The sequence below is a fragment of the Schistocerca gregaria genome, chromosome 3 (genome assembly GCF_023897955.1).
Source record: "Schistocerca gregaria isolate iqSchGreg1 chromosome 3, iqSchGreg1.2, whole genome shotgun sequence".
Taxonomy (NCBI): domain Eukaryota; kingdom Metazoa; phylum Arthropoda; class Insecta; order Orthoptera; family Acrididae; genus Schistocerca; species Schistocerca gregaria.
The window spans coordinates 170,761,753-170,833,841 of NC_064922.1; the positions used below are offsets into that span (position 1 = coordinate 170,761,753).

At 42.3% G+C, this 72,089-nt stretch overlaps 1 protein-coding gene across 1 annotated transcript; it reads left to right on the plus strand.

The window, feature by feature from the left end:
* The first annotated feature begins 432 nt into the window (after window positions 1-432).
* Window positions 433-50,725, plus strand: LOC126355296 (15-hydroxyprostaglandin dehydrogenase [NAD(+)]-like). Its single transcript, XM_050005586.1, has 9 exons — window positions 433-460; window positions 899-1,106; window positions 13,313-13,549; window positions 18,517-18,610; window positions 26,978-27,101; window positions 29,522-29,628; window positions 35,102-35,275; window positions 40,497-40,654; window positions 50,522-50,725. Exons 1-9 carry the CDS (start codon window positions 433-435, stop codon window positions 50,637-50,639), a joined length of 1,248 nt encoding a protein of 415 aa, XP_049861543.1. The 3' UTR covers window positions 50,640-50,725.
* The last annotated feature ends 21,364 nt before the right edge of the window (window positions 50,726-72,089 follow it).

A 72,089-nucleotide genomic window follows, 5' to 3' on the forward strand; every position in this document is an offset into this window, starting at 1 on the left:
TGACATGAGGGAAGTTTCCAACCGATTTCTCATACACAAACAGCAGTTGACCGGTGCTGCCTGATGAAACGTTGTTATGCCTCGTGTAAGGAGGAGAAATGCGTACCATCACGTTTCCGACTTTGATACAGGTCGGATTGTAGCCTATCGCGATTGCGGTTTACCGTATCACCACATTGCTGCTCGCGTTGGTCGAGATCCAATGACTGTTAGCAGAATATGAAATTGGTGGGTTCAGGAGGGTAATACGGAACGCCGTGCTGGATCCCAACGGACTCGTATCCTCTTCAGTCCCGGCGTACACATGTGAGCACATCAGATCTTTGTACTACCATCCTGCCAAATGACGTTTTCCTGAACTGAGACCTGATGTGCACGACTGTTGTCAGTTTTGGCGGGTTTTCTTACATCCTGAAACTTTCGATCTGAAGGATGGCGTCATCTGCGACACGCGAGAAAGGTAAATTCAGTTTCAATAATCCTTTTTGAATTGTATTACTGTTTTTATCGTGTCTTACTCCAACCAAGACATCAAGAAAGTGATATGTGTATGCAATGACAACGATAGTTTCGTAGTTTTACAAACATCGACTGTTGAATTTGAAGTACACATTTGTGTACATCAGGTCTTAGCTCACAGAATGTAGTGGTACTAACGGTAAGACTGATCGCATTGTGAAATCGTAATTTAAAACGTAATCTAAATTAAAGTCGAAATACTAATACTCTAGGAGCGCACCTAAGTTATTGTGGTTGTTCTGGTGTAATGGGTAGTGTGTTGAATTCGGAATCCTGACGAAAACTCAAAAATTTTTAATTTTGTTATTAGGTTCAGTTTCATTTCTTTATTCCATTACATCAACGGTTACTTTCACTTTATCTCATTTTCGCTTCACAGCTCTAACAGACGATGAAATTATAAAACTGCTCGAGACGAGTGACTTGAGTTCCTTGTCAGACGAAGATGAGCCTGTTGATGAACCTCCAACTCCACCTGAACGAATTGGCGTGCTTGAAGTTGAAGGATGCAATGTGGATGTTACTCCTGAGGCACCTGCACCAGCTTCATCTTCTCACTGTCGTCCACTAACATGGAGGCAATCTAAGTAAGCAATACATTGGTGTAGTTCTGTGTGTCATGTGACACGATTTAGATCAGTATATTTTTCAGTGGTACTACACTCCTGGAAATGGAAAAAAGAACACATTGACACCGGTGTGTCAGACCCACCATACTTGCTCCGGACACTGCGAGAGGGCTGTACAAGCAATGATCACACGCACGGCACAGCGGACACACCAGGAACCGCGGTGTTGGCCGTCGAATGGCGCTAGCTGCGCAGCATTTGTGCACCGCCGCCGTCAGTGTCAGCCAGTTTGCCGTGGCATACGGAGCTCCATCGCAGTGTTTAAAACTGGTAGCATGCCGCGACAGCGTGGACGTGAACCGTATCTGCAGTTGACGGACTTTGAGCGAGGGCGTATAGTGGGCATGCTAGAGGCCGGGTGGACGTACCGCCGAATTGCTCAACACGTGGGGCGTGAGGTCTCCACAGTACATCGATGTTGTCGCCAGTGGTCGGCGGAAGGTGCACGTGCCCGTCGACCTGGGACCGGACCGCAACGACGCACGGATGCACGCCAAGACCGTAGGATCCTACGCAGTGCCGTAGGGGACCGCACCGTCACTTCCCAGCAAATTAGGTACACTGTTGCTCCTGGGGTATCGGCGAGGACCATTCGAAACCGTCTCCATGAAGCTGGGCTACGGTCCCGCACACCGTTAGGCCGTCTTCCGCTCTGGCCCCAACATCGTGCAGCCCGCCTCCAGTGGTGTCGCGACAGGCGTGAATGGAGGGACGAATGGAGACGTGTCGTCTTCAGCGATGAGAGACGCTTCTGCCTTGGTGCCAATGATGGTCGTATGCGCGTTTGGCGCCGTGCAGGTGAGCGCCACAATCAGGACTGCATACGACCGAGGCACACAGGGCCAACACCCGGCATCATGGTGTGGGGAGCGATCTCCTACACTGGCCGTACACCTCTGGTGATCGTCGAGGGGACACTGAATAGTGCACGGTACATCCAAACCGTCATCGAACCCATCGTTCTACCATTCCTAGACCGGCAAGGGAACTTGCTGTTCCAAAAGGACAATGCGCGTCCGCATGTATCCCGTGCCACCCAACGTACTCTAGAAGGTGTAAGTCAACTACCCTGGCCAGCAAGATCTCCGGATCTGTCCCCCATTGAGCATGTTTGAGACTGGTTGAAGCGTCGTCTCACGCGGTGTTCACGTCCAGCACGAAAGCTGGTCCAACTGAGGCGCCAGGTGGAAATGGCATAGCAAGCCGTTCCACAGGACTACATCCAGCATCTCTACGATCGTCTCGATGGGAGAATAGCAGCCTGCATTGCTGCGAAAGGTGGATATACACTGTACTAGTGGCGACATTGTGCATGCTCTGTTGCCTGTGTCTATGTGCCTGTGGTTCTGTCAGTGTGATCATGTGATGTATCTGACCCCAGGAATGTGACAATAAAGTTTCCCCTTCCTGGGACAATGAATTCACGGTGTTCTTATTTCAATTTCCAGGAGTGTAATTGTTTGCAGGATGTGTAATCGACAGCCTTCTGACGACTACTTTGAAGAACAGACTGATGGTCAACTGCGAAATCCTTCACAGTTATTTTTCGAGTACTTCGATAAAAATTTCTGGAGAAATGTTGCAGGACAAACTAATTTATATCATTACCAAAAGAACTCAAAAAGTCTGGATACAAATACTAATGAAATTTTGTCCCTTGTCGGAATTGAGATATTGATGGGTACAGTGAAATTGCCCCAGGCAAGACTTTACTGGAATATGCAACTGGATATTCCAATTGTATCATCAACCATGACAAGAGATAGATACTACAAATTACGTAATAATCTGCATCTTGTAAATAATTTGGAAGATCATGACGCAAATGACAAACTTTGGAAGGTTAGATCTTTAATTGATGCTTTTAGAAATAAATGTATTAGTTTACCCAGGTCGCAACACCTTTCTGTGGATGAACAGATGATTTCATTCACGGGGAGGTGTAAGATGCGAACATATGTACCTTCCAAACCTAATCCACTTGGCCTCAAAAATTCTGTTTTAGCGTCATCAGATGGACTTGTCCTTGATTTTGCTATATACACTGGCAAAGGAACAATTCCTGACAGCGATAAAAAAGAACATGGCCTGGGAGCGGGTATACTCAAACTACTGACTAGAACTATACCCAATGATTACAATCATGTAATTTACAATGACAGATTTTTCACCAGTTCAAAATCTGTTCAGCTTCTACTAGACAGGAATATGTTTCAGACAGGAACTGCGATGATCAATAGAGTAAAAGAAGTAGCTTCTAAGTTCAAGAGAGATCAGGAGCTGCAGCGGGGGAATGGGATGAGTACGTAAGGGAGGACCAGGAAATTTGTGCCCTCAAATGGAAGGACAATAAATCCGTCACTTTGTTATCCTCGTGAATAGGGAGCGAACCAGAGGGGACCTGCAAACGATGGCGTAATACAGAAAAAGCAAAGGTTAGTGTCAAACAACCAGCCATCATCAAAATCTATAATCGCAACGTGGATGGCATTGATCTTTGTGATAGATACATGGCATACTATAGGTCAAACTACAGAACAAAAAAGTGGACTGTCAGAGTATTCAACCACTTCACTGATTTAGCCATAATTAATTCATGGATTATGTACAAAAGGTGTTGTCAAAAAGAAGGGATAACAAAACAAAAGTGGATGTCTCTCATAAACTTCAGAATTCACTTGTCCCACGACTTGGTAAAAAATTGTAGACTCACTGGAACTGTCGAAAGAAATTTCTCCGAGTGTGACACAGGAGATTGTCAGCAGTTCTGATGAAGATGAGCAGCATCAGCCCACAAAACGAAGACGAATTGTACCAAAGCCAACTAGAGAAAGCAAATGTGACAGGGTTGACCGCCTTCCTGAATATATTGAGAGTAATCAAAATATCCACGGGTGTACTGCCGGTCTTATAGTGTCCAACGGGCACAATATTTCGGCGATCAAACATGTCGCCATCATCAGGTGAACTGACGGACTGAGCTCCTGTGAACGTGATGATGGCGACATGTTTGATCGCCGAAGTATTGTGCCCGTTGGACACTATAAGACCGGCAGTACACCCGTGGATATTTTGATTATCAAATACGCCGGGAGAAACTCAAGAAGCACATATTGAGAGTAGTTTTGCCTCAAGGTGTCGGTTACCAGGGTGCAAGTCACGTTCCCGCATAATGTGTAAAAAGTGCAAAGTTTATTTGTGCGTATTAAAAAACAATTGTTTTGCTAAATTCCATAAACATGAGAAGTAATGTGTTCATAAAATGTAATGTGTACATAAAAATGAGAAGTAATGTGTACATTTTTCATTGGTAATAAAAATATGAAAATACTATGAGATCGGCATTTTTTTCTCTGTTGAGACCCAATGTACACACATGTGTACATTCAATTACTCAAACATTACATAAAATAAAATTTCAAAATTAGTTTTTTGTGTTACTTTGATATCAGATGCACCAAAAAAAGCAACTGAAACATTTTCCATTCTTTGTTTATCTTCGGGACTGAAGAGGGTATAACTAACAGTCGAGATGACAGGCATCTTATCCGCATGGCTGTAACAGATCTTGCAGCCACGTCTCGATTCCTGAGTCAACAGATGGGGACGTTTGTAAGACAATAGCCATCTGCACGAACAGTTCGGCTACGTTTGCAGCAGCATGGACTATCAGCTCAGAGACCATGGCTGCGGTTACCCTTGACGCTGCATCACAGACAGGAGCGCCTGCGATGGTGTACTCAACGACGAACCTGGGTGCACGAATAGCAAATCGTCATTTTTTTCTGATGAATCCTGGTTCTGTTTACAGCATCATGATGGTCGCATCCGTGTTTGGCGACATCGCGGTGAACACACATTAGAAGTGTGTATTCGTCGTCGCCATACTGGCGTATCAACCGGCGTGATGGTATGGGGTGCCATTGGTTACACGTCTCGGTCACCTCTTGTTCGCATTGACGGCACTAATTTGAACAGTGGACGTTACATCTCAGATGTGGCTCTACCCTTCATTCGATCCCTGTGAAACCCTTCATTTCAGCAGGATAATGCACGACCGCATGTTGCAGGTCCTGTACGGGCCTTTCTGGATACAGAAAATGTTCGACTGCTGCCCTGGCCAGCACATTCTCCAGATCTCTCACCAATTGACAACGTCAGGTCAATGGTGGCCGAGCAACTGGCTCGTCACAATACGCCAGTCACTACTCCTGATGAACTGCGGTATCGTGTTGAAGCTGAATGGGCCATCCAAGCTCTGTTTGACTCAATGCCCAGGAGTATCACGGCCATTATTACGGTCAGAGGTGGTTGTTCTGGGTACTGATTTCTCAGGTTCTATGCACCCAAACTGCGTGAAAATGTACTCACGTGTCAGTTCTAGTATAATACATTTGTGTAATGAATACCCGTTTATCATCGGCATTTCTTCTTGGTATAGAAATTTTAATGGCCAGTAGTCTACATTGAACTATTGATGACTGGAAATATTTTGTCCGAGTTTCGTTTCAAATTTTATCGAGCGAATTAGCGTGTATGGGTATGGAGACAACCTCATGGACCCTGCATGTCAGCAGGAGACTGTTCAAGCTGGTGGAGGCTCTGTAATGGTGTGGAGCGTGTGCAGGTGGAGTGATGTGGGACCTCTGATATGTCTAGATACAACTCTGACGGGGGACACGCACGTAAGCATCCTGTCTGATCATCTGCATCTATTCATGTCCATTGTGCATTCCGACGGACTTGTGCAATTTCAGCACAACAATGCGACGCCCCACACGTCCATAATTTCTACAGAGTTACTCCAGGGACACTCTTCTGAGTTTAAACACTTCCGATGGCCACCAGAGTCTACAGACATGAACGTTATTGAGCATATTTGGGACACCTTGCAACGTGCTGTTCAGAAGAAATCTCGACCCCCTCGTACTCTTACGGATTTGTGGACAGCCCTGCAGGATTCATGGTGTCAGTTCCCTCCAGCACTACTTCAGACATTAGTCGAGTACATGTCACTTTGTATTGCGGAACTTTTGCGTATTACACGATATTAGGCAGGCGTACCAGTTTCTTTGGCTCTTCAGTATACGACTTGCATGTGTACATTGATTCCCTCGTGTTCCTCCTTGTAAATGTCGTTTAAAATGTTTAGTCATTCTAAATATCTCTCACAATTTGTTCAGTCAGTTTAGTGACACCAACTATTCTTACCACGTGCTGTACTGTATGTGAGTGACGTCATCTGCACGTCGGGCTTTTTGTTTTTAGGTCTCTCTTCCGCACTCGCGGTCATGTTAGTAACACTGAATGTATAGCACCATTTGTGACTGCAATAAAAGTCTTATTTAGACCATGAGCGTTTTCCGTTATTTTAAAGGATTTTCAGTGGCCAGCTTCTTTCCGTAATTGATTTCTAACATTCTACTAAACACAGGATTTGAATTTTTTGTAAACTGCAGTTCTCTGTCATGGAATACATTTTCGTTTCCATGTCGTGTAGATTCCCTTACATGTAGTGTACTTTATTTTATACGTTGTGTAATAAGTGTTCAGTACACCAATGGCACATCATGCCTCCGAGACATTAACTCCCCGGCCACGTACTGATCACGTTAGACAAAGTTCCTGGAAGCGTGACGTGTTCCCATTTCCCGTCATCTGAGACTACGTCCAGAATCCCTCCCCAGACTCATCTGAGAAGATCAACCGATGCCACTGCCCGTTGGTGCAGTCCCTATGCTCCTGGCACCATCGCAAACGATGTCGCCGATGTGCGGGTGTCGACGGCACACAACGTCCTGGTCTTCGGACAAAGAGACTACCCCAATCCAGTCGATGTGCCACTGCGGAACTTGAAAATACGTGCCTTCCAATCCAGTTAAATATGGGTGCCGTTGCACCAGTTGTTTGACGTGAATGCCTTCTTATCTGTGCCACAATGCAGTTGCCATCTGCTGCTGTAGATGACAGCGCGATGATTCTTCCCCGTGTGAAGTCATCCAAATGTTGTCCCCAGGCCATGGTGTAATGAAGAACAGCACCGCAGCGCAGCGCACGTTTGTGGTCGCTGATTGAAACACGGTGTCTCCTCGCTTTCCTTCAACCATCGCTTACTGCTTGGTCAACTATTTTTGTCGTTATAGTAACGCTGGCCTCCTATGTGTCTGTGCACGACTTCGACACCTCTGGTAACATGCTCCCGCACTTTCATTCACATCCGCCGAATAGCTCATACGCTATTGCACTTTCTCTATCATGTTCTTAAGTACAAAATTGTTAAGGCTTTCGTGGCCACTTGTTGACAAACTGCCTATTGGCTTCTGTCTCGGGTTCTTCGGCCGACGTTAATCTACTGATTTTTCTGACGTTTCGCCAGCACTAGTAGCTGGCATTGTCAAAGCTTCACCCCCCGTTGCCGGTGGTGAACTGTAGCCGAGCTCGCGGCCGCAGACTATATGTACCTGGCGCGCCAACGTCCGAGGGCTTCTCCGCGGTCATTTCCGGTGCGGTTCTCCTCTTGCTACCTGCAACTGTCGTCCGCTGCAGTACGGGAAGCCAGGATCCTTTCACCTTAAGGCTTTCCTCTTTCTTGTCCAAACTGTTCGCGTGTTTTTGTATTTCTACAGCTTCTCTCAACAAGCGCGTGTGATAGTGCTTCTCTACAGCCAGAACTTCCGTGTCGGCGAATTTTATTACGTGGTCGGTCTCATTCAGTGCGTGCTCGGCCACGGCCGATTTCTCCACCTGCCCCAACCTCGGCTCCAGTTCACCACCGGCAATGGAGGGTGAAGCTTTGACAATGCCAGACACTCGTGCTGGCGAAACGTCAGAAAAATCATTAGATGAACGTCGGCCGAAGAACCCGAGACAGAAGCCAATAGGCAGTTTGTCACGGTTCAAATGGCTCTGAGCACTATGGGACTTAACAGCTGTGGTCATCAGTCCCCTAGAACTTAGAACTACTTAAACCTAACAAACCTAAGGACATCACACACATCCATGCCCGAGGCAGGATTCGAACCTGCGACTGTAGCAGTCGCGCGGTTCCGGACTGCGTGCCTAGAACCGCTAGACCACCGCCGCCGGCGCAGTTTGTCATGTTCTTAAGTCTTGCACACCAGTGTATCTCATTCTACAGTACAGGGGTACCAGAAACACTGGTCGGTAGTTCTGCTGATCATTTATGCCAGCCTTTTTTTTTATATAAGAGTGTGACGCATGTTTCCAACGGTGTACTCTTATTAAAAGGGTGGCTACCTCAGCCAGCTATTGTACGTGTTATACGCTGTCCAGTGACATTAATGAGATCATCTGTCAAACGCCTGAATAACCACCTTTCACAGCTTGAGACGTGCAGAAAGAAAGTCAGTGAGATTTTGGAAGGTACTGACAGGTATGTAGAACCATGCCGACTCCAGTGCACCACCATATGTGATAGGTTTGTCGAATCTGTAGCATAACTTGGACAGACGCACGTGATTGTATGTATATGTAGCGTCGAAATAACGACGGGAAGCACAAAAATGGGCACTAATCAGTATTCTTTACTGTAAATAACTTTATATCTAAATAAGTTATATAATTAATTTTGTGAAATATAGTTATGATTTCATAAATAATATTTCGAAGATATATCGGCAGTCAGCCTGTGGCTGAATGTGTTCGATTGTAAGACTTTTTTGTTTTAGAAAATAGGTGAACACCAGTGTATCCGAGCTCAGAATATACAGGGTGATTCAAAAAGAATGCCTCAACTTTAGGAATTTAAAACTCTGCAACGACAAAAGGCAGAGCAAAACACTATCTGTCGGCGAATTAAGAGAGCTATAAAGTTTCATTTAGTTGTACATTTGTTCGCTTGAGGCGCTGTTGACCAATAAAGGTTTTTGTCCCTTTTTCTTCGAACGTGCTACTGTAACTGGACTACAGTATCTGGAGATGTTAGAGAATTGGCTGTTCCCTCAGCTCGAATAAGAAGCACAACAATTCATATTTCAGCAGGATGGAGCGCCACCACATTGGCACTTATCTGTCCGTAACTGCCTGAAATTCAACTACCCGAGGCGATGGATCGGCCGCCAGGCAGCCCGTGACAGAGCACTTCATCACTGGCCTCCAAGAAGCCCTGATCTTACCCCCTGCGATTTTTTCTTATGGGGGTATGTTGAGGATATGGTGTTTCGGCCACCTCTCCCAGCCACCATTGATGATTTGAAACGAGAAATAACAGCAGCTATCCAAACTGTTACGCCTGATATGCTACAGAGAGTGTGGAACGAGTTGTAGTATCGGGTTGATATTGCTCGAGTGTCTGGAGGGGGCCATATTGAAATTCTCTGAACTTGTTTTTGAGTGAAAAAAAAACCTTTTTAAATACTTTTTGTAATGATGTATAACAGAAGGTTATATTATGTTTCTTTCATTAAAAACACATTTTTCAAGTTGTGGTATTCTTTTTGAATCACCCTGTATTCTAACATTCTACAGCACATAGTTGTGCTGATCATTTATGCTAGCCTTTGTTTATATGAGTGTAACGCATGTTTTCAAATAGCAATGATTTCAGATAACCGATACAGGCCCCGCAGAATTGATGGTTGTATAAAGAAGGTTGTATACATGGAAGAATCCTGGAGATACTAAAAGGTATCAGATAGATTATATAATGGTAAGACAGAGATTTAGGAATCAGGTTTTAAGAACCAGAGGTTGTCCAGAGCTTCAAGGAGAGCATAAGGGAACAATTGACAGCAATGGGGGAAAGAAATACAGTAGAAGAAGAATGGGTAGCTCTGAGGGATGAAGTAGTGAAGGCAGCAGAGGATAAATTAGGTACAAAGACGAGGGCTGCTAGAAATCCTTGGGTAACAGAAGAAATATTGAATTTAATTGATGAAAGGAGAAAATATAAAAATGCAGTAAATGAAGCAGGCAAAAACGAATACAAACGTCTCAAAAATGAGATCGATAGGAAGTGCAAAATGGCTAAGCAGGGATGGCTAGAGGACAAATGTAACGATGTAGAAGCTTATCTCACTAGGGGTAAGATAGATACTGCCTACAGGAAAATTAAAGAGACCTTTAGAGAGAAGAGAACCACGTGTATGAATATCAAGAGCTCAGATGGCAACCCAGTTCTAAGCAAAGAAGGGAAGGCAGAAAGGTGGAAGGAGTATATAGAAGGTTTATACAAGGGCGATGTACTTGAGGACAATATTATAGAAATGGAAGAGGATGTAGATGAAGACGATATGGGAGGTAAGATACTGCGTGAAGAGTTTGACAGAGCACTGAAAGACCTGAGTCGAAACAAGGCCCCCGGAGTAGACAACATTCCATTAGAACTACTGACGGCCTTGGGATAGCCAGTCATGACAAAACTCTACCAGCTGGTGAGCAAGATGTATGAGACAGGTGAAACAACCTCAGACTTCAAGAAGAATATAATAATTCCAATCCCAAAGAAAGCAGGCGCTGACAGATGTAAAAATTACCGAACTATCAGTTTAATAAGTACAGCTGCAAAATACTAACGCGAATTCTTTACAGACGAATGGAAAAACTGGTAGATGCGGACCTCGGGGAGGAGCAGTTTGGATTCCGTAGAAATGTTGGAACACGTGAGGCAATACTGACCTTACGACTTATCTTAGAAGAAAGATTAAGAAAAGGCAAACCTACATTTCTAGCATTTGTAGACTTAGAGAAAGCTTTTGACAATGTTCACTGGAATACTCTCTCTCAAATTCTAAAGTTGGCAGGGGTAAAATACAGGGAGCGAAAGGCTATTTACAATTTGTACAGAAACCAGATGGCAGTTATTAGAGTCGAGGGGCATGAAACGGAAGCAGTGGTTGGGAAAGGAGTGAGACAGGGTTGTAGCCTCTCCCCGATGTTATTCAATCTGTATATTGAGCAAGCAGTAAAGGAAACAAAAGAAAGATTTGGAGTAGGTATTAAAATTCATGGAGAAGAAGTAAAAACTTTGAGGTTCGCTGATGACATTGTAATTCTGTCAGAGACAGCAAAGGACTTGGAAGAGCAGTTGAACGGAATGGAAAGTGTCTTGAAAAGAGGATATAAGATGAACATCAACAAAAGCAAAACGAGGATAATGGAATGTAGTCAAATTAAATCGGGTGATGCTGAGGGAATTAGATTAGGAAGTGAGACACTTAAAGTAGTAAAGGAGTTTTGCTATCTAGGAAGTAAAATAACTGATGATGGTCGAAGTAGAGAGGATATAAAAAGTAGACTGGCAATGGCAAGAAAAGCGTTCCTGAAGAAGAGAAATTTGTTAACATCCAGTATAGATTTAAGTGTCAGGAAGTCGTATCTGAAAGTATTTGTTTGGAGTGTAGCCATGTATGGAAGTGAAACATGGACGATAACTAGTTTGGACAAGAAGAGAATAGAAGCTTTCGAAATGTGGTGCTACAGAAGAATGCTGAAGATTAGATGGGTAGATCACGTAACTAATGAGGAGGTATTGAATAGGATTGGGGAGAAGAGAAGTTTGTGGCACAACTTGACTAGAAGAAGGGATCGATTGGTAGGACATGTTCTGAGGCATCAAGGGATCACAAATTTAGCATTGGAGGGCAGCGTGGAGGGTAAAAATCGTAGAGGGAGACCAAGAGATGAATACACTAAGCAGATTCAGAAGGATGTAGGTTGCGGTAGGTACTGGGAGATGAAGAAGCTTGCACAGGATAGAGTAGCATGGAGAGCTGCATCAAACCAGTCGCAGGACTGAAGACAACAACAACAACAACAATTAAAAGATGTAATCTGGTGCTGTCTCTTTCTCTTGTCTGTTAGCTTTCGTACTGATATCACACACTAAAGCTGCGTTCCTCACGTACCAGTAACTAATCTTTCTTTCATGTAGACTTTTACAACCATCTTTAATTAATTTAATGTAACTTAGTTATGTCTCGTGAGTTCTCATTTTAACAGCCCTCCTAGTAGATATAAGATACATGAAATGTTTTACTATTACACAAATGACCAAATCGAGCTTAACGGATCACAGTGTGGAGACGCTATGGCCGAATACAATTAGCATTCTGCCACTTATTCATTTGCAACTTGTTACAGCGCTCCTGACATTAACTGCCGATGATCGCAAAGCGTTTTAAATGATCTGGCCGCAGTCTCCAAGCTACGATTCTGTTCCGCCCGTAAATAACAGATTCAGGCTCCGCAGAATTGATGGTTCTATTAAAAGACATGATGAGGTCCCATACTCCGAGGAGCGTAGGGGACGATGCGGGAGACTCACCGCCGTTCTAGGCAAGGTCCTAACGGAGGTGGTTTGCCATTGCTTTCCTCCGGCCGTAATGGGGATTAATGATGATGATGATGATGTAGACGACACAACAACAGCTAGTCATCTCGAGACAGGAAACATCTCTGTCTCCGCTGGGAATCGAACCTGGGACCCCGTGCGAGAGAACGCTAGCGCAAGACCACGAGCTGCGGACGTATTAAAAGACGTAATCTTCTCTAAATGTTACACCATTTTTGTAGTAGTCAGTTTGGTCACTAACGAAAATTCATCCACCATCAACAATAGCCGTCTGCTCCAGTGAACGTAAGCAGTTTTCCTTACTGCTACTTAAAACCAAATTTTAGTAATCTTGCGTGAGCAGCCCGATCGAGCTTATCCCACAGATTCACGATTAGGTTCTCTTCCGGGAGTTTAGTGGCCAGGGGAGTACGGTAAACTCATCGTGGTGCCCTTTATTTATTTATTTATTTTTCGGCCAATGTGGCGGAATGGTTCCAGGATCTTCAGTCTGAAACTGCGCGACCGCTACGGTCGCAGGTTCGAATCTTCTCTCGGGTATGGATGTGTGTGATGTCCTTAGGATAGTTAGATTTAAGCAGTTTTAAGTTATAGGGGACTAATGACCTCAGTTGTTAAGTCCCGTAGTGCTCAGAGGCATTTGAACCATTTTTTGCCCTTTTTTGTTTTTCACTCACGTACACTGCGAGTTATGTGGCGTTGCCCTTCTGCTAGATGCCATCGTGTCGAGGGAAAACAAACTGCATGTACGAGTGGACATGGTCCCCACGGATAGGTGCTTATTTGTGTTGAGCCATTGTGTCTTCGAGAATGACGAGACCGCCCAGGGAATGCTACGAAAACATTCCCCCAGACCATTCAGCCAGCGCCACGACTGTCGTTCACATGGAACACTGCCGAAGATAAGCTGCAGAGATCGGCCGGTGGGATTCGCCGCTGAGACGTCCCGCGCTGATACCACGTGCCTCTGCAGTGACGTCACGAGAAGCGACGCCCGTGATGCCTGGCAGAGCGCGGGGCAGTCGCCTGTTGAAACAGCAGACGCGCGCAGCCGGTCACACGTGCAGTTAAGCTACAGAGACAGAGACAGGTAAGCGGCATAGCGCTGCGCCGTTGCAGCTGCCAAGCGTGTCGAGGCCTACCCGGTAGAATTCTTTAGCATTTTTAAAACCGTCGATATTCCGATATATCGATATTTAAGGGGCAACATTATCAACCCACGATATATAGAGAAAATAAATCGACAAATGCGTATCGAAATAGCGGCCTATAAAACATCTTCTGTACGTTGTAAATATACTGCTAGTTCTAGAGCTGTATATCTAGGTATTGATCTATTATCAAACATTTCGTACATCAACATGCTTATCCGTCTTAGAGCAAGAACTGAAACGAAAACGATGCACGTTGACATTTGGCGATAATCGCTTTGTTAACAACGGCAACTGCGTGTAAGTCCCACAATAAATGGTGTCCGAAGGGCCCATACTGTTTCGTCACTCATCGGATTTCTACTGAACATTTCATGTCGACATCCCTTTTTTTCATTAATGCAAAAGTCAGCGGCCTAGCAGTTGTGTGATGAAGTTAAACGTTGTAGTTTGTGTTGGCAGCACCGAGAACCGATTACGTCAGCGTTTCCCCTCACATGTCTCCGCCCACCCAAAGACCAATCTTGTCATTTACATTTTTGTTCATTTTCAGCAGTTGTTCCTGAAGAGTGCCGATGTGAAGAAACAGCACACTAGTTGCCTTAAAAATTGTTCTTTAATGCTGGAAAAAATGAAGTCCCATGCTTCTTTGCAGACCGTAGGGGTACGATGCGGGAGACCCGCACCACTTTACTAGGCAAGGTCCTAGTGGAGGTGGTTTGCCATTGTCTTCCTCCGATTTTAATGCTACTGGTATGCAATTTCTTCACTTCAGAAATCTTGTCATTCCATTCACGCCGCCACCTTCCAGTTAATCGGACTTCTTCTTTCGTGCGACCTATATTTGCTTCACACAGTCAAAGAGAAAGACTGGACGTGATGAAAGCTCAAAAAGTACTAAGACTCCTTCACGCAGTGAAAGTAAAACTATGTTCTATTACAATTTCAAATGATCAGTTTCAAACATTTATGGTAAAGTGCGGGAAAATATAAAATTAAAATAATAGCACCGAGCATAACCATTTCAGTTTCGATATATCAATATCTCTGGCCTGTAAACTGCAGAAACGTATCGATATAACGTTCGCGTCAATTCGATGTATCGATTAATCGATATTTCCTTCAGCGCTACTACCGTGAGCGACTACTTCAGCCAATATCGGCGTCGCTAATCGGACAGCATCTAACAAGCCTCGCTTACACCACAGTGAATGCAAGCAAACGCAAGCGAACGAGCTATTTGCAGACAGTACGCCAGTATTCGCAACCATTCACTACAATCTATGAACTAGCGTTTACGCTACAGCAGTGGTTCCCAACCTTTTGGCAGCATTACTCCTGAGTGCAGTCAGATATTAGTTGCTGCACCCAGCCCCTTCCCAAAACTTTTATTTTTAAAATGATAAAACGTAACTGATATATACATGTTGTAGCTGTTTTATTAAAACACAAATTGATTACTGGACTGCTTACTTCTGGACTGGTATAAAGTGAAAGACTTCGCATTAGTAACGCTTTGTGTCTGACTCAGATTACTAATGACCATTGCCACTAATAACAGTAATTAATAATAACACTGTTTACAGTTCTATGGTAGCCAATATGTACTTACTCTTGTGTTGTGTTTCATTGTATATGTATTTACTGCTGCCTTGTGTTTCAAAGCATCAGCAAAAAAACTCCAAGAAATCTGCAAACACGTTTTTTCAACTGCACACGAAACGAATTTGTGGTCAGCTCAGGTACAATTAACGTACTTCTAGCTTCCATCACTAATGGCAGCACTATGCGAGAACACACTGTAGCTGACCAGTACACTGGGTGTTGACCACAGTAACCACAAATATTATAAATATGTACGAGGTAATCCCAAAAGTAAGGTCTCCTATTTTTTTTATTTCTACAATGGTTTACATCGGTTGACAGCTTGAACATTTAGCTATTTTTCAACATAATCACCATTTCTGTCGATGCAATTTTGCAGAAGCTGCGGCAGTTTATGTATGCCCATGTCTTACCTGCTCGCCGCCATGCTGTTCAGAAAGTTATGAACCTCTTCTTTCACCTCGTCGGAGCTGAATCGCTTTCCGGTCAGATGTTCTTTTAACCTAGGGAACAGGTGATAGTCACTGGGCGCCAAGTAAGGACTACAGGGTGGGTGGGTGATTATGTTCCACTGAAACTGCTGCAGGAGAGCAAAGGTTTGCCGAGCGATGTGTGGGCGAGCGTTGTCATGGAGAATGTGTGCGCCCTCGCTCAACATTCCTCTTCTCCGATTCTGAATTGCCCGTTTCAGTTTTTTCAGTCTCACAGTACCTGTCAGCGTTAATTGTGGTCCCAGCGATTCAGCTCCGACGACGAGGTGACAGAAGAGGTTCATAGCTTTATGAATAGCTCGGCGGCGAGCTGGTATGACATGGGCGTACAAAAACTGCCACAGAGTCAACAAAAATACATCGACAGAAATGGTGATTATGTCGAAAATTAGCTAAATGTTGAAGCTGTAAACTGATGTAAACAATTGTAGAAATAAACAGGTTTATGTACTTATAAAAAAATAGGAGACCTTACTTTTGGGATTACCGTCGTATGCAAATATGCGCTTATGTTCAACATCTGCTCCTAAACACCTGGACCGGTTTCAACAAACTTGGTACGCATGTGCCTTACTGTCAGGGAACAATTGCTGTGGGTGTAAGAACTACATACCTACCATAGTTTAGGAGATATGACGCCATAAGAAACGAGATGCCGGAAAAATACTGCGTCACACTTGAAGTTTTAATACATCTATTCTTTACTACAGAGATTCTCTTAGAATCGAATCAGCTTAAGGAAATCCCTGACATCGGCTGCTCTTTTGACAGCATTCAACTGCGAAGCGCAGAGGTCTGCAGACGAAAAAAATGAGCGTCTCTAGAGCTATGGAGAAGTATAGCATATAGACTTTTACAAAATCGCTTTGTAGACAAGCGAAGCAATTGCGCCCAGCATACAGAAACTGTTTCGTAATTTAAAAGGTGATTTCACTAATATATGGAATTTTTCCGATGTTGCACAATAAACACAGTCCATTGTTTTTGTTTTGGTCTCTAATAGAAAGCTGTCGCAGTGATTACACGAGACGTGCCGGAATTGTCAGGCACTGTAATTTGTGAACAAAAAGGAAAAGTGTGCTCTTGTCACAGAGTAACACCTCAGTCGCAAAGCTGCTCAGTTTTTCTGGCAGTTCATTTTTCATACATTGTGAAGCCATGACATAGTTCCACAGAACTTTCTAATGCGGGCAGCCACAGCCATTAAACTGCATAATGAATGGAAATAAATGTAGCACAAGACAGCTGTGACTGGCACACATATTAAAACCACAACATTCTGATACAATTATTGACATGTTAAGCAATTTTAAAAAGATTCTTATAGTATTTTGTTCATTTGTATTACGAGGGAATTTTTCATTCTTATACAGTTCACCTGAGGCTGCTGTTTTAATGCAGCGAAGCCGCTTGTGGCAATAACGATACCACCAATTACGAGGTTCACTCCAAAAGAAATGCACACTATTTTTTTTTTTAAATCCACGTTTTATTCTAAATATTTGAAAGTTTTACAGTGTGTAGATACATCCTTCAGGAACAATATTTTCATTTCTCCACATAATTCCCATCCCTCTCAACTGCCTTACGCCGTCTTGGAATCAGCACCTGTATACCCCCACGGTAAAATTCTGGACCAACCTGTTGGAGCCACTGTTTGGCAGCGTGCACAAGGGAGTCATCATCTTCAAACCTTGTTCCACGAAGAGAGTCTTTCAGTTTCCCAAAGACATGATAGTCACATGGAGCCAGGTCAGGACTGTAAGGGGCTGCATACCGATTTTCTCGTTTCTTTGTGAACCACTGTCAACATCCTGGGAACCCACCTGGCACAAACCTTTTTTAACGCCAACACTATCAGTATTCTGCAAACACTTCCTTCCCCTGTCACAACGTAGCGTGACAATTCGTTCACTGTGACGCGTCTGTCAGCAGTCACCAATTCGTTAACTCTCTGCACATTGTCTGGAGTGTGTGCAGTACGAGGCCTGCCGCTGCGAGGACAATCCTCAATATAGCCGTGCCCGCTTTCATCACGTAACCTGCTTGCCCACCGACTAACTGTGCTGCGATCGACATCAGCGTCTCCATACACCTTTTTCAACCTCTTGTGGATGTTTCCCACTGTCTCGTTTTCACGGCACAGGAATTCTATTGACAGCACGTTGCTTCTGACGAACGTCAAGTGTAGCAGCCATCTTGAAGACATGCTGTGACGGCGCCACTCACGGGAACAGGTTGAATTAAGTTTGAAAACAAGCGGTCTACACACTGTTAAACTTTCACACATGCAGAATGAAAACTGCATTTTCACAAAAATAGTGTGCATTTCTTTTGGAGTAACCCTCGTACAACTGTCTTGTAGTTCATTTTGCTTCGATCCATCATGGCTTTGTTATCAGAACGGAAAATCTCGATAAACGAAACAGAATGCAGCCAGCTGGCAGGGGTCGTTGGTGCAGAGCCACTCAGAGTGGTCACGATAACCAAAACCAGTGTTGCACTGGCGCCGCTAAGAAGACAAAATGAGAACACTTAGCCATCCGAATGTTCAAATATGTGTGAATTCCTAAGGGACCAAACTGCTGAGTTCATCGGTCGCTAGACTTACACACTACTTAAACTAACTTATGTTAAGAACAACATACACAACCAAGCCCGGGGCAGGATTCGAACCTGCGCCGGGAGGGGCGCGCAATCCGTGACATGACGCCTAAAACCATGCGGATACTAGCGCCGTCCATCTCAATGGTGCAGCGTGTTTAGCGTAGACACGACTTGTGTTGCTGAGACGGTGTCCCGTCTTGCAGGATGGACCCCTCTGGCAAGGTGGCGCTGATCACGGGGGCGGCCGGCGGTCTGGGCAGAGCCTTCAGCAGGGCGCTGCTGGCTGCAGGAGCCAAGGTGAGTCGCTGCTTCCGCTCATACCTTCCTTACAGCGTCGGCACATACGGCGCCTAACAGCCTGAGCACTGTATGGCTAACGCTACCAAAACCTTGTTGTACAGACCTTCTCATGCAACACCCGTTTTGGTCCATGTCCTTCTAAACCTCTCCTCTGGCAAGTTTCATTATTACTCTTATAATTACTATTTTTTCCAAGGGCAAAGAAGATATTTCAGAATTTTTGCTTTGAAGTAAGAGAGAGAGCGTGGTGCAGCTAATCTTGACACACAAAATCACCGCATTCATAGAGAAAAAAAAGTCGGATAAGCTCGAGTAGATCTTGCACACCGAGGGTTCTGTTCAAACTGAATTATGTGTACTGACAGTTCATCCATCCCAGGAATCGAGGATCTCGACGATTTTCATCTTTTATCGATAGGGGCAAGATATGCGTCCACTCATTTCTGAGAAAAAACGTATTCTTAAGACAGACAGTCGGATAACAAAATTGTTCAGATGGCTGTGGGCACTATAGAACTTAACATCTGAGGTCATCAGTCCCCTAGAACTTAGAACTAAAACGTAACTGACCTAAGGACATCACACACATCCATGCCCGAGGCAGGATTCGAATCTGCGATCGTAGCAGTCGCGCGGTTCCGGACTGAAGCGCCTAGAACCGCTCGGCCACAACGGCCGGTAGTCGGATAACAAATGGCAAAAAAATTAATTTTTTCGTGTGTTACAATTATAAATCAACAAATTATTTTTGGATTTTTGTTCCTTTGCTTGTACACTGAAACTCATGTTCTTGCCAAATATCATGATTGTAGGTCAACCGGAAGTACCCTACAGATTATGATGAGTAAGTTTGGGAGTATCAAAACGTGTGACATAAGTGGTCGCATCTTTCCACTGCACTGACAGCTTTTTACACTGACAAGGGACCCCAGACGTCTGTAAGTCACATAAATTTTAACTCCATAACGTCTATCCGTTCCCGAGAAAAAAGGTCTATAACAGTCGGAGAAGCAGACAGACAGAAAATGACTCTGTAAGGGTTTTGTTTGTACCGACTGATATGCGGAACAAGAAAAAATACAGGAAGAGTGCATGGAGGCTACAGTGCGCCAAGGGAAATAGTTAAAAATGAAAGAGACGTAAATAAAATCAATTTACTTATGGGATATATGCATGACTTACTTACAGAATATATTCGATGTCAGGGTACTGTAAAAATATAGTCAGTTTACAAAGGAGGCTGCTAACAAATCGTTGTGTGCCCCATGTTAGAGTATTACTAAAACGTGTGGGACTCCTATCAAATTATACTGACATGGACACTGGAAATGTACGAAGAAAGGTGGTCCGAATGGTCACAGGTTTAATCTTCCACGCAGAAAATGTGGCAGAACCGTTGACCATAGGCGCTAGCTATTCCGTGAATCCCTACCTGCAAACTTTCAAGAAACAGTATTAAGTGAAGACTCTAGATATATTAATCAGTCCCGTACGTATCTTGATCGCCAAGACAAGATTACAGTAATTACATCACGAGCAGAGCTATCTAAGCAGCCATTCTTCCCACGCTTCATATCGTGAATGGAACGGGAAGAAACTTTAACATGAAGTAGCTTGCTAAGGAAGAGGAGGAGGAGGAGGAGGAGCTTAGTGTTTAACGTCCCGTCGATATCGAGGTCGTTAGAGTCGGAGCACAAGCTCGGATTAGGGAAGGGTGGGGAAGCAAATCGGCCGTGTCCTTTCAAAGGAACCATGTCGGCATTACCCTCAAGTGATTCAAGGGAGGCACGAAAAACCTAAATCTGGATGGGCGGACGTGGACTTGAATCCTCGTCCTCCCGAATACGAGTCCAGTGTGCAAACCACTGCGCTACAATACTAAGCAACCTCTGTCATCCACTCCAGTGTTATGCAGAGTACGGACGTAGACATATATCCATAGGAAGACAGTTCCCCAAAATTACGAGGGTGAGTCAAATGAAAATCTTAAATTTGTAATAACAAATCGAAATTTCGCGCCGTTACCCTGAAAGTTGATAAGCGTGCTACAAACCGCGTGCAGAATCGCCTGCGGATGGCAGCATAATGCAGATGCACACATACCGTCGCAGTATCAGTATAAAGATGGCCGCTCCACTTGCGACTTGCACCAGGGAAGAACAGCGTTCTGTTATGGTGTGAAACCTATTGAAATTCATCGACGAATGGAGGTTCATTACGGTGATGCATGTTTGTCACAGCAGCAAGTCTACGAATGGAGTAGGAAGTTCGCAAATGGTGTGACTTCAGTGGAAGATGCTCCACGTCCAGGTCAGGCACAACGAGATGTGACTCCACAGATCATTGCAGCACTTGAAGCCGTAGTGAAGGAAAACCGCCGAGTGACACTGAATGACATTGTAGCATGTTTACAGATTATTCATGGGTCAGCACACCACATTGTGCATGATGTGCTCCAGTTTCACAAACTGTCTGCAAGATGGGTGCCATGGCAGCTGACTCCTGAAGTGAGACAACAACTTGTTGATGCTTGTGAAGAACTTCTTCCTTGCAAGAATCGTTAATGGGGACGAAACCTGGATTCACATCCACCAACCGAAAACGAAGAGATCGAGCAAGGAATGGCCCCATTCCTCATCACCAAAACCAAAGAAGTTTCGAACAGAACCATCAGCAGGGAACGTTATGCTATCTCTCTTTTGGGACGAAAAAGGCGTCATTTTGGAGCATTACATGCCTACAGGGACCAATGTCACCAGTGTATCGTACACAGATCCCCTAAAAATCATTTGCGGCCTGCAATCAAATCAAAGCGACGTGGATTGCTGTCAGCAGGTGTCCTTTTGCAACAAGACAATGCAAGACCCCACACTGCCCGTAACAGTTGGACCAATCACAGACCTGCACTTTGAGTGTCTTCCTCATCCACCATACTCACCAGTCCTTGCACCAAGTGATTTCCTTATGTTTGGACCACTCAAAGACGCAATGGGAGGAAAGAAGTTCCGTTCTGATGAAACGCGGTGCATGAGTGGTTGCGCGGACTACCAAAAGAACTTTTTTTCTGAAGGAATTTATGCATTTTGTAAGCGATGGAGGACTTGAATTGAGTGTGGGGGAGATTACGTTGAAAAGTGAAACAGCTTTGTACCACTTCTGCACAATAAAAAATATTTAAAAAAATATTTCAGATTTTCACATTACTCACCCTCTTAGAACAATTCCGTAATTTTTCTACTTCACAAGACCGTCTACAGACGAGACACAATAAACTATATGTCTGTCAGTCCCCCCTCACGTATGAAAAACGTTATACACTCCTGGAAATTGAAATAAGAACACCGTGAATTCATTGTCCCAGGAAGGGGAAACTTTATTGACACATTCCTGGGGTCAGATACATCACATAATCACATTGACAGAACCACAGGCACATAGACACAGGCAACAGAGTTGCCTGTCTAGGAATGGTAGAACGATGGGTTCGATGACGGTTTGGATGTACCGTGCACTATTCAGTGTCCCCTCGACGATCACCAGAGGTGTACGGCCAGTGTAGGAGATCGCTCCCCACACCATGATGCCGGGTGTTGGCCCTGTGTGCCTCGGTCGTATGCAGTCCTGATTGTGGCGCTCACCTGCACGGCGCCAAACACGCATACGACCATCATTGGCACCAAGGCAGAAGCGACTCTCATCGCTGAAGACGACACGTCTCCATTCGTCCCTCCATTCACGCCTGTCGCGACACCACTGGAGGCGGGCTGTACGATGTTGGGGCGTGAGCGGAAGACGGCCTAACGGTGTGCGGGACCGTAGCCCAGCTTCATGGAGACGGTTGCGAATGGTCCTCGCCGATACCCCAGGAGCAACAGTGTCCCTAATTTGCTGGGAAGTGGCGGTGCGGTCCCCTACGGCACTGCGTAGGATCCTACGGTCTTGGCGTGCATCCGTGCGTCGCTGCGGTCCGGTCCCAGGTCGACGGGCACGTGCACCTTCCGCCGACCACTGGCGACAACATCGATGTACTGTGGAGACCTCACGCCCCACGTGTTGAGCAATTCGGCGGTACATCCACCCGGCCTCCCGCATGCCCACTATACGCCCTCGCTCAAAGTCCGTCAACTGCTCATACGGTTCACGTCCACGCTGTCGCGGCATGCTACCAGTGTTAAAGACTGCAATGGAGCTTCGTATGCCACGGCAAACTTGCTGACACCGACGGCAGCGGTGCACAAATGCTGCGCAGCTAGCGCCATTCGACGGCCAACACCGCGGTTCCTGGTGTGTCCGCTGTGCCGTGCGTGTGATCATTGCTTGTACAGCCCTCTCGCAGTTTCCGGAGCAAGTATGGTGGGTCTGACCCACCGGTGTCAATGTGTTCTTTTTTCCATTTCCAGGAGTGTATTTAAATGTAGCAAAGGAAGAGAAGTGATCGCAGCATTTGTCAGTTGGGAACCTAGTTACAGAACAGAGCACTGAATATGTTACCACTCTGGTATTACTAGACTTTGAAAACGCATTGAGTCAATTTTTTGGAAAATTGTGGTAAGGTCTTATGGGACCAAACTGCTGAGGTCATCGGTCCCTAAGCTTACGCACTACTTAATCTAACTTTGGACAACACACACACCCATGCCCAATGGAGGACTCGCACCTCCGACGGGCGGAACCGCGCGCTTTTGAGTCGGAATAAAAAGAACGCTGTACTTAGAAGGTGTTCATTATAATCAAGTTGATATATTGAAGAATGTAGGTAAAACTGGAATGGAGTTTTATCCTCAGTGTTATCATTTTGGATTATGTTGTCAAGGAGGCTAACATATCAGTACAACAGATATTGTTATCAACAGGGATGTGAGATTTCAACTAAGTACTGCCTGAGCTCCAGCACGGGGTGCTATTATATTAAAACGGCAGAAACAAAAACCTCCCATTTCTGCCTCGCTGCACTGCATAGCAGAGTAAACTCGGCTTCTAACTACAGTAACATCTGACGAGCATCACTGCCCTGTGGGCACGCCCATAAGGCCGGAGTGACCGAGCGGTTGTAGGTGCTACTGTCTGGAACCGCGCGGCCGCTACGGTCGCAGGTTCGAATCATGCCTCGGGCATGGATGTGTGTGATGTCCTTAGGTTAGTTAGGTTTAAGTAGTTCAGAGTTCTATGGGACTGATGACCTCAGTAGTTGAGTCCCATACGGCTCAGAGCCATTTGAACCACTTCTGAACCTGTCTTCGTCTCCTAGAAGGGGAGAAGACTATCACTACATCCACACAGCTGTGAGTGCCCCTCCGGCCACGGTAAATCCTTGGTCTTGGCTCTGATTGTCAGTCGTCGAATCCTGTAGCAGTAACGACAGCAACTACCACCACGCCAAGGTGCCACGTTGTTCTTTCGCTGAAATATTGCGTGGCTTGTGGAGTGTCATCCGGCGGCATACCCGAGAAATTCATTTGCAAGAATATATACCTCAGTTCTACAGCTCGCACTAGACGCCAACACGGTAGTGAGGGATTCGAAATTGGAAGAGGGCTCAGACAAAGAGCTTTAAAGGCAGCAGTACTTAGACTGGGTAAAGGATGTAGGATTATGGATTCATGTAATAAATGGAAAACAATCGCTTTTTCCAAACGGCATTGTTCTTTTGGCGTTAGTGCAAATAAGTTTCAAAGTGAATGAAAAAAACTTAATGCATCGACGATTACGTCGCGGCAATTGAAAATCTGTGTCTAATTGAGACTCGGCACGGAATTTCCTGGTTTACACGAGTACCCTTCGTACGTGTCGCTCTCTCTGAGCACACCACCTGACGTGACTGGTTATACTTTCATGGTCTCTCATCTCTCAGCATCCGGACACCGTTTCAACTTTCTTGCTCGCTTCACAGAAATTTTCAGAGTATGTGCGAGCGTTGCAACATTCATAGTGGCCGCTATTTTCTTACAACTCACACAGAACATTTCAAACTTTTACTGCCTTTCACCGTGGTCGCCGGCACTGCGTATGACGCGCGCTGCCAGCGATGTGGCTGTCCTTGGAGACCCTCAGCAGCACCAGCTGTCGTGATGTTCGAGTGCAGCTCTCTGCTGCCTGACGAGTCTCTCGAACAGTTCTTCAACACTTCTTTCTGTCAGCTGGTCGCAAGCTGTGTTCCAAGAATGAATAACTAGAGAGAGACGCCGCCCAACATTGTCCAAGACTGTGCTCGGGCGCCTACGCCTAGGTTGTGCGCGATTTGTTCGATCGATTGTATGAACATGAAGAGCTCAGATGGAAACCCAGTTCTAAGCAAAGAAGAGAAAGGTGGAAGGAGTATATAGAGGGTCTGTACAAGGGTGATGTACTTGAGGACAATATTATGGAAATGTAAGAGAATGTAGATGAAGGTGAAACGGGAGATATGATACTGCGTGAAGAGTTTGACAGAGCACTAAGCCGAAACACGATTCCGGGAGGAGACAACATTCCATTAGAACTACTGATAGCCTTGGGAGAGCTAGCCCTGACAAAACTCTAGCATCTGGTGAGCAAGATGTATGAGACAGGCGAAATACCCTCAGAATTCAAGAAGAATATGATAATTCCAATTCCAAAGAAAGCAGGTGTTGACAGATGTGAAAATTATCGAACTATCGGTTTAATAAGTCACTGCCGCAAAATGATAACAGGAATTCTATACAGACGAATGGAAAAACTGCTAGAAGCCGACCTCGGGGAAGATCAGTTTAGATTCCGTAGAAATGCTGGAACACCTAAGCCAATACTGACCCTACGACTTATCTTAGAAAATAGATTAAGGAAAGGAAAACCTACGTTTCTATCATTTGTAGACTTAGAGAAAGCTTTTGACTATGTTGACTGGAATACTCTCAAATTCGGAAGGTGTCAGTGTAAAATACAGGGAGCGAAAGGCTATTTACAATTTGTACAGAAACCAGATGGCAGTTATAAGAGTTGACGGGCATGAAAGGGAAGCAGTGGTTTGGAAGGGAGTGAGACAGGGTTGTAGCCTCTTCCTGATGTTATTCAATCTGTATATTGAGCAAGCAGTAAAGGAAACAAAAGAAAAATTGGGAGAAGCAATTAAAATCCTTGGAGAAGAAATAAAAGCTTGTAGGTTCGCCGATGACATTGTAATTCTGTCAGAGAAAGCAAAGGACCTGGAAGAGCAGCTGAACGGAATAGATAGTGTCTTGAAAGGAGGGTATAAGATGAACATCAACAAAAGCAAAACGAGGATAATGGAATGTAGTCGAATTAAATCGGGTGATGCTGAGGGAATTAGATTAGGAAATGAGACACTTAAACTAGTAAAGGAGTTTTGCTATTTGGGAGCAAAATAACTGATGATGGTCGATGTAGAGAGGATATCAAATGTAGACTGGCAATGGCAAGAAAAACGTTTCTGAAGAAGAGAAATTTGTTGACATCGAGTATTGATTTAACTGTCAGGAAGTCGTTTCTGAAAGTATTTGTATGGAGCGTAGCCATGTATGGAAGTGAAACATGGACGATAACTAGTTTGGACAAGAAGAGAATAGAAGCTTTCGAAATGTGGTGCTACAGAAGAATGCTGAAGATTAGATGGGTAGATCATATAACTAATGAGGATGTATTTAATAGGACTGGGGAGAAGAGAACTTTGTGGCACAACTTAACTAGAAGAAGGGATCATCGGTTGGTAGGACATGTTCTGAGGCATCAAGGGATCAGCAATTTAGTATTGGAGAGCAGCGTGGAGGATAAAAATCGTAGAGGGAGACCAAGAGATGAATACACTTAACAGATTCAGAAGGATGTAGGTTGCAGTAGGTACTGGGAGAAGAAGAAGCTTGAACAGGATTGAGTAGCACGGAGAGCTGCATCAAACCAGTGTCTGGACTGAAGACCACAGCAACAACAAGGCTCGAAAGTGCTGTACCACTCACCATACTTGACGGACTTAAGTCCTTGTGGGTTCAACTTGATCCCAAAACTGAAGGAAACGCTTCATGGCATTCGCTTTAGACCCGTTATAGAAATTTGTCAGGCAAGAGACGGTTCCACTAGATCAACACAACTGGCGCTGCTAAGGCTATCCCACGACTTTCACATCGTTGTCAACAGGACATACAGCACGACTGTAAAACTTTCAAGCATGTATCTACTTGGTATAAGCTGTGAGTAAATACTCGTCCCTATTAATGTTTAACACTGTAATGTAGATCTAGATGTAGATGCAGAACAGTAACGATGAAAGTTAGGTCTGGAGGCGTACTCACATAACCTAATGACCGAGGCGATTGCTTGCGTGCAGCAGGAAATCCAAATTAGAGTTCCGATGCGTTCTCCTTCGCGCTGCTAATGAATTTTCTTTTCCAGGTCGTGGCGACGGATGCTGACGAGGCGGCGGGGAAGAAGGCCGTGGAGGAGCTGGAGACGCAGTTCGGAAAGGGGAAGGTCGTCTTCGTCAAAGCGGACGTCACCAACAGCAGCTCACTGGAAGGTAGCGCCCCCTCTCTGGAACCACTGGAGGTGTCTTCCAGGAGGCCACCAAAGCTCTTCCTCTTGTTGATTCTTCTGCTCACTCTGCATAACACTAGCATAGTGAAATGTCTTATCTTCCAGTTCGGTAGCTAAATAAGATTTTAAGGTATTTTGCAAGAGGGACGTGCTACAGTAATTCTTTAGATTATTTATAGTTACCCTTGTGTAAGCCATTACTAGTGTGATCTGCCTTCCAACTCCTGTCTCATCGCGCTGTTCTGACGCTGTGCAGCATTTGGCTCACATAGTTCATGGATGATGAAACTGTATGAACAAATTTTCAGACTGTGGTACATCGGACTGACTTCATTTGCAGGTATTTGTAAAATAGTTTGTAAATAAAATGTGAAACATATACATTTATTGCCTGCTTTACATTTTCTTTATTAGCAGCTTTCACGCGATTGCATACATTTTTCTCTGCAATATGCTCATTATGCTATGTCTCCAATGCTTGCTTTTCTTCATTACTCTTCATGCTAACTCATACATTTTTGACATTGGTCCTTTTTAGGTTTGTAAGCATGTGAGAACGCAGTTCTGAAATTCTGACAGAATATACTCCTATAGCTACTTACGGTTATGAACGGTTTGAAATGTTTATATTCTTCCTTGTATGTGCTATAAATATAGATATCCGAAGTTTGGGGTCTAAGTCCTGTTGTTTTGTAAATTTTCTTGAGTAGTAAGATTCCATTGTAGCAAACGTTTCTGTGAGTTCTTTAGATTTCTGTGCAACAGCTGGTTTAGTTTTATTATGTGTAATTCCTTAGCCTCTCTTATCACTTCCTATCAAAAGTTCACTCGCCCTTTTCCCTTTATGTACTGCATCAATGACGTCAGCTGACATAAACTTTTAAATTAGGTCTCCTTGCAGACTCCGCCTTTCTTATTATTTTTATTTAAGCACTCTACAGTAGAATCTTTACGTTGTTTCAGTGGCTCATAAGTACTACACTTCGTGCTGGAGTTAAACTCAATGTTTTATCAAGTATAAAATTCTTCTATCTTGTATAATCGCAGTTGCAGAAGCTTCCACAAAAGGAAGTACGTCATTTCACCTGAAAAACTTTTTTTGCAGTTGTATCTTCATCTTTGGTTTATTAGTTTCAGCTATAATTATATTCTTCTTCCACATATTGGAATAACTTTTTTCTGTCTCGATCGTTTACCACTGTTTTCTTCTTTACGACATTGATTTATTCACTCAGGAGATCTGTATCACTGCAACCAGGTCCACAGTCAGGATCCTTGATGGGGCAATCAAAGTCAAATTCATTCACTATGCTTGATCATTTCACTAAAAGCATCCCTCCCCCCCCCCCCAAACTCAGTTGATACAAGTTCTCCTTTGCTTTGTCTTCTACTGTAGTGGGATTAAATCGTGTACTGTGCTTGTATGATCCGCTCTTCTACCAATTGATGCATTTGAATATTCACGCTTATTTCCTTAAAATAGAAATACGAAAAAAAATTAATTAACGCATGTTTAAAACATCAAAGTTTCTTGAGAACTCAGTTCATGTTTGGAGTATAATTTTATTGCTTACCACGATTTAGATCGTTTGTAGGTATCATTCTCTTGGCCAGTGACACATGCAGGGTGCCTCTTGAAAACATTTCTCACAATTAAACGCAGTGTGAGGTACTGCCACTATGGTGTTGCACTTACTGAACTCATAGTAGCTTCTGGTGCAATGGGCATTCTGCTATCCGTGCACGTAAACTAAAATAATCACAGTAATACTGATTCAATATTGTTCAAATAATGTGACATTATTACGTGACACCTTTGAGTCACCTGCTTTCTTGCTGGCTGTTGAGAATGCGAAACACAGACGCCAAAGCCTGCTAATAAAATTTGTCTTAGATATCTTTCAAATAGCGGATGATAATATTTATGTCGCACTGTTTATGTCGTATAATATTACTGCTCACAAACTTGAGATCATTTTGCTTGTGGCGGAGGCTAAGAAGCACCAGCTTACTGCAGTCTACTTATAAAAATTGGTAAATCCTGTAATCCTGCTGGTACCTGTTAAGTGCACTTGATGGATTACTGTTGTTTCAACAATTTTATCAATCCTGTTGGCAACGTGCAGGAAAAATCGTTTAGTGCGCCTGAATGATTTTTGCGGTATTGCAGAACTGTGCACTTAGCATATTTGTGCCACGTCTGTTTGACTTCTTAGAGCAAGAACAGCCCTTAACTGGTTTTTCTGGACGATTGATACTCATTTTTTGATATGGAAAACATGACTAACCCAAAAATGATCACATCTGCACTTGACTTGTTTTTGCAGTAAGCCAACGGGTGGTGTGTTTTTATGAGTACGTGTCGACACTATTATTAATGATGTCCGTTTATTGTTGTTGCAGAGGCCTTCAAGACTGCCAAATCCACATTCAACCGGCTGGACATTGTTATCAACAATGCAGGCATGATGAGAGATTCGGCCTGGGAGAAGGAAATCGACGTCAACATGGTAAGTGGGAGATACAGAAGAAGAAGGATTGCTACAAAAGAGCGATGGACGGTATAGAGTTTAGAGCATGGCTTCTACACTCTATGACCACATATAAAGAAAACACATTTAGGAACATGTGGGAATGGCTGATGACTGTTTCATTCCTGTACAGCCACATTTTTGTTGAATTTTGCCCAGACGAGTCAAAACATTGCGACTACCTGCTTAACGGCGTGTTGGTCCGTCTTTGGATCGCAATGCAGTAGCGATTCGGCAAGGCACACATTCTATATGCACTCAGTAGGTTTCCGGTGGTACGTCGAACGTGATGTCTACTCAACCGTCACACAAATCCCATAAATTGCAGGTTGGTGTTGTATGGGCATGGAGTTGGCGCCCGATAGCGTCCCAGATACGTTCAGTTGGGTTCAGATCACCCGAGTTTCGTCGTTGCTTCACGTCCGTGCAACGCCCAGATGGAACTCAGTCTCGCTGTGGGCAGTGGTCATGATGTTCTACCTTATCGGTGTACGTAGTCACCAGGAGGGTAATGTCGTGTCATATTTATATTTTTCTTAGACAATGATACACTATACCAGCCAAGGGTAACCTTGGGCGACCCATGGGCCTCATTCACATATTTAATCTCGCGGCCACCTAGTCACGTGACATTAGAGCAGCGCTCCTACCGCATAAAGTCAAAACCAAAACGTACGAAACATGAAGGTTTTTTTTATTTTTGGGAGGGGCGTTAGTGGAGAGTCGTGCTGTAACGGCCAGTTTTTTGACTTTACTGTGTAAATGTGGTGGTTAGTCTTACCTCAAGACATGTGCTAAGAATAGCATAGTGTAATGATTTTTATTTTTTATTTGTGGTTGTTAATTACATCGAAAGTAAAAGAGCTGGAATTACAAGGCTTGTAGAAAGTGTCTTGCAGCATCGGACAATTGTTAATTATAAACTGAAATGATACTTGTTCAATGATAATGTAATAGATAAGTATTGGAACTTATTGTTATTATTTCTATGGAATTCACCAATGTATAGCAAATTGTTTTACGGATGGGCTGTACCCTCACAGTTCTATTAATTGTCTCACGGAAATTTCCACATTTTCTCAACATAATCTGTATATCTTCTTCGCATTCATACCATATTTTACACTCAATATGGTTGAAATACTTTACATCTTCAATTATTTTTTTCATTCTTGTGGTCATTGCTGTGGTCTTCAGTTCAGAGACTGGTATGCTGCAGCTCTCCATGCTACTCTATCCTGTGCAAGCTTCTTCATCTCCCAGTACCTACTGCAACCTACATCCTTCTGAATCTGCTTAGTGTATTCATCTCCTGGTCCTCCTCTACGATTTTTACCCTCCACACTGCTCTCCAATACTAAATTGGTGATCCCTTGATGCCTCAGAACATGTCCTACCAACCGATCGCTTCTTCGAGTCAAGTTGTACCACAAATTTCTATTCTCTCCAATTCTATTCAATACCTCCTCATTAGTTATGTGATCTACCCATCTAATCTTCAGCATTCTTCTGTAGCACCACATTTCGAGAGCTTCTATTCTCTTCTTGCGTAAACTATTTATCGTTCACGTTTAACTACCATACATGGCCACACTCCATTCAAATACTTTCAGAAACCACTTCCTGACACTTAAATAGATACTCGATGTTAACAAATTTCTCTTCTTGAGAAACGCTTTCCTTGCCATTGCCAGTCTACATTTGATATTCTCTCTACTTCGACCATCATCAGTTATTTTGCTCCCTAAGTAGCAAAACTCCTTTACTACTTTAAGCGTCTCGTTTCCTAATCTAATTCCCTAAGCGTCACCCGATTTAATTCTACTACATCTTATATTTTTTCATTATGTACTATCATAGTTCTCACTGAATATATTCTACAAAACGCAGTTAACTTAGATTTACTAGTAGATATTTTCATATTGTGTCCTGTAAATAACGTATTTAGTTTTTCAATTCATTTTTGAAAATTATATTCCCTTGAAAAAAGTTGAGTCGAATCATCAGCAGACAGGAGTGAGTTTTAACTTCAACGAATTGTTTAAGCGGGCCCGAGTATTTATCCTAGAATTTCACCTACAAACTGCATCGTGAATATAAATATTGAACAGTGTAAGAGAAAATCTACAGTCTTGCCCCACCCCTTTATTTTTTGTACGCCTTCTATATATAAGATTATTATTTTTAATACAGAATTTCGATAGCTGATGTAAGCTGCAAAGGAAGTGCCCCATATTCCCTGTAAGATTTCTCTAACCACACAAAAAGATCTGTTAAAGAAATATGTGTTTCTTCGTTCAAAATTTCTCTGCCTTTCAATAAACCGCTGAAAAATAAGAACTGCAACAGTCCTTTATGGGATCAGTCTAAATCCAACCGGTTCTTCCACTAGTACACATTCTGCTATTGTTTTTAGTTTTGTGTTTAAAATTCTTGCACAAAGTTCATGTGCTGTAAGCTTATTCAGAAGTTTTTCTCAAATATATTTTTCTCCTTTCCCATATATCGATTTTTTTGCTTTCCTCCAGTTTCGTGGTTCATTTTTCTCCTTACAGCACATGTCAAACAAGTGTAACAATTTAAGGTATAGTGATAGTCCTCCATATTTAATTAACTCTGCACTGATTCTATCTAAACCCGTTACTTTTCGATTTTTGTTGCCATTTTGAGAACTCTGTGAGTTCTTTTGGTGTTATGTCGTCTTTTACTTCTGTTTCTGGATCTTTTTCTTTATTCTCTTCCATATTAGCATTATACCACAGGTTTTTATAGTACATATTCCAATCGTCTTTTGTAACGTTATTCAAACGAGTTATGCCCTTTGGGTATTGTTTAATGTTTGCAAAGATTTATACACTATCTGCTGGTGACCATGAATATCATGTTCTTTACTAGAAATCTACCAGTCTCAGGTTTGCTGTTGGGCTCTCTTTCCTACTTCTTTAGTTTAATTCCTGACCTGTTTATAGATGTACACTCCTGGAAATGGAAAAAAGAACACATTGACACCGGTGTGTCAGACCCACCATACTTGCTCCGGACACTGCGAGAGGGCTGTACAAGCAATGATCACACGCACGGCACAGCGGACACACCAGGAACCGCGGTGTTGGCCGTCGAATGGCTCTAGCTGCGCAGCATTTGTGCACCGCCGCCGTCAGTGTCAGCCAGTTTGCCGTGGCATACGGAGCTCCATCGCAGTCTTTAACACTGGTAGCATGCCGCGACAGCGTGGACGTGAATCATATGTGCAGTTGACGGACTTTGAGCGAGGGCGTATAGTGGGCATGCGGGAGGCCGGGTGGACGTACCGCCGAATTGCTCAACACGTGGGGCGTGAGGTCTCCACAGTACATCTATGTTGTCGCCAGTGGTCGGCGGAAGGTGCACGTGCCCGTCGACCTGGGACCGGACCGCAGCGACGCACGGATGCACGCCAAGACCGTAGGATCCTACGCAGTGCCGTAGGGGAACGCACCGTCACTTCCCAGCAAATTAGGGACACTGTTGCTCCTGGGGTATCGGCGAGGACCATTCGCAACCGTCTCCATGAAGCTAGGCTACGGTCCCGCACACCGTTAGGCCGTCTTCCGCTCACGCCCCAACATCGTGCAGCCCGCCTCTAGTGGTGTCGCGACAGGCGTGAATGGAGGGACGAATGGAGACATGTCGTCTTCAGCGATGAGAGTCGCTTCTGCATTGGTGCCAATGATGGTCGTATGCGTGTTTGGCGCCGTGCAGGTGAGCGCCACAATCAGGACTGCATACGACCGAGGCACACAGGGCCAACATCCGGCATCATGGTGTAGGGAGCGATCTCCTACACTGGCCTTACACCTCTGGTGATCGTCGAGGGGACACTGAATAGTGCACGGTACATCCAAACCGTCATCGAACCCATCGTTCTACCATTCCTAGACCGGCAAGGGAACTTGCTGTTCCAACAGGACAATGCACGTCCGCATGTGTCCCGTGCCACCCAACGTGCTCTAGAAGGTGTAAGTCAACTACCCTGGCCAGCAAGATCTCCGGATCTGTCCCCCATTGAGCATGTTTGGGACTGGATGAAGCGTCGTCTCACGCAGTCTGCACGTCCAGCACGAACGCTGGTCCAACTGAAGCGCCAGGTGGAAATGGCATGGCAAGCCGTTCCACAGGACTACATCCAGCATCTCTACGATCGTCTCCATGGGAGAATAGCAGCCTGCATTGCTGCGAAAGGTGGATATACACTGTACTAGTGCCGACATTGTGCATGCTCTGTTGCCTGTGTCTATGTGCCTGTGGTTCTGTCAGTGTGATCATGTGATGTATCTGACCCCAGGAATGTGTCAATAAAGTGCTGTTTGTTTTTCTTGTATTGCTTCAGTAATTTCTATTGACCAAATTTTTAATCCACACGTTCGGCGATATTTCTTTGAGTTTCCTAATGATTCACTTGCAGATTTTTTGTCGCATTTTCGTTATTCGTCCATTCTTCTACAATCGTCTGCCAGGTGGGTAGTTGTTCTAATTGTTTCTTAATATGCAGGGTGTCCCAAAAAGAATGACCCGATTTTAAATAGAATTATTTATTAGGAAGAATGGTTTAACACAAATAAATTGCATACTAAATTACTCAGAAAAGACAGAAGTTTATAAAAATCCATCATAAATTTTCAATATGTCCTCCATTGGCTGCACAGACGACATCTAGCCGATATCCAAATTCATCCGAAACTGAGCGTAAGGTGTCTTCCGTCACTGAAGCAACAGCTGCTGGTATTCCTGTTTCCTCAAACTGTTTATATCACCATCAAATGTTCTTTGGTGATGTTGGTTTAGCACGAAATCGAATATGAAACGCCTGCTGGACTGCGACCACTGATGGACTAAATTCAATGACACAATACGCCTTCTGTTGCGCGGACGCCATATTGCACGCTACAGGTCAGCGCTCGTAGCGACATCTAGCGGATTTTTTTCTGGAACTCCAGACCATGCCGATTACATCTAGCGCTGTTTCAGTTACCTAGTGACATTTATCTCAAAATTATTACAAGTTAAAATCAGGTCATTCTTTTTGGGACACTGACTCTGATATAGGCTCTTAATTCTTACATCCTCTATTGAATATCCTTGGTAGATCTATTCTTGGTTTGTGTTGTAAACGGTTTCCTTTGCTTCCGTTTGAGATATCACAAGATAGTGATCAGCCTGTGTAGTCTTGTATCTTTAATTTATATCATTAACTATACTAATAATAAATTTGTAAAACAGTCGTTGCAAATATTTGTGGCTGTCCTTGCATTTGGAGAACTGTGGAAACTGGCAGGTACGGCGGATACTGATTTTCCAGGTGCCTTGTCTTAAGATTCTGTGGCAGAATTGTGTCGATATTAGCTGAGTGATTGGAACGACAGAAGTGACCCTGTGTGGGTGAACATGTTTGGTGCTTTGTGTGTGCCTACAGAAGGGCGTGGTGCACGGCATCCTGCTGGCGTACAAGTACATGGGCAAGCAGAACGGGGGCGCGGGCGGCGTGGTGGTCAACCTATCATCCACGGCCGGTCTCGAAGCCGTCCCCCAAATGGCCATCTACTGCGGCACCAAGCACGCCGTGTGTGCCATGACGCGCTCCTACGGGGTGAGTACGCGCAGCACGATGTACAACTAGTGAATGTGAATAATTTGGCACTTGGCACGAATTCAGGTATCTCAAAGACATCAATACGAAATTGCGCTGTATTGCTATTTGCACCCGGCCTACCACACTGAAACATTTTAAATTAAGGTGACCATATTTTCTAGACCAGAACTCGGGACACATTAAAAGAAATGATATTGCAAATAGGAAAAAAAGATTTTAATTATATGTAATAGATTAAGGAAGGCCAAACCTACGTTTCTAGCATTTGTAGACTTAGAGAAAGCTTTTGACAGTGTTGACTGGAATAATCTCTTTCGAATTCTTAAGGAGACAGGGGTAAAATACAGGGAGCGAAAGGCTATTTACAATTTGTACAGAAACCAGATGGCAGTTATAAGAGTCGAGGGTCATGAAAGGGAAGCAGTGGTTGGGAAGGGAGTGAGACTGGGTTGTAGTCTCTCCCCGATGTTATTCAATCTGTATATTGAGCAAGCAGTGAAGGAACCAAAAGAAAAATTCGGAGTAGGTATTAAAATCCATGGAGAAGAAATAAAAATTTTAAGGTTCGCCAATGACATTGTAATTCTGTCAAAGACAGCAAAGGACTTGAAAGAACAATTGAACGGAATGGACATTGTCAAGAAAGGAGGATATAAGATGAACATCAACAAAAGCAAAACGAGGATAATGGAATGTAGTCTAATTAAGTCGAGTGATGCTGAGGGAATTAGATTAGGAAATGAGACACTTGAATTATTAAAGGAGTTTTGCTATTGGGGGGAAAAATAACTGATGACGGTCGAAGCAGAGAGGATATCAAATGTAGACTGGCAGTGACAAGGAAAGCCTTTCCGAAGAAGAGAAATTTGTTAACATCAAGCATAGATTTAAGTGTCAGGAGGCCATTTTTGAAAGTATTGGTATGGAGTGTAGCCATGTATGGAAGTGAAACATGAACGATAAATAGTTTAGACACGAAGAGAATAGAAGGTTTCGAAATGTGGTGCTACAGAAAAATGCTGAAGATTAGATGGGTAGATCACATAATTAATGAGGAAGTATTGAATAGGATTGGGGAGAAGAGAAGTTGGTGGCACAACTTGACTAGAAGAAGGGATTGGTTGGTAGGACATGTTCTGGGGCAACAAGGGATCACCAATTTAGTATCAGAGGGCAGCGTAGAGGGTAAAAATCGTAGGGGGAGACCAAGAGATGAATACACTAAGCAGAAAGATGTAGGTTGCGGTAGGTACTGGGAGATTAAGAAGCCTGCACAGGATACAGTAGCATGGAGAGCTGCATCAAACCAGTCTCTGGACTGAAGACCACAACAACTAAAAGTGCCCCCCCAAGAGAGAACAGTGACTGCAGACGAATGCCACAATAGAGGGCACGTTATGATTTACATCAACGGTCATCAGTGAAATATTGTGACTCATCAACTGAGAACCTATATCTCTGACATCGATCTGTTGTAGAATTTTAGAGCATGTTTTTTGCACTCGTATCATGTCATTTCTGGAAACCCAGAATCTACTCCGTAGGAATCAACATGGATTCCGGAAACAGCGATCGTGTGAGACCCAACTCGCTTTATTTGTTCATGAGACCTAGAAAATATTAGATACAGTCTCCTAGGTAGATGCTATTTTCCTTGACTTCCGGAAGGCGTTTGATACATTTCTGCACTGTCGCCCGTAAACAAAGTAAGAGCCTACGGAATATCAGACGAGCTGTGTGGCTGGATTGAAGAGTTTTTAGCAAACAGAAAACAGCATGTTGTCATCACTGGAGAAACGTCTACAGGCGTTAAAGTAACCTCTGGCGTGCCACAGAGGAGTGTTATGGTACCATCACTTTTCACAATATACATGACTGACCTAGTACATAGTGTCAGAAGTTCCATGCGGCTTTTCTCGGATGATGCTGTAGTAAACAGAGACATTGCAGCATTAGAAAATTGTAGCGAAATGCAGGAAGATCTGCAGCGGATAGGCACTTGGTGCAGGGAGTGGCAACTGACCCTTAGCACAGACAAACATAATGTATTGTGAATACATATAAAGAAGGATCCTTTATTGTATTATTATATGATAGCGGAACAAACACTGGTAGCAGTTACTTCTGTAAAATATCTTTGGGTATGCATGCAGCACGATTTGAAGTGGAAGCTGCGCGGTTTTGACGCTGCGTTGTGTTGTAAGAAACGTTCATAATCGATGACGGAGCTAACAATACTCTTGTTCGTGATCAAGAAAATGTAAGGGTCTGCATCCCATCAAGTTCCAGCTACAGACCTTACCGCCTTAATGTTGTTTACTAAATGACCCTTCGACCCACTAGGATATGTTATAGAGGGGCTGGACCAAAATACGGAAACACCGCTAGAAACGCCTGCTTCAGCAGACAGGGTGTTAGCTGTATAATACAGAAATTGTGATCATTTTTACCTTAATATGCACCGACTTCAGCGTGTTTCTTGTTTTTTCTCTGCATCTAACAGTCTTGTTGCAAACACGTCATGTAATTTACCACTTGATATTCTGCACAGTCTTAACTGCACTGCGAACTATGCCTGTCAGTATAGACTAATAGTTTTATGCCCACACTTCCACACCTGCACGTGACCTGCTACCTGGGCGAAAATAATTATTAATGGCTTTTCTTGCCACATGGAGATACTAACCAACATAAAAACATACTACAGGTAATAGCAAGAATTATTAGTTTACAAATGAAGTAAATGCTGATGTAATGTTGTTCAGTATATTGCCCTCAGCCATCAACAAAAATACCCCTAACACCATGTACATGCAGGTGCTAGCCATGCCTCTAGGCTGTGCTGTTCTATTCGACCACAAACAGGACCTTTGCTATGTTATCAACACATTGCAAGTGTCAGTCATGGTAAGGACAGCGTTCCGTGTAGTTGTGAGTGCTTTATGTTGGTGCTAAGTGAGTTCGAATGTGGACAAATTGCTGTTGCTCATATGGGAAGGAGTGCCTTTGTAACCACGAGAGCTGAGATGTTTAGTGTGTCAAGATGCACCGCAATTGAAGGCTTACACCGCATACAGGAAAGGCGGAAAAATATCGTCCACCAAGTCACAACGCGAACGAAAGTGTGTACTGAGGGATGGTGATGGTCACTGAAGAGGAATGTGACAGGAAATGAGAGAACGATAGCTGTGAAAGCCACTGCAGGACTGAATGTCACACTCTCAAACGCTGTCAGCACCAAAATAACTCAAAGGGAAGTGCAGAGGGAATTGTAGGGTGAGTTGGAATTAAAAAACCAGTCGTCAGTGATGCATATGCCGGCAACAGGAAAACGTGGTGCCAAAGCCATAATATCTTAATTATGGAGCAATGAAAGAAAGTCATTTGTTAGGATGAGTCTTGTTTCACCCTGTTTTCATTATCCGGTCGAGTTTACATACCGGGAGTGAAACACGGCGTGTATTCGGTGATGATTTGGACAGCAGTGTCTTGATATTCCACGTTTATTCTGCGAGGTCGCATTATAGCCAAGGACTATGTGACCATGAAACGGTACGGTAGTTTCCGCTCTATAAGTAGCAGGTTTCGTTGTTCGCTCGCACTGGGAAATAGAAACAGAGGCGGCTCTGCCGTCAATTTTATTGCACGACGCGGCCGGGCGCGGGTGCAACAGAACCCATGTGGACGAATGGAAAGGAATGCGTCAGGCTTCATAATACGTATTTATATGTGTGGTGTATTATGCATTTCTTGTACGTGAATGTGAATCTGCACATGAGCATTCCTAATCCTCCTTACACGTTTCCATAAAGCGTGGTCAAATCTTAGTTGGGAAGTAGCTCTGTAGTATAGTAGTGCCAACCTCACTCCTGGGTGGGGGGTCAGAGAGACAGCACAGGCAGGTAAAAGTCAAAGAGGTTCCACTGTCACAAGATTTGGGGCGGAGAGGTTGGTCACGGCAAAGTGGTTCGACCATCCCCTCCACCGGGACCCAGGAAGAGCTCTGGATGCCCGCCATATTCTGGGGGTGTTACAGAAGACGGGTAAGTGAGCAGACGTGTCCTCAGTGCGTCTGTCTCAATGTTCACGCATGGAAGAGAGGTATTTGAATATTTGTACTAATTATTTTATTTCCAGCCTCGGATTGTGTAAGGAAATGAATGTTCTCGTTTAATTTCGGAAATTTGATCCCCTGTGTTAATGTATCTGGTCCCCTGTTTGCCCGTTACGCTCCTCACATAATGGATGTCCTATGAAAAATATTGGGAGACTTTGATTGTATACATTTGGCCAACATAATTCCGTCTTGCCCGTAGAAATGTGCGTGCAGATTAGTATATAATATAGCCGAGATATAAGTTGTAAAATTGTAATATCCGCAAACTGAAACAATTGCTGCAATCACAGTAAAGTCGAGTGATAATGTTTAAAATAAATAGGTAGTCAATTGTCATCAACCTTTAACATACCTTAAAAATCACATAGGAGTCAAGTTAAAGGTATTCATTGAAAATAAAAGATGTAGAAAGCAGGGACCCACACGTCAGATTGTGAGCCCTCCAGCCCCTTGCCTAGTATCGTATCTCTAAGTAGCACTCTAAAGCTCCCTTCTCCAGTTATCGGTTGCGCAATTTTCATTCAGGGCTTGACGACATCAACTTTCATGTGGCGTCCCTAGGCAAGGAGGTTTGACGGTAATCTTTCAACCATTTTGTTTTATCAGGCCCATCCCACCTACGATGTTTGCTCCCCAGTGGTCGTGGTGTGTTCCAAGGCGACAAAGCCCCTTTTCAAACAGCTGGCATTGTCGAGGACTGGTTTTGAGAGCACAAAGGTGCAGTGTCGCATCTTTTCCAGATACCACATTCACCAGGTCTCAGTATTATTCAAACTTTTGATCTCCTTTTGATCCACCTGCGGCTTAAGATTCCCTTGGAGACTGTACAGGAACTGTGTTTATCCGTTCAGAGATGACTGGATGCTGTTTTGAATGCCAACAGTGTTCGCACACCATAATAGGTGTGGTAAAGTGATGTATTTTTGGAGTTCCCATATTTTCACCCCTTTCCTCCCCAACCGCTCCCTGTACGTCGTCTCGTGAGCTGGCATTTTTGGAGGGTGACTCGAGACAAAATTCTGGTAGTTTGCGAGTATGACCATGGACACTGTGTACTACTACACGGAATGTTGGCCTATGACATATTGTGCTGTGTTTCAGGACGAGCTGCACGTGAACCAGACGGGCGTGAGGATGGTGGCGGTGTGCCCGGGGCCCACAGACACACCTATGGCGACTGAAGCCCACCACTACTGCCTGCATGACTACGCCAAGCAGTCTCTGATCGATGGCATAGCCGCCTTCGGGCCTCTCGACACGTATGTACCACTTCCTTCTTCAGTTTTATTGGTGTTTAGTGTGCTTACCGGCAACCAGTACCATGTTACATTTGCAGAACGTTTGATGACTTCAACAAACACATGTTAGTACGTACAAATTATGTGTCAATGTGGTCTCCAGTGCGGCTAGTTTACACGCTAGTTTACAATCGTTAAGCCTTTTCAAAAAAATGGTTCAAATGGCTCTGAGCACAGTGGGACTTAACATCTATGGTCATCAGTCCCCTAGAACTTAGAACTACTTAAACCTAACTAACCTAAGGGCATCACACAACACCCAGTCATCACGAGGCAGAGAAAATCCCTGACCCCACCGGGAATCGAACCCGGGACCTTAAGCCTTTTCATCTCTGAATAAGTACTGCGATCGAGAACCACGTGATTCTGTTTACTGATCCGAGCTTTTGTCTCCCCTCTGCAGTTGTGGTTGGATAGAAAGTTTTCTAACACCCTGGGAACAGTATGTCGTCCTGAACGAAGTGACTTCAACAGATACAAGCGTAACTTCAGGTGTGCCCCAGGGCAGCGTAATAGGTCCGCTGCTTTTCACGAGTAACATAAACGATGTGGTTGATGGTATTGACAGCGGCCTGAGACTGTTTGCCGATGATGCTGTAGTCTACAGGAAAGTAGTATCACACGAAAGTGGTAAACAAATCAATGAGAAAACTTCCTAGCAGGTTAAAACTGTGTGCCGGACCGAGACGCGAACTCGGGACCTTTGCTTTCGCGGGCAAGTTCTCTACCAACTTTTTTTTTTAATTTCCATTTTGTTCGCTTTAGTTCGTTGCATCTGTTCGGGGCGGACGTCGTAAGACATCCATTTAAGTTCGTTGTTGATCTGTTAACTCAGTATTTTTTTATTGCAGAGGGCACATTACCCTCTGACCGAACACGGTGAGCTACCGTGCCGGCTAAAATCTCAATTTGTTCGCTTTTGTTCGTTGCTTCTGCTCGGGGCGGACGTCGTAAGACATCCGTTGAAGTTCGTTGTTGATCGATTAACTCCGTTTTTTTATTGCAGAGGGCAGCTATCCCTCTGACCGAACACGCTGAGCTACCGTGCCGGCTACCAACTGAGCTACCCAAGCACGACTCACGCCCTGTCCTAACAGCTTTACTTCTGCCAGTACATCGTCTCCTACCTTCCAAGCTTCACAGAAGCTCTCCTGCGAACCTTGCAGAACTAGCACTCCTGAAAGAAAGGATATTACGAAGACATGGCTTTGCCACAGCCTGTGGGATGTTTCCAGGAAGTTTCATACCAGCGCACATTCCGCTGCAGAGTGAAAATCTCATTCTGGAAACATCCCCCAGGCTGTGGCTAAGCCTTGTCTCCGCAATATTCTTTCAGGAGTGCTAGTTCTGCAAGGTTCGCAGGAGAGCTTCTGTAAAATTTGGAAGGTAAGAGACGAGGTACTGGCAGAAGTAAAGCTGTGAGGACGGGGCGTGAGTCATGCTTGGGTAGCTCAGTTGCTAAAGCACTTGTCCGCGAGAGGCAAAGGTCCCGAGTTCGAGTCTCGGTCCGACACACAGTTTTAATCAGCCAGGAAGTTTCATACCAGCGCACACTCCCCTGCAGAGAGAAAATCTCATTCTGGAAATCAATGAGGATTTGCAGAAAATAAATGTTTTGTGTAATGACTGGCAGTTATCTCTCAATATTAGTAAGTCTAACCTACTACTTATAACAAGGCGGAAATCCCCATTAATGTATGAGTACAAAATAAACGATCGGTCTTTGGAAGCGGTAACGTCCGTCAAGTATCTGGGTGTGACTATTCGAAATGATCAGATTACACAAGTAACGGCTAGGGCGAGCTCTAGATTGCGATTTACTGGTAGAATCCTGAAGCGATGCAGTCCTGCAACAAAGGAAATAGCTTACAATGCGTTAGTTCGTCCAGTCTTGGAGTATTGTTCGTCTGAATGGGACCCTTACCAGTTGCGTCTGATTCAAGAGATTGAGACCGTCCAAAGAAGAGCGGCAAGATTCGTGACGGGTACATTTAGCCATCGCTAGAGCGTTACAAATCTCATAGAATGTTTGAAGTGGGACACACTTGCAGATAGAGGGCGCGCTAAACAGAAGGGGCTGCTCATTAAATTCCGAAATCCGATCTTCACCGAGGATGTAGAGCATATATTATTACCACCAACACACAAATCGCGCAATGATCACCATTCAAAGATAAGGGAAATAATAGCTCGTACTAAGGCGTTCTGACAATCGTTTTTCCCTCGCGCGATCCGCGAGTGGAACAGAGGGGGGAATATGATTTTGGCGCGAATTGTGCCCTCCACCAAACACCGCTTGGTGGCTACCGGAGTATATATGTAAATGTAGATGTAGTTGTCGGCCTTCACCCACCCCTCCACATCACATCAGGCGATGACTTCTCATGGCGCAACAGCCCTATAATACGCTGTACACGCCGTACAAACCTACGCACCATACCATTGCTCGCTCACCAATGGAAAGACTCTTTCATACTCGGCACTGGGCGACGAGGTCCTATGGAAATTGCTCGAATGAGACGGATGTTGCCGGTTTTAAAATTCTACGCCAAGGGTGGCTCTTAGAGAGGAACAGAATTATTTTAGACCTGGCGAATTAAAAGAAAGATTGTACTCCAGATTTTTCGTTGCAGTCTCGTTTCTTAACAATTTAGACAGTCATCACAGCTTTAAAGCTGTGTACACAGAAGGTTCCCAACAAGGGAACTCCCTCGGCTGTTCGGTCGTATTTCTCAATCGTGTCTTCAGGATCGGCCTTCTCCGTAACTATACGGTTTTTTTTCTGCAGAGCTCCATGCGCTGCTGAAGAAACTGTACCAGGTGAGGCTCTTCAGGACAACCGGTATCTCATCTTCTCCGATTCCCTTAGTGCCGTACAAAAAATGAACTAAAATTATCGTGTGGTATTGATGTCCGGGAGGCCCCATCTGGGCAAGTTCGGCCGCCGGGGTGCAAGTCTTGTTTCAAGTGACGCCACACTGGGCGACTTGCGAGTCGGTGATGATGAAATGATGGTGAGGACAACACAACACCCAGTCCACGAGTGGAGAAAATCTCCGACGTGGCCGGGAACCGAACACCGGCCAGCTCCATGAGAGACAGACACGTTACCACTCGGCTAAGCTGGCGGACAGAGCCTTACAGTCGCTGCAGCACACGTACCCAGCAGAGAGAATAACCCATCTCATACTTGTCGGACTGTACCTCCTACAGCGGCAGGGGAGGAAGGTGTAAGTCTGTTGGGTACAAAGGCACAGGGAAGTGAATAGGCAGACAAAGCCACCGAGGAGGCCCGCAGGGAACGTCAAGTTAAAAAATAAGCCATTCCTCTGCAGACTGTCATTTCACTGAAGGCTGGGAGACCTATGCAACTGTGGAAGGAGGAATGTCTGGCAGGGACGAACAGCTGAAGCCAACAATCCGGTAGTGGCGTTGCTCACGCTGGTGACTCTGGCGAGATGAGGTGGCCCTGACCCGCCTCCGAACTGGGCAACGGCTTCTAACACGTGCCGTTGTACTCCGGCGAAAGGACCGCCGAGCCCGTAATGCTTTGGATGTGCAAATCACGCCACATTTTAAGTGAGTGCATTTTATTTTGTGATAAGCGGAAAGATATACATTTAGGAAGGGATCTGTCCTGTATTTAAGCTGATGATGAGACGAATATCGTTAAGTTTTCAAAATTTTGCGATCTGGCTGGACTCTGGCCTAAACTTTTAGGTTGGAGATTTTAGTGTGTTGCAGTATGGCTGGCTCTTACTTTTTATTGCAGTGATCAGAAAGCTACAGCTGTCTGCTGTATTCTTTAAATTAACTCCACTGCTTTTTCCTCTTTTTACTGTATGTTAGATCCCATAACGAGATGTACATTATTTGTTGATGAATGTGTATGTGCGTTGTGTGTGTGTGTGTGTGTATAAGTTTTTATGACGTACTTTACGTTTTTTATCTACAGTCGCATTTTAATAATTTTGCGACCTATATCCACAGTCGTCTTATTATATTTTGGTATGGGCACTAAAGACATATCTGTCGTGTGCCCATAACATCATATCATCATCATTATCCCTCCACTATCAAATTAACTGATCCTAGATGGCTCAGTGCATGTCCTATCAACGCATCCCCCCCTTTTTGTCCATTGTGTCATACATTTCTTCCCATTTCCATTCTGTACCTCTTCAATAAATGTCGCCTCTGTTCTACGTTTCAGAAAACGTCTGGTACATTACATTTCACAGCTTTCTACTGTCGTTTGTTTGCATATAAGACTGCTTATTAACGAATACTTTCGGAAAAAAAATATTCCACTTACTTAAATTTATGTCAAATTAAAGAACTTTTCCATTCTGAGAGAAGCTTTTCTTGTTGTTCCCAAGTTGCATTTTATATACTCTTCACTTCTGCCACAGGTACTTATATGCTTCCCAAATAACAAAACACATCTACCAATGATTTCCTAATCTAATTTTCACAGCGTTACCAGACTTAATTCAGCTAAGATCTATTCTGTCACCCTTGTTTTACCTTTGTTGATAAACATCTTATAACCCCGTGTCAAAACCATATCCATTCCTTCCAAGTCCGTTGCCGTCTCTGACAGAATATAATGTCATCTGCAAACCTCAACGTTCTTCTCTGAATTTTCATTCTCTCTATGAATTTCTTCTTGTTATCCTACTACAATGGACGCTCAGTGTATATACTGAATAACACTGGGGATAGATTACAACATTGTATCACTCCCTTCTCAACTGCTGCTCACTTTTGTGTCTTTCAACCCTTACAATTTCAGTCTGGTTTCTGTTCTAGTTGTAGTTGATTGTTAGATCCCTTTTCTCCGTGCTAACTTCAGAATTCCAGAGTGTGTATATTCCTGTCTACATCGACGAAAGCTTTGGCAAAATCTAAAAATTCTATAAATTTAGGTTTGACTTTCTACAGTTTATCTCATAATATAGTGCGTAGGATAATATTGCCGCGCTTGTTTCTATATTTCTCCAGGACCATAACGATATATTCTCAATATGCTGTCTATCAACATTTCCATTCTTCTGTAGATAATTTACGTTAGAATTATGTAACCATGGATTATTAAAGTAACAGTTAGATTTTGCGCACATCTGTAAGCACCTAATGGTGAGATGAATGTAGAGAAATATCAACAACAACAGTACAATTCGTTATGAATAGGAAGGCAGGACAAAAAGTGCATAACTGTTACCAATTAAATGACAGGATTATTCTCGTCAGAGTTAACAGCAACACAATGCCTACAATAATCATTTATGTAATCCGTTCCTCGGAAAAAGCAGACAGAAAGATAGATATATAAAAAAAGAGAGAGAAATGTGGGGGAACTGATTGGTAAAGCAATATATTAAGGACAATGAAAATCTAAAACCGTGGGGGATTGTAACCCTAGACGAGATGAAGCAATCGAAGACAGAATTTCGGGAGAATATCGGTTTGACAGTAGGAAAAAGATAGAGGAGAAAAGCTCCTTGGTTTACGAAATAAATTTCAGGTATTAATAGCAAAGAAACTGTTCAACAACCAGGAGAGTAGGGGGTATACTTGGAAGAGGCCGGGAGACACAGGACGAAACCAGCTTAATTACTTCCTGGTGAGACAGCGGTTCTGAAATCAGATATTGGATTGTATCGTGGAGAAACATAGACCAAACCACACTTTAGTACTGAAGAATGAAAGTGTAACAGGATCAGGAAAGAACTAGTATACTGAACTACTGAGGAACTATGAGGTGCATTTTAAATTCTCTGAGGCTGTAGATCTGCAGTAATGAATACCACAGAAGACAGTTCAGCTGAACTGGAATGGACAGCTCCAAAAAGGGCAGTCCCAGACTTTTGACCTTTAGCTATACATACAAGACAGGTAACTGTGAAGAAACCTAGAAGAAATAATTCAATTAATCGACGAAAGAAGTACACATAAAAACGTTCAGGAAAATGAATGGGATCCATAAAAAAATGGTTCAAATGGCTCTGAGCACTATGGGACTCAACTGCTGAGGTCATAAGTCCCCTGGGATCCACATCTCCTCCTAAACCACGATTTCAACTGAACTTGGTAAACATATCCATTACTGACACTCAAAAATCGCTGCCCGGATAAGATCCATCTACCTATCATAGTTCAGTAGATATGAAGTCATAAACGCTGAGATGCTTGAAAAACTGGCGCACTGTGTATAGCGTTTACATTTACTACTTCTTTACTAGTAACTCTATTTTTTGCAAACAGTATCCAAATATGATAGTGAGTGTACCTACATATGTACATCATTGTGTGACACACAGTTCAAGAGATATGACGTCATAAACACTGAAATTCATGAAGTTTTAATACATTCATTCTTTACTACTAAGACACTCCTACAGTCAAGTCAACGGTTTTGACAGCTTTCAACTTCGAAGCCAAAAAAGTAGCAAGAACAATAACAGTCTTGAGGGATATGAAGAGGTGTTGCCATAGAGACGTTTACAAAATCACGCTGCAGACAAGCGAAACAGCTCTAATTACACATTTGTACATTATGCATATTTATTTCTACGACTATTTCATAATTTCAAAAGTGTTTTCGCCAACAGATGCACATGAATTTTTTTCTGTATTACACAACAAACACAGTTCGTTTTTTGTTTTCGTTTCTAATAGGAAATAGGCAAAATGAATACCCGACGAATGCCGGATTTGTTAGATAATAGAGTAATATAAATGAAATATAAATATAAAAGCAATGTACATGAAGTGTAAGAAAGCTAAAGCGAAATGGATGGAGGAAAAATGCAAAGAAATCGAAAAAGTAATGTTCAACGGCATGACAGGTTGGGAAACTGGAAAAGTGGTAATAACATTCAGCGAAATGAACATCAAGCGCATCGACGTTAAGAATAAAGAAGGAATTCCACTGTTGAATGTAGAGTACATTGAGAGCCTGTATAAGGAGGAAGACGAACTGTCTGATGACGTGGTAGAACAAGAAGTTGAAGTCGACTAGGACGACATTGGAGAATCAGTATTAGACTTGCGAAGAGACAAGGCAGAAGAGATAGATAACATTCCTCTGGAATTTACAATATCATTGGAATAAGTGGAAAACAAACGAGTATTCAAGTTAGTGCGTGGAATCTATGAGACTGCAACCAACCGAATATTCAAGTTGGTGTGTAGAATTTATGAGTCTGCAGACATGCCATCAGGCTTTTGGAAGAATATCATCCAATCATGATGTTAGCAAGACCGGATAAAAGTGAGATCTATCGCACAGTCGGCTTAACAGCTCATGCATCCAAGTTGCTGACAAGAACAATCAATATACGGGGGCATGAAAAAGATTTGAGCATCTGTTAAATAAGTGTAATCTTAAGAAAGGAAAAGGCACCACAGAGGCAGTTCTGAAATAGCGATTGAAAATGGATATTAGTCTTAAGGGAAATCAAGAAATATTTTTATGATTTTTTGATCTAGAAAAAATGTTCGAAAAATTATGTAAGGTGATTGAAATTTTCAGAAAAATAAGTAATGCTATAGCGAAGGACGGGTAAAATACGGTTTTTCCAAAAGCCCCGCTATCATCTAAAAACAGCATAACTTGGAAACTATTAGAGGTAGTGCGTCCTATTCTAAAACGTGTACTGTGCCATACTTTGCATACCACTAACTCATAGGAGATATACTGTATGAGCAGGCACCAACAGCACTGCAATACGTAGGTGAAAAGCAGCGTCGGACATGTCGCACACTCGCGCAGAATTGCAATAAGTTGTACGGATAATACCTTGCCTACACTCAAAGGCGTTATCTGTGTGGCTTGAAATAATCGTCTGTACTAACACAACGAGGTCGCGTAAGATTTGGTATTCAGTTCCTCACGCTATAAATCACACTACAGTTCGATATGACAGTGTTCTGTACAAAAGGATTGACACAGTAACACTTGGGGTCAGTGGTAGTAGCTATCTGGATATTGTGGCGACTACCGAACAACGTCGATCGCAGCCGACGCGTAAAATGCGCGCCAACCACAGAGATTATTCTCCACAGTTCGCACGGGAGTCACAGACAAGAGAGCCGTCGACTGTGATTCTCATACCTACCTTTTACTCTTTGTTGTTGACTCTTTTTTATGTATTCTCTTACTTGACAACCTGTCATATGTGAAAGAAATAAAAAAGAAACTTGAGTTCAGACTCTGTTAGTTTCCGATTTCTGTGTTTGCGTGGGTTCACACGTACTTACTCAACAATATTAACTACAACAACTGGCTACCGGTCTTTACTACGTTAGAAAGATAAACTATCACCAAAGTCATTATCAACATCAATACTAAATGCGAGAGTCTACGGGGAGTAGGAATGATATATTTACGTCATCAATAACAGCAACCTATAGCGAAGCTTCTCTGTGTACTCCGACAACACAACGGAACACTTTTTGAGCAACGATATACCAGAAACTACAGCTTTCGTATATAAATGATGAATTTGTATAGATCCATTGCCTCTTGTAATTGCCCCTCTTTTAAAGCTTCAACGAATAATTGCATATACAATCAATCTGAACTGTTTCGAAAACACAGTTGATCTGGCTTTCTGCAATTCGTATGAAGGACGACGAACTGGCTCTAGGTGGTTGCGTGGAAATGTAGTTTGCACTTGCTGTCAGAGTTAACATACCGGATGAACCATTGCGCATTATCCTGGTCTGTCTCCTATTTTATGCGATCCAAGTCAAATCTGCAAGAAATGGCACAGGAAAAATATTTCAAGACCTGTTAAACGTTTAACAGCAAATCATGCTTCTCTATCTCTAATAGTTTCCAAGTTATGATTATTTTAAAAAGGTAACGGGACTTCATGGACACTGTATAACTCGTACGAGAGCTAAGAGGGAGCAATAAGAAGACCAACAAAGGCGTGGTCAGTTTCAAAAGTGAGAAAGGTTGCATCCCTGCCTTTTGTCCCTTACGTCATAACCTATATACTGATGAAGCAATGGCAGAAGTAAATGACAAGATCGTCTCATGAGAGACCACCCATAAGATTCGCTAGAAGTGTGGAAGACTTATGGGACTGTTGACTGAAATGAACAGTCTACGGAGCACAGAGTATGGATTCAGTGTAAAAATAAATACGAAAATAATGAGGTGTGGCAATAACATGAGTGGCGATAAACCTAACATCGGAGCTGGAAACCACGTTGTAGACGAAACGTAATAACTCTGCTATGTTGGAAGTAAAATAGTAAAAATAAACAAGTATTAGCTTGCATGGGTGACTGGTTTCAGTAAATGGACTATTATACTTTTGTGTTTTCTATTAAAACGGAAACTAACATTACTTATCGAGTTTACTTCTTTAGTTTAGTCCTGTTAGATTTTTTAAAAAAAACTATGCAACGTGTAGAGGTATGTGCAACAAAATCAAGTCCTGTCAATTTGTCATGAACATAAAATTGATAAGCCTCCCACCTCTAAAGTTAACCTGATGTAGCTTAACCAGAAACTCACGTCCAAAAATTATATAAATAATAATAAATTGTTATGAAAAGCAGGAAGGCAGGTTCTGTGCTGAATTGGAGGATTACCAAGATTCTGGCACTTGGTTGCAACACATAGTTATCCTTGCCCAAATGCTGTTTCCTGCTTCCTCACTTTTGAAGCTAGTAGGTACTCATAGCCATAAAATGATGCCACTGGTGATTACCAGCCAGTACTTAATTTAGTGTGGAGCTTGGAATTACATATTTCCCGTTATGTTCTTTCGGAACGATGTAAATGACGTGTGTGTGTTGTCTTCGCAGGACTGACTCCGTCGCTCAGAGCCTGATGACTGCCATCCGAGATGGAAAGTCGGGCTCCGTCTGGGCAGCCTACCACAACAAGACCAGGGAGATCGTCTATCAGCGGCTCGTCCAATAAGGATTGTTCTACACGTCACGTGAACCCCTGTCATTTTGTATATGTCACATTATCATGAATAAAGTACTGATGATCTGAGTGATGAACTCATGTGTAAAAGTTACTCACTGTGGTTGCCACACACTGAACGTTCCCCCTCCACTGACACATCTGGCTCCTGCAGACCACAAGGAAACCAATGTGAAACGTAGTTTGACGTTAATCTCACTCACAAATGTTATTCGATCAAACACACAGTCTTTTGCTGCTGAAGTCAGTTTCCATAAAATTCTTCTCTGCTGTAGACAATGTCATGTTCCGAAATAGTGCTTCAATGTTTTGGCCACTATTTCAAGTGGCCTTTAGGGCATATAACTATGAATAATGTGTGCAATCAGTTAGTCAAACAATAATTAAAACAATTTTAGTAAGTGGAGGGAAAGTAAAAAGGAAATCCCTCAGGGTTCAATTTTGGGTCCACTCCAAATTCTTACTTATGTGAATGACCTTCCACTTAACACTCATCAAGAAGAATTGGTATTTTTTGCTGGTGACACCAATGTTATAATAAATATCATTAGAGGGACAGCAACAAAAGACTGTTAATAATGTTTTCCAAAGAGTTATTAAGTGGTTCTCCGAAAATGGATCGCCAAAAAAAATTATGAGAACACAAACTGTACTCATTAAAGGACGTCTTCTGTACACCATGAGCTGCACAAGAAATGTTTTATTTACCAAAACTAGTTTTTGGGTTTATAACCCATCATCATTGGCATCTGATACAAAGGAACTAACAACTGTATGTACAGTGACTTCTACAAAGTAATAACTATATATATATAATAGCAGTAATGTAAGTCCACCTACACTATGTACTTTTATAGCAATGACTTGCATGCCAGTTAATACAACGGGATCTGAGACCCATCTCATAACATAGTACACAGTTTCTCATGTATGTTATTGCTGTCCTTATTTCTAATAACATATTTATATACTGGGTGAATCACCTAAAACTTGCACCGCAAATACTATTGATGTGCGGTTTTCGCAGAATGGATTGGTATTCCGGGGCTCTCATTGTTAGCCAATCAACAGAGTGTAAAAGTACTTAAAAAGTGGGTTTTTTGTGCAAACATACACTTTTTTAAATAGAGCAATGCCTACTGACATTCATCATCATCATCATAGTTTTTCAACTCCAGGTTCTCGGGTGTCGTGTACAAGTACTCACTATCTCGCTCTGTCTTCATACACCTTCTGTTCCAGGACAGCTTCCCATTTTTGTCGTTTCTTCTCCACGTCTGATCTCACAGTCTCTATCCAGCTTTTTCTTGGTTTTCCCCGTGATCTTCTCCTTTCAATCTCATTATTTGCCTATACCACTGAAGCCTGGCTTTCTTTACGACACTGGTAACAGGAATCTCAATACCAGCTACTTTTCTGTTCATCTCATCCCTGATTTTGTCCTTTCTAGTTGTTCATAGTTCTAATGAATCTAATATCTTTGGCTTGAATTCTGCTGAAGCCTTTGTTTAGCAGGGTGCATTTTTCTAAACCGTATCTTATTACTGGTACAAAATAGGTGTGGTACACTGCTGCTTTTACTTTTCTTGGCATTTTATCATCCCAGAGAAGATTTCTGATTTGACTGGAAAAATTGGATGCTTTTTGTTTACTGCTGAGTATTTCCTACTTAATGGTGCTGTCTTTCGAGATTATGCTTCCTAATTACTTGAAATGTGAAACAAATCCTACTTTGACTCCTTCTAGAAATATATTTGAGGTTGTTCCTTGCCTTTTGATGATCATTTCTACTGTCCTTGTTTTACTTATTTTTAGTCGGAAATTTTTGAGTGTGATGTTCCAAGCATTAAGTTTCTTCTGTGCTTCAGATTCTGTCTCTCCCCATACTATCAAATCATCAGCAAAAACCAGGGCATTTGATTTGCGGTCATTTTTCTTGACAGTTTTTATGGACTTGTCCATTACTATTACAAACAGGAGTTGTGATAGAGCATTTCCTTGTTGCACACCTGTCTTTGTTTCAAACCATTCTGATCGTCCGTTGCGTATCTGGACACAGCTGTAACACTTTTGGCGTAGCATCTTGATTTTGACGATTAGGCACTTTGACACCTTTTGGTATTCTAAACATTCCCATATCTTGTTTGCAGTACACTGTCATACGCTTTCTCAATGTCCACAAATACAATTACAAGATTTCTTCCCTATTCCCAGTACTTTTCTGTCAATATTCTTTCTGCAAAAATACGATCCATAGTACCTCGGTATTTCCTGAATCCATGTTGTTCTTCCTCAAGCGAAGGTTCTACTACCTTCCTATGTCTCATTTCTATGATATTTTCTAACAGCTTCAAGCTGTGTGACAGCAGCGTGATGCCTCTGTAATTTCCACATTTTCGTCGATTGTCGTATTTGAACAGAGGGATGATGATTTCTTTACTCCAGTCTTCTGGGATTTTGTTTTCTTTCCAAACCATTGATAATACTCTATGCAGCCAAAATTAAGTCTAATATATCAGCTGCCTTTATCGTGTCTGAGCCGAGATCATCAAAGCCTGTCGACTTTCCATTCCGCGTGTTCTTTAATTCTGTTTCTGCCTCACGCCATGTTAACGGGTATCCATTAGTTTGGACTTCACTAATTACTCTACAGTTGTTGATGGTTGTTTGTCCCCATCTCCATTCAACAGCGTGTTGAAGTACTTTTCCGTGAAGTACTTTTTCATTTCATCCCTGATCCCTTCCTCTGGTCGTATTACGTTACCGTCTTCTGTTTCCAGGGCAAGGATATTTACATATTCATTTCGTTAGGTATTTAGTTACTGACATTAACAAATTAAAAGTAGTGTAAATTAGAATGTCAGGATGTTTTCCCAGGATTCTAATGCGAATCGTTCACGAGATATCGCGTTTTGCGAAGTTCCCACACGACACTTGAACAATACCTGTGGTAGCAGACACTAAAGAACAACAGAAATGCATGCAATAGTTTTATGGATTCTGTACAGGAACGAAACAGTTCACCATCATATTTGTCCAGAAGGAACACCGCCAGCGGCAATACACGCTCAGTATGGTATGTAACGATGGGTGCACATGTACTAGCATTTTAGCGGAAATTTCCGAGCAAGCTGCATGTCATCAGGTGTAGCTAGTATATCATTGTAGACAACGGCTTTCAGCTTTCCCCATAGAATAAAGTCTACAGGCGTCAAATCCAGGGAGCTGCCCTTAAAAGGAACAGGTCCTCTGCTTCCAATTCAGCGATATGGAAACAATTCGTGAAGGCACGCTGTAGTAATTCGTGCACTATGGGCTGGACCATAGAGCAAATATCTCTGGAGTGAGCACTGCGGTCTGCGCCTGTTCTCAACATTAAACCAGGATTGTCACGTGTTTTCGGGACTTCGCTGTCCGTGTGTGCTTTCCGCAGAGTTTGAAGTTTATAATATCAAGAGTTTTTGTTGTGTTTTCACCGTTTGTTGATAGTGTAATAGCGATGGTGAATTATTGTTGTTGCTACGGATGCAAAGAAAAATATGTGAAAGGAGGGATAGTAACTTTTCATGGGTACTATGTTTAAAGACTTCGAGACGCGTTATAATTAAGTTTTAATTCTGTAGACCTCTTTTTCTACGATTTTATGACTACATAATAAATATTACGGTTCGTACAAAAGCTTACAAACAATCGCTTCCTCTCGTAAATTTGCTAGTGGAACAGGAAAGGGAGTTAGTTGTTTCAGCAAATACTATCCTCCATGCATTTATCAGTGACTTGTCGATTATGTATATAGATTTGAAAGCCGGGGACAGATAAATTCAATAGAGTGGAAGTCTGTAATTGTCCGTATAATGTGTGTGTCCAAACCTTTTTGTTTAATATAAAGTTACAGTAGAAGACCAAGTTAAGTGTGTCTAGGACATGTAGAATGATTATGTGTCATTTATACATTGAAACGTCCCCTTTGAACAATTGTACATGACTGTGCTTAAACTGACACACAATATTTTTTTAGCGCAACGCAGTCTGACTTTCAATAATCCCTACAAAAGAATGGCCCTGACTAACATTAACCTATACCTTTCACAAATCTTCGTTACTCAAGATACTGCAATACAGCGAGCTCCACTACCGCCAGCTAAATAAAAGATTCAAACTACTGAAGGCACTTACTACTGATAGGCATAGTTAGCAAATGAAAGATTTTGATAGAGAACAAACAATGTATTTACCTCAATAGTCATAATATATATAGCAGTTCATGACATCCAGTCTTACAATTTTCAAAACTCCGCCATTTCTCTCCCCACAGCCACCACTGCTGGCGGCTATTTCCAACTGCGCAATGCTACGCGCTGTTCATATCCATCTGCCCAACACTACAATGGCAGACAACAATGCAAACCAGCCACAGACTGCACACAGCCACGTGGCGTTACCAATATAAAGACTTAAACAGCCTACTTACAACTTTAGTGTCCCGAAGGATGAACAACGAGTAAAGATGTGGCTCCAGGAAATGAGAAGTAATTTTGTCCCCACAAAATATTCCAAAGTATGTTCAAAACACTTTGAAGAGGAATATTTAGACAGAGAAAAATTTGGACGTCTGTGGCTGAAGGTAGATTCTATATCAACTATTTTTAATTTTCCACAGCACCTACCACCATTTTCTGCATTCAGGTTAAATACATTTTCTGCACAAATCAAATAAAAAACACAATAGTGTAGCTAATCAAAGTACACATTCATCTTATTTGGTGTATTTTGCCTTCAATTTATGTTCTTCACCATTTGATTAAGAAGCGTAAAATATTAGTAAACATGTTGAAGCAAAGCAAGCGCTGTATCATGTATAAGATACAGAGGCGAGCGAGTGCACGGGACTTACCCTAGTTCACTGCTAGTAGCGTCACGTCATCGTAACGCGCCTGCATATAGTATTGCACCACATTTAACATAAAAGTAAAAATTAAGATTTGTGTGTAAAACTTTGTTAAAGTATAGTTCTATGTAATAATGTTTCAGGTAACAAATCTTAATGTTATAAAATTAGTAGTTTACGTAAAATTCACGTTTTGAAAGAAAAATAGGAGGCGCTAAATAATGACGCTAGGAAGCCAAAATTTGGTGAGAAGGTGCAGTAAGAAGTCATTAATGAGTGGTGCTGGTTTCCAAAACCATAAAACTAAAATTGACTCCAGAATCCGCGTTTTTCGGAAAAATCAGAGGCGCGAAATAATAGAGCTACAATATTGAAAATTGGTAGGATGCTTCAGTTCACCCTAATAATAATAATGGAAATACCACAATCAGTTACCTCTTCTAGTTTTTTTAGTAATTTAGTAAAAACTACTTTTGTGAGTAAAATGTACATAAGCATTATAGATTAAGTACTTTAAATTTTAATGATAAAACAAATTCTTTAAGACCAATGATCAGATAGGACAATTAACAAAGCTACACCAAGTTTTAGTCTTGTAGCATAATTAACAGCTGATACAAGTCTTGATAAAGCTATGGTTCAGAGGTAACAATCTACCGTTAGTTCCATTGTAAAAATTCTAGAGAGTAAAGTTTTAATTTTAGCGGGCTGAGATTTTCTACGTGCTTCTGTACTGCTCAGATGTATGTATACAAAAATTGAGAAGTTTGTAAAGCTATTATTAAATGTGATATTTAAGATTATGTGCCTGAGATAGCGATCATTTGGAGGCTGCCGGCATCTGCATAGGAACGAAAAGAACAGATGCTCTCTTGGCGGTACGCGCCGGAGCTATATAAAAAGAGCGGCAGAGGCAGTAGTAAGCTCACTCCGCATTAGACCAACGCCTAGTCCACGCGAGCTTAACGTCCGATCGCGCCTCGCCTCGGGTGACGTCATAGCGGGCTGTGACATGCGCGTACTTAGCAATGTAAACGGACATTGAAAATCGCGAGGACTGTACACCGTCCTGGATCGTTTAGACTTCGGTAACAAACTGTTATTGTGCCGTCCGTGTGAAGTATAATTCCGCGTGGCAAGTGGTGACTAACTCCACTTTTAAGGCGAGCATTAATCTTTTTTTTTAACATTATTGCGAACTATTAATAGAGCACCGTTAGTTAGAGTAATGAACTATTCGGGAGGAACTTGCTGTAGAAGTCGCCTCTGAACTATTAAACGATTGGCTGAATTAACAATATTTAATGTCTTTAGCATTTTCAGAAGTTTCGAGTAATTTGTGTGAGCCTTTAAGATAATAAAATCTTGTTTGGAACTTTAAATTTTATTGAAGCAGCCCTAATCCCGTGAAGAACTATGGATATTTTTCGTTTAGCTGGGCTGTACAGGAATGTGGCCGTGCAGACTGGGAACTAAGGTCAGTAAGTTTCCCTTCGCTTTCTGACTGGCCACCAAATTAGTTGCCAGGCTCGCGTGATTTAAGGTGGCAATGTTCAACTTTCATTCAACATTAAACAACGACTTCTTCGCCGTCCCACATATGTTGCATCGGCAATAGTCTGTTACGTGAAATGAACATTCAAACAACTCATTCGACCACTTCTTCGCCGCCCCACATATGGTGCTTATCGGCCGGGAAAACTGAATTAAAAGCAAATAAAAGTGCTCGATGTGTGAAAGCGATTGGTATAAATTAACGAACTCGGTAGGCAATAACAGGACACTGAATTGAACTAGTGTGGGAACAGTGTTACCAGTAAAGGCGGGTGTAGTGTATAACAATAAGTGTCTACCGCTGTACGTTGGTTAGTGACGATGGTGAGGAAGGCGACGATGCTGGATCGCGGCTGCCGACGGCGCTGAGACTAAAGGAAGACGGTGCGTCATCGCGGAGCTGCGCTGATCTGCGAGACAGCTGCCGGCTGCGCCGAGCGGTCAACGGTGCCTTGCTGCCCTGCCCCCCCCCCCCCTGGAGCTATTGCAGTAGGCGATTCCTGTGGCGGTACTCGACGCTACAGCTGCTGCTGCTGCCTTCAATACGTCGCGACGCGTCGCATCACGATTGCTGGTACACCGCGACGACATCATTCGTCGAAATCAAGCATTTAAGTTAAGTCAAAGACTTTTAAAATATTTATTAACTGCTGCTAACAAACTAAAAGATATGGAAAGTAGTGTACATTTCAGAAGGGAATCGGTCTCTGACCAAGAATCCTCAGGATCAGGAATTGAGTTTAATGAGGATGGTTCCATTAATCCCTCAAATATTGAACTAGAACGTAATTTGTCACCAGTAAATTATGACTTTAATTTAAATGAGAGTGCAGGGATGCAATCAATAAGTGAAATAGAAGTCAAAAGGGAGCCAGTAGAGTTGCTAACTTTGTCAGGTAGTGAAACTGAGCTCAATATATCTCCAGCTCAGTCAAGTCAAGAGATACAAAGTATCAAGGTAGAAGCTCGGGATTGGATGCAAATACTGTTTGCCAAACTCGAATCAAACCAAAATAAAATTGAGGCTAAAATTGAAAATAGTAATAAAGAGTTGGAGAATAAAATTGAGGTTAGTAATAAAGGGTTGGAAAATAAAATTGAGGATAGTAATAAAGAACTAAAAGAAGAACTGCAATCAAAATGGAATAGTTTGAATTATAAGATAGATGCTATTCATCATGACATTCAAGTAAAAGTAGGGCAACAGTTAACTAAAATGCATAGTACTTTCAAATGTGAAATAGATCAAATTCAAAAAAATTATCAAGAGGCAGATGAACTTTTGGAAGTGAGGTTGTCCGAAAGATTGAGCAACGAGTCCAAACTTTGCTCTGACAAAGTTAAAGAGGTACAAATTAAAGTAGATACTTGTCAGAAAAACATTGAGAAAGTAAAAGAAACCTGTACTGAAATTCGTGGTGCAGTGGAACAAAGATGTTCTGCTAGGATAGAAGCAGTAGAGTCACAAGTAGAGGAATTAAATACTAACATTGCTAACCTAGAAAATAGAGTAACCTCTGTTAATTCTAGTCATTCTACTGTACAGCATGTGACTTCAGTTGACGCCGCTTTTATAGGGTGTCGACAGTTTTTGCGCTTTGATCCTGATAAGTACATTCACCCTCTTGAATTTTGGAATGACTTTGAGGATGTTCTCCCCAACACTTGGTCAGAAAGAGAAAAAATTTCATTTATAAGAAGTCATTTGTCAGGTGATGCTTTGCGATGGTCAGCGGATGTAATGATCAAATGTAAAACTTTATCTGAATTTAAGTCTGCATTTCTCAACGAATACTGGTCACATAATAAACAAAATGATGTGTTAAGGGAATTCTGGAGTGGTAAGAAGTTTTTCCCAGGGCGTGAATCAGTAAAGGATTTCGCTAGGAAGTGGGTTTCAAGACTGTCACATTTGACAGAAAAGATGAAGCCAGATATGATCATTATGGGTTTAGAAGGTAAGCTGCCGTGGTACTGGCAGAAGAGGATCATTTCCGCCCCTAGAGATAATATAGACAAATTTATTGAATATCTGGAAAGAGTGGAAAGAGTAGCTGCTGCTGAGGAGCAGGTGCAGCAGAATAACAAATCTTCTAACAATCTCGTACAAAATAATGGAAACGTGAACGTTAGAAATATGGAAGTTAGGCACACCAAAACAAACTATCGAAACCAAAGCCGTGGCAGAGGAAGAGGGGGTAGATACTCACCACGCTTTCGTAACAACTACTATGACGAAAGTGGAGAAGTAAATACTATGCCATTAAGACAAGAAGGGAGTCATGATGCTACTATATCTAGTGGTGTCACAGATGAACACAACAGGCCGCGTGTGGGAAACTAAATCCCGTCTATGAGGAAACTGGCGCTCACCAGGCGGTAACAGTAACACAGCCAGTAACGGAAACACAGACAATCAGCCAACATACACAGACAGACAACATGGATGACGAAATAAATACAGATAATACCAGTGATGTGTTAAGCCACTCTCACAAAATAGTGGATAGTATTTTGGATACACTAGAAAAATGGGTCAAGGAAGAACAGGAACTCAAGGTAGATAATGGGGAAGAAATAGATAATGGGTTTGAGTCTGATGGGAATAATGATGAAGTAAAAGCTTACATCTTCGATGAAAATGGCAATCTAAAAGCTGAAGTAGAAGTAGCAGAAGTAGAATCAGTACTGCAAAACTTTAGAGAGGAGGAAATGATGAATGAAGGGGGTAGAAATAGTAACGAGGTGAAAGAATCTAGTAGCTGTGTAAACGTGCCACAAATGGTTGAAGGTGACGACATTCTTATGAACAGCAATATTGCGCAGGGACGCAGTTGCTCAGAGGTAGAGGATAGTTTGGCTGATGTGCAGCAAACAAAAGTAGAAAAAGTCGTCAGATGCTTCGATTTAAAGTTAGTGGACAGATTAGAGAAAGCAGCTAAGATTATAGAGCATGATGAGCCCCAGGATGTAAATGTAAATGTAATTGCAACTGATCAGAATTACTTTAGCTGGAAGAACATAGAACGAGATTTATTAGACGAGGCGTGTGAGCAACCTGTTCAATGTAAAATAACTCACCCTGTTATCAAAGTAAACATATCAGGAGTCACTGTGCGTTGTCTGCTTGACAGTGGCAGTGAAGCAAGTGCTTTATCACAAACATTTTTTGACACCATACCCAATAAAGAGAAGTTAACAGTTATGAAAGTAAGTGGCTTAAAGATTATAGGTGCTACTGGAAAAGTCTCTAGACCAGTTCAACACGAAGCTTTGATACCCATTGGTATAAATGACGTAGTAATAGATCATCCTTGTTTGATTGTGCTAGGCTTAAGTGTTGATATGTTGATTGGTACTGATTTCTTATCAAAGTACCAGGGAAAGATCAATTTTGATCAGAACAACTTAATTTTAACTTTACCTGACTCTAAAGTGATAAGAGAGTCTTTTATAGGAAGTCATATAGGCGGTAGTAATGAAACTTGGGAACTGCCTATTAGAGTAATAAAGAATAAAGGATACTTGCAGGAAAATTTGGTTTTCAGTGAGAATGAGGAAAGTGCTAAGAGTAAGAGAGAACTAGGTCTAAGAAATATTGTGGATCTAAAGGAATTTAAAATTAACAGTAATTAATTACTGTAGGGAGTCTGCCACTCTTTGGCGGATACACGGTTTGGCGTACCGTGCAGTCCCAGCTGGGTGAAACTTTATTTCCTATTCAAGTTTCATTCCCTTCTTCTGGTCTATCATAACAGGTAAGAATCACATATGTCTTCATGTTGTATATATGCTATTAGGTTTTAAGTATTCTTAGTAAGGATCTACCTAGTGAATGGCAAAACAAAAGTCTGAGTACCAATAAGAGGCAAACATGGCTAAAATAAATAAATTAAAATATTTCATATAATTGTAAAGGGTTAGAAACTACAACTAAGAGAGACACTTTGCAGTATACGAAGTACGGTATGAATATGAATAATCCATGAGATTATGCAGAAGGTAGTATGTTGCTAGAAATAAGGTTGTCTGAAGGAAAACAGCGTAAGAAGGTAATGCTCATAGAGGCAAGCAATGGCGTTTTAGAATTAAATAAATGGAGATGTGTGGAAGTGGTGTGAGGATCGCACCAAATATATAGAAACAGGACGTCAATAGGCTGACAAAATGAAAAGGGAGAAAAAAGTGGAGAAATGAAGTCTTTTGAATCTGGAAGAAAAGGGAGAAAATGAATAAGGTGAAGAAGTGAAGTAAGTAAATTGAAGTAAATGATGTAGGATTAAAGAATAATTCCCTCACGTCTCGTGAAATGGTGAAAAACGCTAAATCTTGCTTGAGGCAAATAAATAGTTAAACAGACAACAGAAACACACAAATATTGGAAAATGCAGAAATTTGGAATCGGTATACTGAAAATAACTAATTTCTTTAGTAATTCATACAATAAAGCAAAGTGCTGGTCAGCAAATGACTTCTTTGATGAACTAATCCATACGATAATTAAGCCAGAGTACATTAAAACTAAAAGGTTACTCAATTTTCTAAGTTGAAGCAAGATCTTAATATATTAATTTGCTAAAAGAATTTTCACTATTTAGGAACCTAAAAGATTATTTATGAAAAAAGAAAGTAGGAGCTATTGTATCAGATACGACTTAGTGCTAAATGTCTTTCTGACAACTTCACAATTAGTAAAATAGTGCCAGAATATAAACTATAAAATGTACTTTGTCCTACCTTAGATATAAGTTGAAAACAGAAACTTAGACTGTATTGTCTGTTTCTCAGGGACATGCAGGCTGCATGAATGACTGACAACAAGCGGTAGGGAGATTGGAAGTAGAGACGCAAACCACAGTGAATACAATTTCCTCCCACAATTTTGTCAATCAGTGAAATTAAATGAGTGTTACAATAGGACACCCACCACAGTGCCGAGTATTATAGTAAAAGAAAAATGTGAGTGCGTTGCAGTGATAAAAGTCGTGTGTATTTTCTTTTTCAGGAAGAGACTGATTTTAAAGAAAAAAAAAATAACTATTTTGTAACCATTGAAAAATTTATATTTCCATGTAAATGTATGTAAATAATTTGTGAATGTCTTCTGTACTAGGTTTTCTATGTGTATATGAGTATGGTTATTTTGTGTATGTAGTAATAAGGAATTTCCTAAGAAGAAGCAACTTAAGTTGAAAGAGGTATACTAAAGTAATCCATCGCTTGTTTGTTCTTTTAGAAATTTAATTTTGTTCAAAAATAGATTTTCACGAAAATTAAAAAGGGGGTGATGAAGCAAAGCAAGCGCTGTATCATGTATAAGATACAGAGGCGAGCGAGTGCACGGGACTTACCCTAGTTCACTGCTAGTAGCGTCACGTCATCGTAACGCGCCTGCATATAGTATTGCACCACATTTAACATAAAAGTAAAAATTAAGATTTGTGTGTAAAACTTTGTTAAAGTATAGTTCTATGTAATAATGTTTCAGGTAACAAATCTTAATGTTATAAAATTAGTAGTTTACGTAAAATTCACGTTTTGAAAGAAAAATAGGAGGCGCTAAATAATGACGCTAGGAAGCCAAAATTTGGTGAGAAGGTGCAGTAAGAAGTCATTAATGAGTGGTGCTGGTTTCCAAAACCATAAAACTAAAATTGACTCCAGAATCCGCGTTTTTCGGAAAAATCAGAGGCGCGAAATAATAGAGCTACAATATTGAAAATTGGTAGGATGCTTCAGTTCACCCTAATAATAATAATGGAAATACCACAATCAGTTACCTCTTCTAGTTTTTTTAGTAATTTAGTAAAAACTACTTTTGTGAGTAAAATGTACATAAGCATTATAGATTAAGTACTTTAAATTTTAATGATAAAACAAATTCTTTAAGACCAATGATCAGATAGGACAATTAACAAAGCTACACCAAGTTTTAGTCTTGTAGCATAATTAACAGCTGATACAAGTCTTGATAAAGCTATGGTTCAGAGGTAACAATCTACCGTTAGTTCCATTGTAAAAATTCTAGAGAGTAAAGTTTTAATTTTAGCGGGCTGAGATTTTCTACGTGCTTCTGTACTGCTCAGATGTATGTATACAAAAATTGAGAAGTTTGTAAAGCTATTATTAAATGTGATATTTAAGATTATGTGCCTGAGATAGCGATCATTTGGAGGCTGCCGGCATCTGCATAGGAACGAAAAGAACAGATGCTCTCTTGGCGGTACGCGCCGGAGCTATATAAAAAGAGCGGCAGAGGCAGTAGTAAGCTCACTCCGCATTAGACCAACGCCTAGTCCACGCGAGCTTAACGTCCGATCGCGCCTCGCCTCGGGTGACGTCATAGCGGGCTGTGACATGCGCGTACTTAGCAATGTAAACGGACATTGAAAATCGCGAGGACTGTACACCGTCCTGGATCGTTTAGACTTCGGTAACAAACTGTTATTGTGCCGTCCGTGTGAAGTATAATTCCGCGTGGCAAGTGGTGACTAACTCCACTTTTAAGGCGAGCATTAATCTTTTTTTTTAACATTATTGCGAACTATTAATAGAGCACCGTTAGTTAGAGTAATGAACTATTCGGGAGGAACTTGCTGTAGAAGTCGCCTCTGAACTATTAAACGATTGGCTGAATTAACAATATTTAATGTCTTTAGCATTTTCAGAAGTTTCGAGTAATTTGTGTGAGCCTTTAAGATAATAAAATCTTGTTTGGAACTTTAAATTTTATTGAAGCAGCCCTAATCCCGTGAAGAACTATGGATATTTTTCGTTTAGCTGGGCTGTACAGGAATGTGGCCGTGCAGACTGGGAACTAAGGTCAGTAAGTTTCCCTTCGCTTTCTGACTGGCCACCAAATTAGTTGCCAGGCTCGCGTGATTTAAGGTGGCAATGTTCAACTTTCATTCAACATTAAACAACGACTTCTTCGCCGTCCCACATATGTTGCATCGGCAATAGTCTGTTACGTGAAATGAACATTCAAACAACTCATTCGACGACTTCTTCGCCGCCCCACAATGTCCCAAAACTCTTTCATTTGTGTCACTTTGCATTTCCCTTAATGGTGTTGTATGGGTTGACTGTTACATGACCAACTGTATTTGCTTTACAGTACATTTATTCTTCGATCGCCTTTTTTCCCCCTTCCTACTCAGTCTACTATTTATTTAATAAACTGGGAGCAAGTACGTAAAATGCGTTAAATAAACACTTCAAAGTATCACCAGTAAGAAAAATTGTGCTGTAGGTCGCAAAAACGAAAAAATAAATACGCAGAAATAGCAGAAAAAAGGACGAATTAGCAGGGATATAATCGCTAATGTGTGGCAAATACGGTGTTTTTCGGACACTTGCAAAAGTACTAGCGTACTGTCAGGTCGTTTTGGAGGACTAGCACTGCAAAAATGTACTTCAGGCTCTGTTATACTATAAAGTGCGGTATCATACCGAAAACTACCAACAATCGAGTCCATCTGAACTGTGACTGTGCAAAGAAGCAGGATGTAATATAACTTGCCCTTTAAAGTTACGCAGCTGATCTATTCCCGGTTTCAAATGGATACTGTTAAAACGTCTGCGCAACACATATAAATAATCCACCAGAGGTACGAAAAGAATCCGTCTGTACTAGGGATTTAAATGACACAAGAAATATACAGGGCGCTATACGGACAAACACACGACGTCCCGAGAACACGTGACCAGGCCGGCAATGTATGTTGACAACACTAAATCTGTTCTGCGCATGTGAATGCTCTCTCCCGAGATATTTACTCAATGGGCTGGACAGCCATCATATTGGCACTACTGGTTCCTCCTAGTCTGCAAAGGAACGTTTTCTTGCATCCGTGTGAAATGGTCTGTTAGGAAGTAGCGATACTTGTGGGTGTTTAGTGTTCCGTCTACGAAAAGGGGGCCTATGAGCTGATGGTTCACTATCCCACACCACACATTTACACTCCATGGACGCTGACGTTCCACCTGACGAAGCCAACTGGTCTGTCAACGGATAAATAGTTCATGTTCCTGTTGTTTACCTGGTCATAATTGTTAAATGTAAACAAGATACACGACACATCTGGAGTATCCTGTCTTAATGCCTTTTAACAGAAGTTAACACGACTGTCGTAATCGTTTACATGCAGCTCTTGATGGAGCAAGGACGTAGCCAAGAGGACTTTAAAAAGGTTCATGTTTTTCCTATTGTGAAAGCACGTTCATTTATTTTTTAATTGTATGTGCATAATTTACGTTTGGGAGGTCTTCATAGAAATAGTATTCGGTCTCCAAATTTAAGCAAGGAAAACTTTCATTTAATTAAGATAACATGTATTCCCACATGCACAACTAAATATGTCTTTATTTGGCACTATCATTCTATTGCTAAACGAACTGAAGTTCTAATTTAATGTTTTGCCTCCTTGCAAATAAAACACAGATAAGTATTCTAACATAATGTTCACTGTCACAGAGCAGAAGAATTTTAGCGTTGGATTGAATAACTTATAAAGGAAAGCGGGTTCAAATCTCTTTTGACAATAGGTATCATTCTTGTATTATATTTACGACTTATCTGAAACCAAGTCAGAATTCCTTCAGCACATCAATGCATCCCAGTTTCTTGAATTCAGTCTCAAATTTTATTAATTTATCATTTCATTAAAATTTTTCATTTTCCTTTATTGACCAAGAACGTTTCTTTGAAAATATTGTCTCAACAGTAAACTTCAAAGTATAACAACCAAATTTATTTATAAAACGACGTGGATTACACAAACACTACGACGTAGATTTTTGGGATCTGAAGATTGATTCATACATTGCTTTCAACTAGAGTTCTAATGCATGCGACCTCATAAATGAGTTTGTATGTATCCACAGCAATATGTTTAAACAGTTTTTGATGCTAATAAACTCCTCAATGATGTGCGAGGCACATAGCTGTTGATGTGACATTTATTTTCTTTTAGAAACGAAGGAACTGCAGAATATGCTGTCATCACATATTCATACTGCGCACCAAGAGCCCCTCTCCGACGTTCCAAATGGGAACCGCTTTTCGTAACTGAGTACCGTCCAGGTGACATATTGGGTGATACTTTGTCACTTGCGCGGCTAATGATATAACTTTGAGCAATTTCTTTAAATGTATGCAACCATCGTCGTTTGGGCGACATTTTTTGTCGAGCAACGCGTTTTTGGGGCGATATAGGCAAATCCAAGTGTATCACTTTCTCTCCCTATCTATGTTCTCCTCCCTCTCTCCCTCCATCTCCTCCTGCACCCTGTCTCTCTCCCTCTTTATCAATCATCTCCTCCCCCTTTCTATATCTCTCTTCTCCCTCTCTTTTTCCATCTTCTCCTGCTCCCTCTCTCTATCCATCTCCTCCTTTCCGCTTTGTGTGTCCATTTTCTTCCACTTCTCTGTAAATCTCCTCTTTCCCCCCTCTAGCTGAACTTTAGCTTTGCTTTGTGTTATTGTAAATTCAGATTTTTTAGCAATATTCTAATCGGAAGCTGATAAGCCATACATATAACTTTCCTATTTGCTAAAAAGTTTCACTGTCACAATCAATATCGTGGCGTAACACCACTTACAACTAAAATGTGCCTGCAGTTCGCTGTGAACCGAAGGTAATGGATCAGTGTGACTCGAGCAGACGTGTAGGATGCCTCGCAGACGTATGCACGCACTGTACCATCAAATCAGTGAGTCTGAAAGAAGGAAAATTATTGGCATGTAAGAATGTGATGCATCCATCTGGGAAAATGCTCTTCGTGTGGGACGAAGTATTTCAGCAGTGCAACGGGTGTGTGCAGAATGGTTCACAGAAGGCCATACTACACGACGAGATGAACCAGGTCGCACCCAGACACCCCCCACCCCCCTCATCCTCATTGCATTGCAGGAGAGATCTGCGTCCTCCTCGACTCTGGCGCAGTAGTGGAACAGCGTTACACATCGTACATCTGGGACGACAGTCTGTCCCTGTTTATTATGGAATGGGTTAGTGTGTGTCGTCCACTTCTCCGCCTGACGTGACGAATGTGCAGAAATCTGCTAAATGGCAATGGTACATTGTACGACGTCACTGGGGACAGAATGGCATCAGATAATGTTTTCTCACGATTCTAGGTTCTGCTTGTTTGAAAATGATGGCCGCATTTTGATTCGCTGCAGACAGGTGGAATGGCATGACAGTGACTGCATTCACACAAGAGATACAGCGCCAGTTCAAGGCCTTATGGTATGGGGTGCTATTGGGTACAACCACAAATCACAGTTGGTGCATGTCCAGGGTACTGTGACCAGTGCGACATATGTGGGTAACCCGTAGCCATGCCCTTTATGCACAGTACCCCAGAAGCAATTGTTCAGCATGACAATGCACGACCACATGTTGCTGCACGAACACGTGCGTTCTTGGTGTCACAGGAAGTCAGCTTTTTGCCTGGCCTGCCAGATCATCAGACTTGTCGCCAATCGAAAATGTATGGCATACGGCGAAACAACAGGTGCAGTGCTGTAAGCTGGTGCCAACCGCAATAGACGAACTTGGGAACCAGTTGTAGGTAGCATGGATGGCGATAACACAAGACACCATTCGTGCCATGTGCGCATCGATGTTATCACGCATAGAACAAGTTATCAGGGCTAATGGCGGACCCTATGCCTACTAGGCAACAGGGGACATGCTGAATTGAGGTGACTGAAATACTAATCGTTTCTGCAGAACATACTAATGTACATCTCCTGTGAATATCATCGTCCTATCTCTAGTCGCTCAAGGTATTCTACTTTTTCTGAACACGAGTGTGTTGTCCATCCAAACATTCATTAGAGTGATGCGTAAAAAATTGAAGTAAGTCAGTTGGGAACTTTTAGAGATTCCTGCTAACAACCACTCCCCTATACGTTTTAGGTATTTATTTATGTATTATATATACTAGCTGGGGTACCCGGCTTCGCTCAGGGAGTTGATATAAGACTGTTTGGTAGCTGGAATAAAAGGATAAACTTTAAAGTATAAGAGATAAAAAAATATTATTGAAAACACATTCTATTTACAATGCTTGTTAAAGTACAAGAGGTAAACAAATTTTTTGAAAACGTATTCTAACTACTTGGCAACAGCCTTGCGGCAGTGGTTACACAGCTTCCCGTGAGATCACCGAAGTTAAGCGCTGTCGGGCGTGGTCGGCACTTGGATGGGTGCCCATCCAGGCCGCCATGCGCTGTTGCCATTTTTCGGGGTGCACTCAACCTCGTGATGCCAATTGGGGAGTTACTCGACCGAATAGTAGCGGCTTCGGTCAAGAATACCATCATAACCACCGGGAGAGCGATGTGCTGACCACACGCCTCTCCTATCCGCATTCTCCACTGAGGATGACGCGGCGGTCGGATGGTTACGGTGGACCACTCGTGACCTGAAGACGGAGTGCTTTTTTTATTCTAACTACTTACAATACTTGTTTACAAACAACATTTTTGGTTGTGTAATCTGAGGTATATAAGTACTATTTTTTCGAATTTCCTACTCGAGAGCAAGCTACGTACAGTTGACCATGAGAAAATCAGGAGTCTTTAAGGCAGGTTCCGCAATATTTTACAGTTTGTCCTTGTGCTTTGTTAATCGTAAAACTGTAGGCTAAATTGATTGGAAACTGCGATTTTGTAAAATAGAATGGCAGTTCAGTAGAGATTAGTCATATTCTGGAGATAAATAATGAGTGTCCTTTGTTTGTTCCAGTCATAAGATCGGCTTCGATGATGTTAACCGACAGCTGTTTGACTGTAATCCTTGTTCCACTACATAGTTTTGGTGAGGTGAGATTTTTGAGTAGTATGATCGGACATCCAATTGTAAGTCGAAGACAGTTTAATGGAATTCCTGGTACTTGCAAAGAGTTTAGAAATTCTATAGGGAAGTTTCAATTTCTTCAACGTTTTCCTTAGTGTCGATCGAGTTGTATATTCTCTCTTCACCGGGAATTTTCTTTTGAATATTAAAGTTGATAACCTCGACAATATTATTTTTAGTTGCTAAAATTGCTCTTTCAAATAGCCAGTCCGGATTGGTATAGTTGCGAACAATTTTTGGATAAATTTTTGTCGATGAATTCGTTTTCAGCAGTGGCTACGTTGCAGAAATCACTGTTGAGTTTAATGAGGCCTATCGTCTGGTCAGAAAGAAATGCATCTTCACCTATTTGTAAAAGTTGTTGAGCAAAATTTGCTATTGCTTCGTCTTTCGATGGTTCAGTTCTCAAATTTTTGTGGCAGTATTTGTATGTGTGGCCAGAAACATATTGTTTTTAAGCACGCGTGATCGTGTCTGTTGGTGTTTACTTGTGGATAACTGGAAGTGTTTGTCGAAAATCTACTGAGGGTATGAGTAGTGCTCCTCGCATCACTTCAGAGTTTCCAAGCAAGTCTTGTAACTATTCTGTCCATGGCTTCGAGTGATTTTTTTTTTTTGTGTGCCATTGTGCATTTGTCCAAGAAGATCATTTTAACTTGCCTTCGTTAACCTCCGTCCAGATGCTCTTGAGATTTTACATACTGGGATTTGTTCTTCGACTATATTCAACGCTAGTTGTAGAGCCGAGTAGGCAGTTCGTCCTCCTCCCGTAAGTGTAGCTGCAATGCCAGATGACGCCAATGCAAGTGCGATGTGTTGTTTAGTACGTATTTCAGGCAGCAACAGTTATTTTATATTTTTTAAACGTTTTCCCCGTCCACCTGGTGCGCTCAGGTAAATAATTCCGCCAGTTTGTTGTCGATCCAGTCCAAGACAACGTTGTAAATTTCCTTTTCATTTTCAATGAGCAGTGATTTGTTGTGAGCAATGTATTGAAGTAGTTCCTTGATGCTGTAGTTTTCTCCTTTGTAATTTCGAAGTTTTGTATCCTTCCGTGTTCCTTGCATCCCAAGTTGTACCAAAGCCTGGCTGTTTAGTGCTAAACATTTATCTTCTAGGCGAATGAGTATTTCACAGAATATCGCTGAATTCGACGGTCAGCTCAGAATGAGCTTGTCGGATTTGGTACAGTATGTCATCGCTCATGTTCTCTTCGAAGGAGTCCCATAGCTGTTTTGGGTTCAATGGGTTACATATTGTTAGAATCATGGCGAATATGGCTCTCATTTGTTCAGCTGAGGTTGTGAGTGACGCTTCTCGTAGTGTTAATTCCCAGTGGTTGTCGTTTTCCAGTAGTCCTAAGCATTGGCGTGTTTTTCTGTACGTCTGGCCTAGGTAAACGTCAACAGTCTTTAGATCTGTGAATCTTGTTGGTTACTGTATATCATGTAGATGTTGAGACATGATGGAGATAAAAATTCGGCGTTGTTGGGATGAACGATGTACACTCGGCCTAGTATGCCAGTTTTCATGATTCCGGATGATCTTCTACTGGAATTCCTTGTTTTCGTCGTTGAAAGATTTTTTTCGTTGTATTCCATGTATAATAAGTAGGTCGCGCGGGATTAGCCGAGCGGTATCAGGCGCTGCAGTCAGGGACTGTGCGACTGGTCCCGGCGGAGGTTCGAGTCCTCCCTCGGGCATGGGTGTGTGTGTTTGTCCTTAGGGTAATTTAGGTTAAGTAGTGTGTAAGCTTAGGGATTGATGACCTTAGCAGTTAAGTCCCATAAGATTTCACACACATTTGAACTTTTTTATAACAGGTAGGGAAGTCACAATATAGTAATTTTTCGCGAATGTATCCGTTTGGTACAGTTAGTAAAAAGCTGAGGTGGTCCGCAAGCAATTTTTCTGGTGCTGTCTTTTGCGAAGTAAATTCCCTGTCCATTCTCAAAATTTACTGCTAGATGTTGCGTAGTTGGTTCACGGTCGAGTACGGGAAAACCGAAAATCCACCACGCTACTTGGTTACAGCTGATGTATCTTCCCATTTGGTACATGAGGATCTCGTCGTTTCTGTTTTGTTGTTCGCTGTTTGGGGCTATTTGAAATACTGCCATGTCACTGCTTTTTTCACATACTTACAGACATATTTGCTATGTTTCACTGAATTGCAGTATCCTACGTTTATGTGTGCTTGGAGTATTTTGGAAAGTAATGTGTTATATGGTACTACCCATTGGTTATCTATTTCCATTTCTTCGCTGCCTCGTATTCGTATTTTTGCTGTGAAGCCACTCTTTTTGGGAGGTAGTCTTCTGTATTGAGCTAGCTATCAACTCCAGTTTGTATGTCGTCCAAGTATGGTTTCCGGTATCTTTTTGTACATTTTTCATCACTCATACATGGTGGATTGGAGTGTAATGGACCGTGAATCATGTTTTTGACTTTTATGTCGAACAATTTTGGATCTTCTTCTGGATTGGGAAATTCATCTTGGACGATTTTTTTCGACATCTGTGGGATGAATTCTGTCATGTAGCCAACGAAGATTGTGTGAGTTGTCCTCGTTTTTTCAATACGAGTGTGTACATCCCGCATCTAACAGTTCCAAAGATGCGGCAATTTGTGACGACTCCAATAAATCTCATTTTTTGTCGGTAAACTCAGGCTATTATGTCGTGTCATCGATGATGGGGCTTGTTTGTGTCTTAGTTGTTCTTTGGTTTTCTGGTCACAACGTGTTGCATGTGAATATTATGAAGAGGTCAGGGCGTCCACATTCACTTATGTATGTCATGGCATTTTGAGCGTATTCGTACATGTGTCTCGGACTTATGTATGAGGGTTGCCTAGAAAGTAACGCACCGCATTGTTGTCTTCAACACTTCTTTATTGAACATAATGAGAATTACACACACAAAAGAATGGTGTTTTATCTACACACACTATTGTTCCACGTAATCTCCATCTCGTTCCATCGCCTTCCCCCACGGCGAAACAAGGGCGCGTATGCCCTGTCGGTACCAGACCCTGTCCTTGTGGTGGAGCCAGTGTTTCACTGTGTGAATCACGTCCTCATCGTCCTCAAAATGTCTTCCACGAATGCGTCTGTCCTCGCGAATGACA

Bases quoted from the DNA above. Each gene is read 5' to 3' on its own strand.
- LOC126355296 (XM_050005586.1), top strand. From the start codon at position 433: ATGGCGTCATCTGCGACACGCGAGAAAG. The intron at 29,629-35,101 runs GTAAGTGGGAGA...GTGTGCCTACAG, and splicing joins AGGAAATCGACGTCAACATG to AAGGGCGTGGTGCACGGCAT. The intron at 35,276-40,496 runs GTGAGTACGCGC...GCTGTGTTTCAG, and splicing joins CCATGACGCGCTCCTACGGG to GACGAGCTGCACGTGAACCA.